This window comes from Pan troglodytes, chromosome 4, assembly GCF_028858775.2.
Source record: "Pan troglodytes isolate AG18354 chromosome 4, NHGRI_mPanTro3-v2.0_pri, whole genome shotgun sequence".
NCBI lineage: Eukaryota > Metazoa > Chordata > Mammalia > Primates > Hominidae > Pan > Pan troglodytes.
In genome coordinates this window covers 13,656,466-13,728,554 of record NC_072402.2, presented here as the reverse complement: position 1 = coordinate 13,728,554, position 72,089 = coordinate 13,656,466, and positions in this window count along the sequence as shown.

The following is a 72,089-nucleotide window of genomic DNA, read 5'->3' as shown; positions in this document are numbered from 1 at the left end:
CTTTTGTTACTTGTTTTCTAGTTGTTTTGTAAATTCTTTCTTCCTTAACTTTTCCCTGAAGGGGTTGTTTATGAATTTTTAAAATCAAATTAATTTTATTGAATTTAATTTTTAAACTATTTTAAGTAAATTGTGTTTATTTTGTATACCTAGAGTGCAACAACATAACATTTTTCATTTTTTACTTTTGTTAACACTGTCTTTGACATAATACCAAAAATGACATTCATTCTAAGGTAAATTCTATGAAGTGGTGTGGATATGTGCTTATTCATTTATACTCATACTTAACTTTATATTTCAACTGCTATTATAAAATTTCATGTTGAGTTCATTTTCAGTATTGCAACTCTGATAAAGTGAATTGCTTCTCATAAAGATCTAACCCATGACTTTTTTCTTATTAGAACAATGCTTTCTGTAGTCACATAATTTATATTTATTTGGTTATTTATAATTTGTTCATTCATTTATCACACACATTATGAAATGATTACTATATGCCAGTCAGTGAAGAGTGACAAGGCTTCCTCTCAAATGGAGATTGCTTCCTGTTGAGCATGAAAGTCTGTAACTATAAAAAAGAAAAAAATAGATATGCATTATTACTTTGTAGAGAATGAAAACAAGACAATGGACTAGAGCATGGTGGAGTGTCTACTTCAGAATGAAAGATCAGGTAAGCACCTCTGAAGAAGCTATTTGAATACTAGTGGTACCAGCTCATGAGGAGATCAGGAAGAATTGCCTCACAGGCAGAGGAAAGAGATAAAGCAAGATTTAGCTTATACCATTAGGACATATTCTTAAAAAACTGATCTGCTTCAATATGTGTGAGCCAGGAGAGAATAAGAAATGGTAACATTAGAGAAGTAGCTGGGACTATTTGAAGCAGAAATTGGCATGCTAGAATAAAAATTTAGATATTAAGTCCAGTGAAAAAATATAGTACATCTTTACTCAAATGAAAGCATTGCTTGATTGTATCTACTGTGCAATATTATTGTTCAAAAACAGAGTAACTGAATGTGATTTTTGTTATAATACTGCAATGGGTGTTTATTAGATACTTTTCTCTAGTTAGATATTTAAATTGTAATTTATGTATACGTAGCATTTTATATCCCATGAATATTTTCCCATATATTGACTTACATGATCTTCACAACATCCCTATACAGTCTATTGAGAGATAATATAACATTATTTGACAGTGAAGACCCTAGGGCCCAACTAGTTGAAGTTCTGCCACTTAATAGCTGTGTGACCTCGAACAAATTACGTAATTCCTCTGTGCTTCCTAGTTTTCATCCATATAGAACTCTTGGGTTTTTTTGCTTGTTTGTTTGTTTCTTGTTATTATTTGATTATTCATTGAGTTAATTTTCAATAATTCTTAGAAATATGCCTGGTACTTTCTAATAGTATTAGTTAATATTATATTGTGGGGCAGTGGTTTTGCCAAAATTGTGGGTTTTGCCCATCTATTACTGTAGGAAACTGCTATTTTGACCTCTCTTAGTTTTGGTTTCTTTCCTTCTCTATGAAATGGGATAAATACCTCCACATGAGATTTTGAGAGTTTAGTAATGTCCTTTAAATATGTTCATGTTAAATGACTTTCATTACTTCCTTTCTAATATTTAAATGGTAAAACTATATTCAAAGAGGTTTAATGAATTCCCACACTTTGTCTCACAAATGAATACGGGTTAAATTCACCCAGCACATTGAGTTAGACATTGATGGTTTTCTTACCTGATGGAGATTGCTGATAATGTCAGTTATTTTCAGTAGTGCATAGAATAGTACAGAATGCATGGAATGGAGTACAACTTGCACAAAATGACCAATCTAAACAAATTAGGGTACACTAGATTTTATTTCATGCTAACTTTTGTTGTTATTTAGAGATTTTTTTTTCATTTCTAAGCCTGTTTAGAGAGTGCAAGAGGAGAATATATTTTGGAAAATCTCCTGATTGCTGTTGTCTACCTTTATTAGAGGCACAAGGATATAATTATCAACAAGGCTCTAGGGTATTCAAACATAAGACTGCCTCAAACCATTAACATATCCTTAATGCATGATTACAAGTTGGTTTCTTTCACATTTAACTTTAGCTGTATTTTTGAGTGACATTTAATTTTGCTTTAAATTAAATACAGAGTTGATTTTTAATAAATGCAATCAAGTTTTTTTTTCTAAGTTAATTATGTTATTTATTTATGGCAAGAACACTTAAAGAAAATAAACCATTGGCCAGGTAATTATGGAACATTAATTTTAGGATGCTACAAAGAACAAGCCTCTGGGAGTATGTGAACACATACTCCTAGCTGTTCTATAACAGATCTTCAGAAAGTCATGAGTAAATTGTAATTTATTTCCTTATATTCTCACTATGTTGACCTTTGCCTGTTTTCTTTCTGGTCTCTTCACCAACTTCTTTCTTCTTTCTTCTTCTCTCTTAAGCAACTACTTTCCTGCCTACGAGGCAATGACAGTCACCGGAAGCAATTAGTAGGGTGAAGGGCTGGAAGAAACACTCATCTTTTGCTCTAGTTCAGGATGCATTTCTAAATAGTTTGATCTCACCTGTGGTTCTTATTTACACCAAAAGCCTTGAATCCAGGGCTAGGGCAGCTCCACCTCCTCCCTAACGCTGGTAGCAGCTTCACCATCTGCTGTTTTTTGTTTTGTTTTGTTTTGTTTTGTTTTTACTGAGTCTTGCTCTGTCACCCAGGCTGGAGTGCAGTGGCACGATCTCAGCTCACTGCAACCTCCACCTCCCAAATTCAAGCAATTCTCCTGCCTCAGCCTCCTTAGTAGCTGGGATTACAGGTGTGCACCACCACACCTGGCTAATTTTTTAAATTTTTGGTGTAGACAGGATTTCACCATGTTGGCCAGGCTGGTCTCGAACTCCTGACCTCAAGTGATCTGCCCACATTGGCCTTGCAAAGTGCTGGGATTACAGGTGTGAACCACTGCTCCCGGCCACCATTTTCTTTTAAACCTGCACCTTGTCATCTTTTTTACTCTTTGGTAACTATCTCATTGCATCGAAATATTCATTTTAGGTTCTACATTTTTTTCTGATTGGACTCTGCCAGATACGTTGACTTATTACTTAACATCCCTAGAGTTAACATTATGTAACATCTTTGTATTTTACATGGCACAAATTAAAAGCAATAGGGGTTTAAAATTTTTATATCTCAGATTTTTTTTTTCTTTTTTGAGATGCAGTTCCGCTCTTGTTGCCCAGGCTGGAGTGTAAGGAGGCAATCTTGGCTCACTGCAACCTCCACCTCCCAGGTTCAAGCCATTCTCATGCCTCAGCCTCCCGAGTAGCTGGGATTACAGGCGTGCTCCACCACACCCAGCTAATTTTGTATTCTTAGTAGAGATGAGGTTTCACCATGTTGGCCAGGCTGGTTTTGAACACTGGACCTCAGGTGATCCACCCACCTCGGCCTCCCAAAGTGTTGGGATTACAGGTGTGAGTTACTGTATCCAGCCAACTCACATTTTTAATAACCAAGCTCAAATAAGCATAAACACTTCTGGGCTTTTGTAAATAGCTGAAAATAGCTGAAATTATTTTTTTTTAGTTGTTTTGCAACAATCTAAGTCCACTTGATTTTTCGTTGTTTTTGAAATTAAGATTATTGTTTTAACTAGCTTATTTGTGGTGCTTTATCTGATATTCTTTAGCAGACAAGGCTTGTTGAACTTAGTGTCTTCAGGAGAATAAAACTATGTATAGTGAATATGAGGGCACAAGATTACCTTCTAGTAAATCTATGCCGTTTAAATCATTTTTCTGTCTGTCAGGCAACCCCATGGATCAACGAATCCCAGACCTGTTTATTTCAGGGCTTCTCAATTGATTATCATAAGGGGGACCCTCACCTATACCTTCAGGAGAGGCTCACCTTCATTCACTTATTTTGATCAATAAGGGAAAAAGGAATGCAAAAATATGTAAATTACAATACAAAATATATTGATGCTTTAAGTAATAACTACAGTTTTTTAGAAAATCATCTGATTTTGTTTTCTTAGAAAAAATGAATATGTTGCATTTATTATATATTGGTTATGCACTGGACATTGCTTTAAGCATGAACATACAGTATTGTATTCAAATATCCCCAAACCCCTAAAAGGTAATAACATTTAATAACCATGCTGCAAGTAAGAAATTGAAGCTCACAAAGGCTAAATGACTTGCTCAAGTTCACCTAGGTGACAGGTTGATTCCAGAGAAAATGTTTTAACTTCAATGTCCTCCGTTTCAACATAGTGGTAAGGTTATTACAGCCTAGGTGTGACTGGACAATTCTAGCCCACGCTAAATGCGAGGAAAGAACGTCTACTCAACTAATTTTGGGCAGCCTCTCCAGGCTTTTGTGCCTGGAGTTTGAGAGTAAACTGTCTTAGCACATATATTTGGCTCCATTTTAATTGGTTTCCTGTCTATCCCTATATAGAGATGAGTGTTAGATTCACTGGGAGTAATTTTTTTCATGCACCTCCCTTGGCTTTATGGAATTAAAATGTCTATGCATAAGGCCAAGATATCAGCAAGGGGAGGGGAGAGCATTAGGACAAATAACTAATGCATGTGGGGCTTAAAACCTAGATGACAGGTTGATAGGTGCAGCAAACAACCATGGCACGTGTATACCTATGTAACAAACCTGCGTGTTCTGCACGTGTATCCCGGAACTTAAAGTGAAATAAAAAAAAAATTTTTTAAAGAATTTAAATACAAAAAAAATTATCATTACATGCTGTCAAAATTTAGAACCACTGTGGTACATTTTGAGGTCCTCAAGAGCAAACTATCTAGCATGAAATCTGGTATAGAAAGTTTTTAATAAATGCCTGTTGAGAAGAGGAAATAATAGGTCATCAGAGATTCAAGGATTTGGTGTCATAATAGATCGAGCAAGAGGGATAATCTTAAACCTATTGTCTTTAGGAACTCATCTCAGTAGTAGCCAAGGGGATAGAGTCAAGGGTCTCATTTAGAAATACTGATAACATCTGAGATAATTATGCAACACATCCAAGGATACTGTGGGGAAACTAATAAGACAGAAGTAAATTTCATGACCTAAGGGTAAGTTAAAGTTAACATAGTTGGGTGAGAAAACAGGTAAATACTATCATAGGAAGTGGGAGAATATAAAAGATAACCAAAGCAAAGGGAAGGAGGGAGCACATGTGAAATTGTGCCTCAAAGAGTTAAGGAAACTAATGACAAAATTATTGGGCTTACAGGGTAGTATACAAAAAAACAAGCAACTTGCTTAAAAGCTGAAACCGGAACTGTACCCCAAAGAGTAAGAAACTAGAAGCTAACATGTATTCTTGAGTTTGCAGGATAGCAGATAAGAAAAGAACAACTTGTTGAAACACTGAAACTCCCTCTGCTTATGAGATAAAGAGAAATCTGGCCGAAATCAATTGGGGCCAAGATGGTTGACTGGAGTTTACACCGAATGAGCTTGCTGACATCACAGCCTAAATTTCCACACGTGTTTCATATTAACTCCCTCCAAATTTGCCCATGTGACCCATTGTTGTTCCAGACCCCTACCGACTCCAATATGGATGAAACCATATCTGAGAGGCTGAACTAGAAACTCAGTGAATTAGACATGAGATTTATTGAGGAGAATTATATATGGGGCAGTCTAGTGGTAGTGGGCTGGACAGGAGAACCACTACTGTTTGTAAAAAGCATGCAGTTTATATAGCATTTTCAGCACCCTCCGCCTAGTAACTTCCATTTAACTCAAAATATAGGACTTCAATTCCCTGTACAGTCTGCTTTCTAAGGAATGGGCTGGGTGTTCAGACATCCTTCATAGATAAGGAGTGAATCAATGAGCTGGCCACTTCTGGATTCCTTGCTCAGAACTCAGAGCAGACATTCTTCTTGGACCATAAGGTCACTCTCAGAGTAGGATCCCATTATGGCTGTTAGGTGCCTCCACCATACCCCCATTAGGTAACATGAAGAGATAACTTTGCATATGCAAAGACTTTCCAGACCTGCTTTTTCCTTCCACCAATCACCTACTAATCTCAGAATCCACTGCTGAATATTTTTTAATATGCTGACCTGAAACCAGCACAAATAGAAATATTTGAGCTTGACTCCTTTCTCCATGTGAGTAAATTTTCAATATAAAGCTTTATTTTTTTTCCTCAAAACCATGTGTCACGGTATTGGCTTCTAGTGCATCAGGCAGTGAGACCCTTTTGCCTGGTAATATATGTCAGGAGAAACTGATAACCAAGGTCAGTGACTGACCATACACCGATGTCAAACATATGAATTTTAAGTTCTGCTTCTGAACTCACTTAAGATCTGTGGATATGGCCAGGACCTCTTCCAGAATTATTCCATTAAATGTTACACCCCATGACGACAGATAATCAGCTGTTATCCTAGTAAGCTGATGTAGTAACAGACAATGTAGAAGAATTAGAAAATGCTGTACCTAAACAAAGAGTAGAGTTGGCCTCAACAACTTTTATTAAAACACGAAATGTATCAACAATTGTGTAAATACAAAACAGATGCTCTTTGGGTTTTTTTATTTGATTTTGTCCCTGAAGAATTTTTTAAGAAGGTGTCAGGTCTGGGTCATCGAGGTAGAGATAGTCATATTTTTTCAATATTCACTTTGTGAACTTTAAATAACATAAGTTCAGTGGAGTTTCAACTCTTCCTTAAAGGTTCAATATGTAATTATATGTTACACACACTAATAGCTGAAAATGTAAGCTGAGTTTTCTATTTTATAGTAACATGAGAATCAATGCTTTAATACAGAAAGCACATGAACATTTAAGAAAAATATCAGTTTCAAAATGTGCATTCTGTAGTTTAAAGTGAAATTCCTGCATCTCAGTATTATGACATAAACTCATAATTAGATTGTTAAAAATGGCAGCATAGATAGCAATGATTTCAACAAAGTTTATTTTTTTTAGAATAAGTATTTGGATATTAAAAAAAATTCTTCCATGATAATTGTGTCTTAAATCTAACTGAAGTAAGATAAAGTCCTTTCTGACTAGGTGATAATGCCCTCTTATCATTCATTCTTGGGAATGTACTGTTTATTCACGGTTTTTAAGTTTAAGAAAATGTATTTAGGACAGCATCATCTGAAGATTCAGCCTGAAAGTTCACTAATAGGATTGATGTAACCTTTAACATTAACATTGAAAGGGCTGTTCTCTGTCGCATTGTATTTATCTCCCGATCCATTTAGTAATAATATATGCTTTCTTATGTTAATGTTTTCTCTTTCTCATTAAATACAGAATATGGAAAATTCTGGATTTGCAACTCCGTTAAATGAAATTTGAAAGTGATGACAAAAATGATGTCTCCATTTTTGTCCAATAACTCCTTGAAAGATGATGACATACTTTGTATAACACAATAAGAAAGAAAGATAATTTAATTTAGTATTTCAGGACCCCGCTTGGCTATTCCATCCTTGTTAATTTTGCTTATTTTTGTCTATTTTACCATAGTTAGAAATAATTGTGAGTAATGAGTGGTAAATAATGTTTCAAAATACAAGAAAATAATGTCACTGATAGCTCATAATGTATCTGAGGTTTATTTTTTTAAAAAGTCTAATGGATTTAATGGTATTTTTTAGGTAAAATGATTTTAATTCTTTTGAAAGAAAATAAGTGATTTTTTTCATTTTTTAAAATTACTTCTATCAAAGATGGAAAGCTTTGAAATATCAATACTCATATGATTTGAACTGCTCAAAACAAAAGCAAAAACAAAACCTTCGGCAACTGAAATGGGTAACCAATTGGACCACAATTAAGTACAGAGAGTTAATAAGGCAACCGAAGTTCTTCACTTAACATTGCTTTCTTGCTTTCATGGTTCTTTGATATCACTTTTGATTAGAGTTGTGAGAGATTTTTCATGTAAATTGTGATCTTAAAAAAATCAATTTTCCCTTCAATCTGTCAAAGAAACATTGTTGACTGTGACATAGTTATTTCCCAATAGTTACATGCATATTCTCATTTCTACAACATGGTACTGAAAAGTCATTTTTTCATGTTCTGCAGAAAATTCAAGAAAGAAAATAGGATCCTTAGCTTATCATATTTTAAGTGTCCCAAAGAATATGATCATACTAAAGTAAAATAGAAAAATAAACCCACTTGCTCTCATCGGATGATCTTAAGAAATACTGCCCTGAGTGAGGAGAAAGAATAATATTAAAAGTACATAAACATGGTTTTGCAGGTTTGCATCATAAATTTATACAACTTTATAGATAGGAAACACCTAAAAGCCAAAATTTAATTTAAAAGTGGGCTAAGTAATGCCTTTAAATGCCTGACAGAAGCAGTAGGAAACATTCTCTGCAGAAATTCAATTTCAAATCAGGCCAAAAACATTGCCACAGTAAAGTCCAATGAATATAAACTCATAGTCACAAATCACAAAAAACATGATAGAAAAATGAAACACTATTCAGGACTAGCAGACAAAATACCACAGGATCCTTTGAGTGTTGCTTTGTCTGCTGGAAACCTCTGTGGCCAGTGGCACCTCTGCTTGAGTTTTGCTCATTTCACCCACTCTGTCAGGCAGGCTGCACTTGACTCATGCTACTGGCCCAGATTCCATGCCCATCGAGGGTGAGCCAGGCATGAAATGGCAAGAAGTGTGTCAGTATGTCAGCACAGAGTCTGGCCACTGTGCACAGCCAGCTGTGCCAGCTGCTGTGGCTTGGCAGGCAGCTCCAGATGCCGGCACAGGCATCAGCTCTGTGCAAGGCTGCAGCTGAACCAGGCATACTGGAAGTGGTTTCTGCTGTGGGCATCGGTGTCCAGATGAGAGGAACATGGTGGCCCCCAAAAACTCAGAGATGTCAGCAATCACAGAGCCCAAAGGGTTTAGCGAGGTGCATGTTACAACTCTTTCATTCCCATCACCTACAGCATGGTGAAAGTTGGCGGGGCATGTTTCAGCTCGTTTGTGTTACAGCTCATTTAGTCCTGCCACCTCACTTCAACCCATGGCTTTTGGGCTGGCCCAGCCCTGCTGCTGCTTCCCATCACATGGTGTGCCCACCCAGTGCTGGTGGAGGTTGGGAGGGCTATAGTGTTACAGCTGTGTCTCAGGGAATCCCGAGGTCTGGGCTCCCAGAAGGGTCACCATTCTTCACTTCCAGTCTGGTGAATGGGAACATGTCACCACCCACAGCTCCAGTAAGCAGGCCAGGAAAGTGTAGAAAGAGATTACATGGACACCTGGAGGGCGAACAAGGCAGAGAAGAGTTCTATTGAGTGACACAACAGCTCTCAGTGGCGAGTGACCCAAAGTGGGTAGCTCCTACTGAGTCTGGCTGAGTCTGGGGTTTTTATGGGCTCAGAGTGCAGGAAGTGCATGCTGATTGGTCCATGTGTGAGAGAAAGTATGTGCTGATTTGTCCATAGGTGGGCTTTTGCACCATCTGATTGGCCAAAAGGGATCAAGGAAGTGCCCACTCTGTCATGGACTCAAGGCAGAACTGGCAATGTGGCCCCTGGGCTTCAGGCCATCTCTGGCTTGAAGGTTGGGCCTCACTGGGGACCTGCCCCTTTCTGTCTAAGAACCTGTCTGACTCCTACTGACATCAAAAGCAGAGAGCAGAGTGAGGTCCATAAAAATATCAGATATTAGAATTACCAGATGAAATATAAAATATCTATATTGAAATAATGTAAGTTATTAAAACATGCTCAACAAAATTGTAATATAAAAAGCAAATTTTAAAGGAAACTAAAGGGAAAAACAATGTAATTGAAAACAACACTAATTGGACAGGTACAATATCAGATTATGAATATCTAAAGAAACAGTGAGCATAAGATAAATCTGAAGATGTTATTCTGAATACAACACAGAGCAGTAAATAAATTTTAAAAAGTTTCAGGAAAAATGAAAGTGAAAATAAGAAGACGTAGGATGTCTCTAATCAACATTACTGAAGAAATTGAGAGAATTAAGAAGAGGAAAACTAAGCTTTAAAAAACATCTAGAGGAAAGTATAGGTTATCCTCAATGGCATGAGAGAATTCTCATGAAAACCCACTTCTCAACCATAAGAATTCAGTAGACACTGAAAAACAAAGTGCTTGTAAAAGAAAAATATTATATAACTCAGATTTTTATATGAACTGAAAATATTGCAACTGAGAACAGTATATGGGCATTTTTAGATAAATAAGAATTGAGGGTTAGACACTACAGACCCTCTCTAAGGCAACTAGTAAGATGTTTCCTGAAAGTGATTCTGTATGTAATATCTGAAATGAAAACAATGAAAAGATAAGCAAATAAGGTAGCAAATACATTATTAGTAAATCTAAGCGGATACATTTAAAACATATAAGGCAAATGCTAATCAATTACACACCAAAAGAATGCTGATTAGACCATATTAATATAAAAAATGACATTTTTTTGGTCAAGAAGCACCCTAGGGAAGAAAAGTGCATATAAATGTTTCAACTCAGTAAAAACATGTTCTGAGTTGATACATCTAAGAATATATTTAGCAAAATTTTTAATAACAAGGAGAATTAGAAAATCTGTCATTATATTGGAGGGATTTTTGCCTTACCTTCTTAATAATTGGTAGAACACATAAAAGCTATAAATAGGGTCATAGGATATCTGAACAAACCAATAAATAAGCTAAATATATTGTACAAACATAAAACACAAAGTCTCTGTGAGAATTGGCTATATCCTAAGACATAAAGCTAGTTGCAGATCTTTACAAAAAAACACAATATTCTGTGATTACATTGCATCTAATGCAATAACTTAAAAAAAAGACATAACTAGAAAAATGCTTTTGAAATCTAGTAAGAAAGCCAATTAATGATCAGTAACTTCTGGGTCCAATTGGAAATTATAATGGAAATTAGACATTTAGATATCAGTGATAAAATTCTCCTTGTCAAAACCTGTGGAATACAGGTAAAATAGTGCTCAGATGTAAGTTTATAGACTTAAATAATTCAATTAGAGAAGAAAAGCTGAACACTGGTGAGTAAAAAGTCTAACTTTAGGTGTTAGAGTACAACATTAATACAATAAATCCATAGAAATTGTAATTAAATAAATAAAACACTTACATAGGGCTAGAGCCTGTTCTAAACACTTTACGTAGTCTAACAATCTTTCAACTGTTGCCATGAGGTAGGTCTTTTTATTATCTATACTTTTTTTTTACATGAAAGCAAGTTTATTCAAGAAGTAAAGAATGAAAGCATGGCTGCTTAATAGGCAGAGCAGCCTATTGTCTATACTTGTTAACCCAAGCCAACTAGCTTTAGAAATTATCCTGTTAACCACTATTCTGTACTCTCTGACAGTGGACATTTAAGCAAAACTATAATGAAATAGCAAGATTAAAATATCAAATTTAACACTGACTATTTCAAGTGGATTAGGATTATAGTCTAATCCAAAGGGGTCAAATACATAAATTTGTCTAAGATTTCCTTTGATTGTTGCAAGGTTGAAGCCTTGAAGGGCTGGCTATCCATGTAGAATTTCAGATATTCAGACCCAGGGAAAAATAAAACTGGTTGATACTCCCATCTGTAAAATGGGATAATACTAACAGAACCTACCATGTTTTGTTGCTTTGAAGATTAAACGAGACACACTATATGGATTTCTTAATCTGTATAACCTCTCTACATATAATCTATCCATATATAATGTATATAATATAATCTATGTAATCTGTCATGTTAATGTATTATGTGATGATGCCATTTAAATGGACAATATTGTGTTCTGCTTGCCACATACAAACTACTGGATGAACAGTAGCTATTGATGATTTGGCATTCCAATTCTAATTACATTTCTTGGTCTTCTTAAAATTATTCCATTTTAATTTAAATTATTTATTTGTTTAAGTTGTATTCAAAGTTAATAGATTTTTACCTAACAAATCCACTTTATAAGAGATTTGGCTGATAAGTTATTAACCTCTTAGGGCTAATATATTAACTCTCTTCACTGTGCTCATAGTAATAATCGTGCCTGAATTTAAAGTCCTTTAAAGAAATCTAATATAATGAGCTCTCCAATATCTGTGATTTAATGATGTCTATAAGACTACTGCATCTTATAGTGCTTTTGAAGTTTAAACACTTTGAACCCATTCTTTATTTTGACTGATGGAATTGCACTTCTATTTCTCATGCTATTTTGAATTTATTAAGCTTCTGTGCTTCTAAACATAATTAGCAAGGCATTAAGAATATTTTATACCTTGATTATGCATCTTTATTTTCAAAGGCTTATGCTTCTGTGATGTGTTTTGAAATCAACAAATATTATTTGTTCTGTTGCTCGTGACTAGAAAATATTTCACAAGCGCCAGTAAACAAATTGTAACATATTTTTTATTTGGAGCAATATTCTTGTAGATTTTAATAGAGAATAGTAAAAGGAACTATTCATTTCTTCATAAAGTGTTTTTATGAAAGAAGTTGAATTAAGACACTTCATCCTTTACTTGAATAATACTATTATTTGGTGGATAGCCATAAAAGATCTCACCACTCTTGTTATTTCCTCCTGGAAGGGTCATGTGATTCTTCCTTTCCCTAATTTTCTTCTCTACTGCTTAGTTCTCAGCACTAATATAAAAGTGTGGTCTCGTAGGTCCCCTCACATGACCCCACAAGCAACTCTGATCCTTGGAAAGGGCCAAAGTACCTAAGTTCACATTATCAATGGTTTAAGTTCCTACCTTAACATTTCTTGCTGGCCACTTCTCTGCAAAACTACTTGATTCCAGAATTTGTATCTTCAGAATGGATTCCCACCACCCTAACCAGTATCTTTGGCTGTAAACATTGAAGAGGGTGTTTAACAACTGTTGACTCCTCTTTGCCTAGCTAGCTTAACTATTGAATTTATTATTTAAGGCCAGTTAGAAAATGCATACTGAGGCAAAACTCCCTTCAGAATGAACAAGATCTTATTCTAGTCAAGGAATCCCAATTTGAAACTAGAAAGCAAAATATGAAATTACTGAAACAAGATGAATGTAGATAATAACAAATTACGATACATCTGTTCTTAATGTTCAAGGACAAGCCAGAGTACCTAATTCTCCATTCAGAAACAATTAACATGCTTCTTGCTGTGTCCATTTTGATGCCTGTTTCTATTATTTTTAAATACAATGAGGTTAAAAAAAGATTGTCCACTCTTAAAAATGCTATTAAAAATGCTTAATATTCAGTTTTTAAAATATATATATATGTATATTGTTACTGAAGGCATTTAGTTTGCTTGTGTTTAAGATAGACAAAACCCAAAGGGTTCTGGGCTAAACAGTCAAAATATAACTCCTAGAAGAAATGCTATTTATGACAATTTTCTTTTACTTTATTAATATCATTTTGGGAATACTTTAAGAGCAGGATATGAGTAGATAAATATTGGCAGGTAATTTGGTGTGATTACAATGAGGTCATGTACTAGGTAGATTCTGGTGTAAGTACAGAATTTGATTCAGTGCTTAATTCTATTTTAAAGAAGTTGAAGTCTCATATATGTTGATGTTATTTGATAGTACTTATAATTTTTAATTACATTACTGTGTAAGGTAAATAAAAGTTAACAAAGATAATATTTTCTATAGCATAATTGGGCCAGTTATTGACTTTAATATTCCAATAATGTTGGTTAGACAAGAGATAAGGAATCTAGGATTTTTTTTTGCTTGCTTATTTTAAGCTTTATTAATTCTGAACCTGCTGAGAGCCTTGTAATCGTTTTTGTGCCAATTGTAAGAAAGATTGCTTTCCAGATTACTTTTTTTTACAGTTTAAGATTTTTCTCCAGTTTAAGATTAAGACCACAACGGCAACATTTTGCCTTTGCTGTAATTATAATATTGTAGTCTTTGTTGAACAATGCAAATAAACAGGTATTAAGAAACTGTGGTGGGAAGGGGCTGGGTTATGAAAGCGTAAAGAGGAACTCTTAACATTTAGGTCCAAAGGACGTTTTGATTTTATAATGTTATAATATTTCTGAGTTATCTACTAATATCCTGAAAGATTCATAAGAAAGAGACTTTTAGATTTGTGATATAAAATTGTTTCTCAATTGATAATGTTTCAAAGATTTACCCAAAAATTTAGCTTTTTCTAATACTTAATGAAGTTGATATAATTACTGAACTTCTCTAATAGCTTTGCTGGAAATTGGTATCATTACTTAGCTTCCTTTAGTGATTACAGTATTTTTTCTAATCTTTAAATATAAGTGGCAACATTATATATGATCATTTTTCCACTAGCAATGATAGCATATAATGTCCCTTTTACTACCTCTCCCTAAGACAACAAATTAAAAAAATAATAATTTTAAAAACAGACAAAAAATGAACAGGAAAGAGAATTAGCTTGTCTTCAAACTATACTACAAGGCTACAGTAACCAAAACAGCATGGGTACTGGTAACAAAACAGATGTATAGACCAACACAACAGAACAGAGGCCTCAGAAATAACACCACACATCTACAACCATCTGATCTTTGATAAACCTAACAAAAACAAGTAATGGGGAAAGGATTCCCTATTTCATAAATCATGCTGGGAAAACTGGCTAGCCATATGCAGAAAACTGAAACTGGACCCCTTCTTTACACCTTATACAAAAATTAACTCGAGATGGATTAAAGGCTTAAACATAAAACCTAAAGCCATAAAAACCCTAGAAGAAAACCTAGGCAATACCATTCAGGATATAGGCAGGGGCAAAGACTTCATGTCTAAAACACCAAAAGCAATTGCAACAAAAGCCAAAATTGACAAATGGAATCTAATTGAACCAAAGAGCTTCTGCACAGCAAAAGAAACTATCATCAGAGTGAACAGGCAACCTACAGAATGGGAGAAAATTTTTGCACTATAGCCATCTGACAAAGGTCTAATACCCAGAATCTACAAGAAACTTAAACAAATTTACAATAAAAAACCAAACAACCCCATCAAAAAGTGGGCCAAGGGTATGAACAGACGCTTAAAAGAAGACATTTATGCAGCCAACAAACATATGAAAAAAAGCTCATCATCACTGGTCATTAGAGAAATGCAATGTCATTACTGGGTATATACCCAAAGGATTATAAATCATTCTACTATAAAGACACATGCACATGTATGTTTATTTACAGCACTATTTATGATAGGAAAGACTTGGGACCAACCCAAATGCCCATCAATAATAGACCGGATAAAGAAAATGTGGCATGTATACACCATGGAATTCTATGCAGCCATTAAAAAGAACAAGTTCATGTCTTTTGCAGGGATGTGGATTAAGCTGGAAACCATCATTCTCAGCAAACTAACACAGGAACAGAAAACTAAACACCACATGTTCTCACTCATAAGTGCAAGTTGAACAATGAGAACACATGGGCACAGGGAGAGGAACATCACACACCAGGGCCTGTTGGGGGTTGGGATGGAAGAGGAGGGAAAGCAATAGGACAAATACCTAATGCATGCGGGGCTTAAAACTTAGGTGATGGGTTGATAGGTGCAGCAAACCACTATGGCACATGTATACCTATGTAACAAACTGACACATTCTGCACATGTATCCCACAACTTAAAATTTAAAAATTAAAAATATTAGCCAGTCTTGCTTTATATAAATAGAAGTCATATCCTTCAATCACTGTAATTAATTGGATTCACTGAAAGTAACAATGGACTATAGTTTTGTACACATTTTTGTCATTGGAAATTCTTTTCTTATTAGCAGTTCTTCTTTTCTCATGTTTTCTTTCCTACACTCTGAGAATTTTACAATGTACTAACATTTTATTCTTCTAAAAATGATTTTTATACTTGATTTATACCCCATAAACAAAGCATTGTTATTGACTATTAGTGTATTATCTTCTGCATTTTCCAAATATTAAAACACTGGAATCCAAAACAGGACAAAATGCAGGAAGTCAGGGACTCCGAATGGAGGGACCGGCTGGAGCCAAGGCAGAGGAACATAAATTGTGAAGATTTCATGGACATTTATCAGTTCCCAAAATTAATACTTTTGTAAATTCTTACGCCTGTCTTTACTGCAATCTCTGAACATAATTTGTGAAGTTTTCATGGACATTTATCAGTTCCCAAAATTAATACTTTTATAAATTCTTATGCCTGTCTTTACTGCAATCTCTGAACATAAATTGTGAAGTTTTCATGGACATTTATCAGTTCCCAAAATTAATACTCTTATAATTTCTTATGCCTGTCTTTAATCTCTTAATCCTGTTATCTTCATAAACTGAGAATGTATGTCACCTCAGGACCGCTATTGTACAAACTGATTGTAAAACGTGTGTGTTTCAACAATATGAAATTAGTGCACCTTGAAAACGAACAGAATAACAGCGATTTTAGGGAACAAGGGAAGACAACCAAAGGTCTGACTGCATGTGGGGTTGGGCAGAATAGAGCCATATTTTTCTTCTTGCAGACAGCCTATAATTGGACATGCAAGTAGGAGAGATATCGCTGAATTCTTTTCCCAGCAAGGAATATTAATAATTAATACCCTGGGGAAGGAAAGCATTCCTGGGGGGAGGTCTATAAACGGCCGCTCTGGGAGTGTCTGTCTTATGCCGTTGAGATAAGGACTGAAATATGCCCTGGTCTCCTGCAGTACCCTCAGGCTTATTAAGGTGGGGAAAAGATCCCGCCCTGGTAAATTTGAGGTCAGACCGGTTCTCTGCTCTCAAACCCTGTTTTCTGTTGTTTAAGATGTTTATCAAGACAATACGTGTGCAGCTGAACATAGACCATCATCAGTAATTCTAATTTTGCCCTTTTCCTTGTGATCTTTGCTTTGCCCTTTGCTTTGTGATCTTTATTGCCGTTTAAAGCATGTGATCTTTGTGACCTACTGCCTGTTCACACACACCCTCCCCTTTTAAAGTCCTTAATAAAAATCTGCTGGTTTTGTGGCTCAGGAGACATCATGGACCTACTGATATGTGATGTCACCCCTGGAGGCCCAGCCGTAAAATTCCTCTCTTTGTACTCTTTCTCTTTATTTCTCAGACGGTCGACACTTAGGGAAAATAGAAAGGACCTACATTGAAATATTGGGGGCTGGTTCCCCCGATACAAAATAGTTTTCTAAAAATAAATTTTGATCAGGGTATCATGGAAATAGAGTCACTCTGGGAACTCAGAATATAAAAGAAGCAATAGTTCTTACAATTTTTTGGTATTCTTAGTATGTTGACAATGTCTTAGAACTAATGTAAACTTTTACTCTGCTATTTGCATTACAATTAATGTACTCAGTTTCCAAAAGAGAAGAAAAGAGACTTATACATTAATTGCTTAATATTGTTGTAGGAAATATTTTTAATATATTAACCCAGAAGCCCTTAAACTTTTTGCTTTCAGGGTGCCTTTATATTTAAAACTATTATAGAAGTTCTAAATAGTCTAAATTACTATTTCTGTCTCTCTATTTACTGTATTGGTAATTACAACTAATAATGTTTAAATATTGTTTATTTATATTTTATTGAATACTATTTATTGATATTGATATGGTTTGGATTTCTTTCCCCACCCAAATCTCATTTTGAATTGTAACCCTCAGTGTTAAAGGAGAGGCCTGGTGGGAGGTGATTAGATCATGGGGGCGGCCTTTCCCTTTGCTATTCTCATGATAGTAAGTGAGTTCTCATGGGATCTGATTTTTTTTTCAAGTTCGTAGTACCTCCCCCTTCTCTTTTTCCTGCTCTGGCCATGTGAAGATGTGTCTCCTTCCTCTTCACCTTTCTCCATGATTGTAAATTTCTATGTACATCATGCTTCATGTACAGCCTGCATAACTGTGAGCTCATTAAACCCCCTTTTTTTTTTTTAATAAATAAGCCAGTCTCAGGTCGTTTTCCGTAGAAGTGCAAGAACTGACTTATACAGAAAGTTGGTACTGGAAAGTGGGGCATTGCTATAAAGATACCTGAAAATGTGGAAACAGCTTTGGATCTGGATAATGAACAGAAGCTGGAACAATCTGGAGGACTCAGAAGAAGATAGATAGATTAGGAAATGTTGGAATTTCCTAGAGGCTTGTTAAATTGTTGTGATCAGTGATATAGACAATGAAGTACAGGCTGAGGTTGTTTCAGATGGAAATGAGGAACTTATCAGGAACTGGAGTAAAGGTAACTCTTTCTCTGCTTTAGCAAGGAGATTGGGGAGGCATTGTTCCCATACTCTAGGAATCTGTGGAACTTTGGACTTGACAGTGATGATTTAGGGTATCTGACAAAAAGTAATTTCTAAACAGCAATGCGTTCAAGATGGCAGTCCCTACCATCACAGATCTGGAGGCCTAGAAGGGAAAAATGGCTTTGTGGACCATGCCCATGGCCTCACTCCCCTGCACAACCTTGAGACACTGCTCTCAGCATCCCAGCTACTCCAGCTGGAGCTGTGGTTAAAAGGGCCCCAGGTATGTTTCAGCCTGCTTCTCCAGAGGGTGCCAGTCATAAGCCTTGGTAACTTTCATGTAGTGTTAAACCTGCAGGTGCACAGAGGGCAAGAGTTGAGGCTTGGGAGTTTCCACCTAGATTTCAGTGGATGTATAAAAATGTCTGCATGTCTAGTAGGAAGTCTGCTGCAGGGGCGGAGCCCTTATGGAGATCCTCTACTAGTGCAATGTGGAGTGGAAATGTGGGCTTAGAGCCTCCACACCAAGTCCCCACTGGGGCACTGCCTAGTGGAGCTGAGAATGGTAGATACACTGGCAACTTGCAGCATGCACCTGCAAAAGCTGCAGGCATTCAACAGCAGCTCTTGAGAGCAGCCATGGGAGGTGAGCCCAGCAGAGCCAGAAAAGCAGAGCTGTCCAAAGCCTTGGGAGACAACCCATTGCATCAGTGTGGCCTGGATGTGAAACATGGAGCCAAAGGAGATTATTTTGAAGTTTAAGATTTAATAACTGCCCTGCTGTTTTTCAGACTTGCATGGAGCTTGCAGTCTCTGTTTTGGCCAATCCTTTTGGAAAGGGGAGCATTTACTCAAAGCCTATATCCCCATTGTCTCTTGGAAGTAAATAAATTGTTTTTGATTTGACAGGCTCATAAGCATAAGGGACTTACCTTGCCTTAGATGAGACTTTGGAATGTAGGCTTTTGAGTTAATGATAAAATGAGTCAAGACTGGGGAACTGTTGAAAAGGAATAATTGTATTTCGCAATGTGACAAGCACATGAGATTTGAGAGGGGCCAGGGTGAAATAATATGGTTTGACTCTGTGTCCCCACTCAAATCTCATGGCAAATTGTAATCCTCAGTGTTGGAGGAGGGCACCTGTGGGAGGTGATTGGATCATGGGGGTGGATTTCCCCCTTGCTGTTTTCATAATAGTGAGTAATTTCTTTTGAGTTCTGGTTGTTTAAAAGTGTGTAGCACCTCCTCCTTTTTCTTCTTCCTGCTCTGGCCATGTGAAGATGTGCCTCCTTCCTCTTTGCCTTCTGCTATGATTGTAAGTTTCCTGAGGCCTCACCTTCCATACTTCCTGTACAGTCTGCATAACTGTGAGCCAATTAAACCTCTTTTCTTTATAAATTACTCAATCTCAGATAGTTTTTTTACAGTAGAGTAAGAATGGAATAATACAAATATTTTTATATACCAATAAAATAGGACTTATCATGTTAACATAAATAGCCTATTTCTCATAGAAACTCTATTGTCAAAAAAATAACCATGACAAGAGAAGAACTTTTTTGTAGTTTTGCATACATATTTAATATTTGGGTTAGTACAGGGCAATTGAAATTTCTTATTCGTATCTCAATCTTTTTCCAGATTCACTTTTTAAAAATGTGTATAGAGAAGATTCATCATTACACAGATGTATATTTGGAAATGGGAGGAATATTTGAATTACCTTCCGTGGTAATTGTTGATATTTGTCTTTGATACCACACCAAGATTTGGTATGTGGTAGTTACTTAAATAAAGGTTATTTGCAACTTCTAATTTGAAATTATTTCAATGAACTTTTCATACTTTATTGCCTTAAAAGAAGTTGAAATATCTTGCACTTTGGGTAAATCTTTAACATGTGTATGATTATCATGCATTTGCCACCTAGAAAATATCAGTTCAGTGATTATGCAAATTTTTCAAATGTTGATGTATTTCCTTTAAGTGTTGGAAGCTGTCAAGCTCATGGTGGCCATTAGATTTTCCCAAATTCTAACCTTAACTGGGAGGCAAAAATGTTGGTATTTAAAGCAAACACTATCAGTTATTTGTTTTGAAGTGACAGGCTCATTTTGCCGATTTTCTTAAATATCTGCCAAAACCCAAGTTGAGTAACCAGAGTTTGTGTCATTCTTTCCAATAAAATTGTTGTTCCTTGGAAAATATGGCTCATTCAGTTCAGAACTCAGACAGTCCCTTATGTGCTTTTACCCATGATCCGTCACACTTCAGTAGGCGACAAAAGTGCCTTATGCGTACTTCTAATTTTACCACACAGAATATTAAAATGTAACATTATCTGACTAGCTTTAAAAGAACATTTTTAAGCCATTCTTCTTTTTTTCCTTTTTTTCCCCCCAAGTGTGTGGTGTTGACATACACAGTAAATAGTAATATAGTAGCAATCCCAAGACAGTCAGTCAAGCTACTGATGCTAAGGGTTCCAATAGTTTTATCTGCTATTGATTTTGCATGATTAGTTCAAATTCAAAAAGAGAAGAAAGGCCAAATAACATCTGAGTATTATTATGGAGACGGTTTAGACAGTTTAGTCAATACCACCTGCAACACCTTGTGTTTGAACAGGTTGGTTTTTTTTTTTTTTTTTTTTGAGACGGAGTCTCGCTCTGTCGCCCAGGCTGGAGTGCAGTGGCGCGATGTCGGCTCACTGCAAGTTCCACCTCCCGGGTTCACGCCATTCTCCTGCCTCAGCCTCCCGAGTAGCTGGGACTACAGGCGCCCGCTACCACGCCTGGCTAATTTTTTTGTATTTTTAGTAGAGACGGGGTTTCACCGTGTTAGCCAGGATGGTCTCGATCTCCTGACCTCGTGATCCGCCCGCCTCGGCCTCCCAAAGTGCTGGGATTACAGGCGTGAGCCACCGCGCCCGGCCGAACAGGTTGGTTTTATTACTCATCTTAGTAAGGAGCATACCACCATAGAGAGCTATGGGGAGTTTCATACAGGTGTTAAAAAAGACTTATTTATTACAGGATATGGACTTATTTGGTAGTTTTTGTTTTGTTTGGTTTGGTTTGAGACAGAGTCTCACTCTGTTGCCCAGGCTGGAATGCAGTGGTGGGATCTCAGCTCACTACAACCTCTGCCTCCTGAATTCGAGTGATTCTCATGTCTCAACCTTTCAAGTAGTGGGGATTACAGGTGCACACCACCTTCCCCAGGTAATTTTATATTTTTAGTAGAGATGGGGTTTGCCATGTTGGCCATGCTGGTCTCAAACTTCTGGCCGCAAGTGATCTGCCTGCCTTGGCCTCCCAAAGTGCTGGGATTACAGGTGTGAGTCACCATGCCCAGCTATTTGGTGGTTTTGAAGAGAATTTAAGAAGTGGTGTTTGGCTCTGAATTGCTTTTAGGAAGCAGGGATGATCTTAAATTGAGGTACTTCCATACATCTCGTGTTTCTAGAGGGCAGATTACAGATGATGCAAAAGCTGTAATTCATAAATACTAAGCAGTCACTCAGCCCAAATCAGGGGATGGACATTGGCCTTGCTTTTTCTGTGTGTAGACATGATTACAAAACAAAATGTTGATTCAGTATGGTCACAGAATGGCCTTGTCTGTCGTTGATGTTCTGTGACTTATGTCCAACAGAACACCATGTCTTGCCTGCGGATGTAAGGCAAACTCCTGGATATTAGAGGCTGCTTTTCTCTTTCTCAGATATCATGGGATTCCTGAAAGTGTCAATCCTTCTGAGGTCCATGAACCATATTTACATATATGACAAATATTTTCAATGGTGCAGCAAAATATTTCTGACTCCAATATACTCTTTTTATTCATATTTTGGCTTTTTTCGGGGTGCTTAAAGTGATTAGACTGCAAGAACTCTAAAATCACATTGAAAAGTGTGAAAGAAACCTTAGAAAGGGATCAAGTTGTTTTGAGATACATGCTTTATAAAACTATGGAGATGTATAAATTTACAAAACACTACAGAGGTAGAGAAGCAAGAGGATAATTAATACTAAGGAAAATAGCAGAAATTGAGGAGAACCAGGCAGTGAAACATATTACAAAAAAGAATTAGATCTGGATACTAAATTATCTGTAATTAAAGTAAAAGACTATATCAGGAAAAATATATGTTTCTATAAGAACTATAAAGGAAGCCAAAGGTGAGAAGAGTGAAACTCTTTACGTAATTAGAACATGTGATTTAATGATCAATGTTTCACTTGATCCAACTCCTATAATTCCTGCTTTATACCGAAAGTAAAGTTAAACAAATATATATTTGTAAAGCTACCAAATTAATATCGTATACTGTTTAATAACAAGTCTTGCCATTGAATGCCATTTTAGATGTTCCCATTGAACTAAATGAAGGAATGATTTAATGAATAAATAAAAACTATTACATTATTAATCCATTGAAATATATGTGAGGATGTTAGGTAGGACACAAACAATGTAAGCACAGCAAATACATATTTTATAAAAAGTAGATTTTCAACTGATAATAATATAAAGCAAGCTTTTAGATGTCACATTTTAAAAATTATAACTTTTGTTTACTTTAAGTTCTATGAAAATGTAATAAAAATGACAGCCAAAAATTTGGGTATGTTTTGCTTTTTTTCTTTTAAGCTATCTTTCCACACCTGTGACCAGACTGCTATGCTTGTCAGAAACAATAAAATAGAAGTCTCCTAACTACTGGGAACAGATCTATCCACAAGACCATAGGGAATCCCGCCCAGGAACCAGCTGCTCTGTTTAAATCTAGTTGGCACTACAAACCATACACAAGGAGCTCTTCTGAAAGTTGTGCTTACATCATTTATTTTCAAACACATTTATTTTGTTAGATTATGAAAATGCAATACAATATTTTAATTCAAAGTTTTCCATCAAAGTTATGGAAGCTGTGAATTTCCAAGTACACACTCCAAGCATTAAGAGAGGCTACAATCTCAGTTGTATATGCAATCTCTTTCTAAATATTTTCCCTTACACTTAAAAATAAAGACTTTCATCAAAGTGTAAATTAAAAAGAAAATTCTAAGCCCCTCAAGTAACTGATGAACACCACTTTTGGTCTTTCCAAAGTAAATTTGGCATTCCAAAGTAAATTTGAAAATCTACTTCAGGCCATGATAGAAACGGGTTGAATATGTTTCATTATATCCTCCCTTTGGAATTCAGGCACAACTGACCACCATTAACATTACAACAGATCTTAAGACTGACGAAACAGACTCTTTGTAGCAATAAGATATCCAACTCCAACCTGACTCTAGTGTAGCATCACATGACAGATAACAGGCCCTAAAATAAATGGAAATATTTTACCCCAAAATATATTTCTTTGACATATTTTTGTAAAGACCCTGCAATGCTGTTTCTTGTGGGGAAAATCTACATTCTGTGGAGAATCACCTTCACTTTCAAGATCTTTTTTCTGATCCAAGAAAGAATTAACTAAGAGTGTGGCACCCTTTTAAGTCCGATAAGAAACATCTACAACCATTTCTCTCAGAAGCCTGCTACCTGGAGGCTTTATCTGCACAATAAGGACCTTGATCTTTCCAACTCCTTATCTTAACCCAGACATTTCCTTCTATTGACTCCAGGTCTTTAGATAATAACTCTTTCAACTAATTGTCAATCAGAAAATCTTTAAATCCACCTATGACCAGGAAGCCTCCCCACACTTTGAATTGTCCTGCCTTTCTAGATGGAACCAATGAAACTCTTACATGTATTGATTGATGTCTCCCTAAAACATATAAAACCAAACTGTAGTCTGACCACCTTGAGTACATGTTTTCAGGATCTGGAGCTGTGTTAAGGGCTATTGGTCACTCATATTTGGCTCAGAATAAATCTTCTCAAATATTTTACAGATTTTGACTCTTTTCATCAACAAAAGATGTGGAACTCAAGGTCCTATATCTTTCATACAGGATGTTTGATCCTGACCCAAGTATCAGTTGAGAGAAAAATAAATTCATTTTTTTGTGTGTGTATTCCAAATATCATTTGAAATTCAAATGCTCTTCATTCTAGGTAGAATTTGAATCTGTTCAAATTGACATGATTGATTGATTGAGGTTAGCATTTGAATAGAAAATGGAAAAACAGCAAAATTGGTAGATTGTTTTCCCTGATAAAGTGGGGAGGTGTGGGAAGTCCCAGGAAGGTTTCTGGCATATCACTTTAAAATTATCATTTCATTTAATTTGACTGCAAAAGGGAGGAAAACAAATTCAGAAGTGATTGTTCTTTTATGCATTTTCATTTTTACTTTAAATAATTACAAAGTTGGATTTTGCATATTTTTGCAGTCATAACCCAAGAAAAAATAGAATAGAAAGCTAAATGAAAATTACTTTTGTATTTGATTTAGAATTCACATCCTATTGAGTAATGAACCACAGAGAATTTTCTCTATATAAAAATTTTTTTAAATTATTTTATAAAATTGTTTTTTACATATTTATGTTGATAATATGTTAATTTTTTTATTGTTAAATTCTGAATTTATTTAAAATATGTAATAGAAGCATCACATTCTTTTCAAGTTACAGTAGTAATATAGAAACAAAATAGATGACTCAGAAAAATAACTAAAATTATGGCACTATTTAAGACTGTGCAATTAATAATTTTGAAATTCACTGGCTTAAAATTTTTTCAAAACCTAATAGTTGAAGTAATTAAATTGACACTCAATGAGGAAAACTTGAAGTATATTAGGATTTTCAAATGAAATTTTTAGGAAGGGCTAATTTAAGAAAAGTTATTCTTTAAAATTCAATTCCTCTTGAATGAAAGAAGTCTTTGATTAACCCATGAATACAGAAGTTTGAGAATATTTTTGTGTTTCCTTTGCTTTGTATTATGAAACACAGGTAGATCTGTGTTTTCTGGAATGCTATGCATACCATTTTCAGCCAAAGAAAGTTCTCTCATATATCATTCTGGAACACAGATGCTGGGGGAAGATTAGCAGATGATTGGAGAAGGAGGCAGATGAGAGATTTTGAAGACGTGGTAGGACATGTGAAGGATTGTATTGTTTATCCATAGTAACAGTTTTCTAATGTAAGCTTTTGATGATTGCTTGATCATAACTATATTTTTAAAAGTAAAGGCCGTCTACAAGTATATAAGTAATGTAAATGGAAAGATGCCAGTTATCTTTCTCATATACGTGGACAAATATTCTACTTATTTATTTCTTTCTAATTATCTTATGAACCGTCGTCCTTCACTAAAAGAAAAAAAATAGTGATCTTTTTATGTAGCATTCAGCATCGACAACTTTCCAAAAATTCATCAGTGTTTTCCCCAGAATTAGAATTCTCCAAGTTTTTGAAAATCACAAACCTAAAACTGTCTTTATTTTTTTTCTAGAAAGTCCTGGGAAATTCATGCAAAATACTCCCTGGAGGAAGAGCAATAAGTTGTAAGAAAATATGCAGGAAAAAATAAAAGGTATTATTTATCCTGCAGTTGATGAAATAATACAGGAAAAGACTCAATAAAAGACTAACAAAATGTGTTAAAAATGATAGAATGTTAGGTGGAAGTGATTAAAGTAGAAAAGTGGAATCATTGAAGAAATATTTAAATGGTACAATGATTAGGAATTCGTGATTCTTTGGCTGTTATGTAGGAGAGGGAGGAGTTAAGAAATACAGCATAACAGTTTGTTCAGCTGGTTGAATCAAAGTCTCAGTGAAGGATATGAATTTCACTGTAGTTGATCTGTCCCACACTATGATGTACTCTGTGTGCCTCTTGGAAGGTTGTGTTGTGTAAAGTATGGCATTACATTTCCAAGAATTTTAATTAAAGAATTAAAGAAAATAATTCTCCTTGGTTAACAGCACTTCTCCGATGTATTTGCCTGAGAAACCTTTTTTCCATTGACTAGTTATTAACAGCTTGAAAGAAACTCATACATATTATAAACACAGAAGAAATATGCTATTTTGCTTTTGTTGTCATTTCTAAGATACCATTCTCTTTTGGCTTTCTTTATAATTTTCTAATAATTTATTCCTTTGCTCTTCTGTAGGCTCATATTCCTCTGTGTACTCTTTAAACGTTCTTGTTGTAAAGGCCCAAAGTATTTCTTAAGAAGTCTTTCTACATCTAACATTTTTCTTTTAAATCTATCTCTTCTTATACTCCAGACTGAGAGTTCTAAAGGCTAAATCTAGAAGGATTAGAGATACATTAAAGCCTTCAGTGACACATATGACTCAGTAATGTCTACAGACCACTGCAAGAGAATGATGGCCTTCTCAGGCCACTCATCACTCCACTCTGTGCCTAGTAATATATTAATGAGCAATACAAAGTTGTTTTCAATTACTTCTTTATAATGTGTTTTTTCCTGCCTTCTTCACTTTACTCATGATATTCCCTTTGAAAATAATGCTATGTTGATTCCAACTTTGACTCATGAATCAGTACTTACTTTTTATTTCTCAGCCCCAGCACCACCTCTGAAAAGCCTTTTTATCTATAACATTTCCCCTGCTGAAAATGTATTGCTCTTTTCTTTCTTTATGTTCTCAAGAATAAAACTCCATTATTCATTTACTACATGGCTTTAAACTTGCCTGTTTACATATAGGTCTCCCACAGTGAGCTGTGAGCTGTTAGAGGCTACACAACATGTTTGTATGCATGGCATCTAGGATCATGGCCCCTTTATACAGAATCTGAACATTCTATTTGAATGAAAGAGTGCAGAGGAAAGCAATCTTTCACGTTCCTTTGCTATTTAATAGGTAATTCAAACTGCCTTCCTACTGTCTGCCATTTTTCATGTCTAAATATTGTTGCATCTCAAATACTTCTATGTTCCACCATCTGATAGATATGTATATTATTAATTAATGTTGCACTCGATTCCAATATATGTCAGTGCTACCCAATGCTTGTTGCCATTCCTCTCTGATTTTTCTTTCTTTTTCCTTAAGTGTTGAAAGAAGATGTATTGAGTTTCCAAATTATTATTTTTTTCTCAGCTTTATTAACATGTAATTGACAAATACAAATTTTAGATACTTTTGGTATACAATGTGATGTTTTGAAATATGTATACATAGTGAAATGCTGAAATCACGCTAGTTTACATATGGATCACCTCACATACTTATCATTTTGGGTGTGTGATGAGATCATTTATGATGTACCTTATGAGCAATTTTCAAGTACACAATTCATTATTACTGACTATAGTTAGTTATATTAGTCACTGTAGTCTACAATACATCTCTCAAACTTCTGCATCCTGCTTAACCAAAACTTTGCACCCTTTGACCAACATCTCCCAATTCCCCCAGCTCCACCTCAAACCGTGGTGACCATCATTCTACTCTCTGGCTTGTATAACATCAACATTTTAAGATGACAAATACAAGTGAAATCATGAAGTATTTGTCTTTCTGTGCCTGGCTTCTTTCACTTAGCATAATGTCCACCAGGCTCATTCATTTTGTTGAAAATGAAATAATTCATTTCTTTTTAAAGACTAAATATTTTATTTATATGGTAATATAGTTTGGATATTTGTTGCCCCTCAAATCTCGTGTTACATTTTTATCTTCAATGCTGGAAGTGGGGCCTGCTGGGAGGTATTTAGGTCTGGGGACAGATCCCTTATGGCTTGGTGCTGTCTTCATGATAGTGAGTGAGTTCTTTCAGGATCTGGTCATGAAAAAGTATGTGGCACCTTCCTCTCCAACTCTCTCTTGTTCCTTTTCTGGCCAAGTGATGTGTCTGCTTCCCTTTCACCTTCTCTCATGATGGTGAGCTTCCTGGGGTCATCCCCAGGATCTGAGCAGATGCCAGCACCATGCTTCCTATAATGCCTGCAGAACTGTAAGCCAATTAAACCTCTTTGCTTTATAAATTACTCAATCTTTGGTATTCTTCATAGCAATGCAAGAATGGTCTCATATGCACAAATAAAACTGACACTGAGGAGTGGGGTATTTCTATAAAAATACCTGAAAATGTGGAAGCGGTTTTGGAACTGGGTAACAAGTAGACACTGGAAGAGTTTGGAGGGCTCAGAATAAAACAAAAAGATGAAGGAAAATTTGAAACTACTTAGAGACCAGTTAAATGGTTGTGGCCAAAATGTTGATAGTGATATGGACCATGAAGTTCAGGTCAATGAAGATGTAAATGAGGAACTTAGTGGGAAGTGGAGCAAACGTCATCCATGTTATACCTTAGCAAAGAGCTTGGCTGCATTCTCTTTATGCCCTAGGGATCTGTGGAAGTTTGAACTTCAGAGTGACAACCTAGGATATCCGGTGGAGGAAATTTCTAAGCAGCAATGTGCTCAAAATATTGCCTGGCTGCTTCTAACAGCCTACTCTCAGATGTAGAAGCAAAAAATAAAAAAAATAAAAAATAAAGAAAAAAAGAAAAAGAAAAGACTTAAAGTTGGAATTTATATTTGAAAGGGAAGCAGAGCATAAAAGTTTGGAAAATTTGCAGCTTGACCAGGTGCAGAAAAAGATAAAGCTTTCTTAGGACAGAATTCAAGCAGGCTGTGGAGCAACCACTTACTAGAAATATGTGCATAACTAAAAGGGAGCCAAGTGCTAACAACCAAGACAGTAGAAAAATGGCCTCAAAGTCATTTCAGAGACCCTTGTGGCAGCCCCTCCTAGGCCTGGAGTCCTAGGAGGAAGAAACAGTTTTATGGGTCAGGCCCATGGGCCTGATGTGCTGCACAGCCTCGGGCCACTGCTTCCAGCATCCTGGCTGCTCTGACTCCAGCCTTGGCTCAAAGGGCCCCATTTACAACTATGGCTGCTTCTTCAGAGGGTGCAAGCAGTAAACCATGGTGGCCTTCAGGTATTGTTAAGCTTGCAAGAGCACAGAATGCAAAAGTGAAGAAGCAGCCTCTACCTAGATTTCAGAGGTTATGTGGAAAAGCCTGGGTCTACAGATGGAATCCTGCTGCAATGGTGGATCTTCCACAGAGAACTTCTATTCAGGCAGTACAGATGGAAAATGTGGGATTGGAGGCCCCAGTAGAGTCCCCACCGGGGCACTGCCTAGTGAAGCAGTAAAAAGGAGGTCACCATCATTGTTCTCCAGGTCCTAGAACGATAGATCAACTAGAAGTTTGTAATTTGTGCCTGAAAAAGCCACAGGCACACAACAAAATGTGAGAGCAGCTGCAGGGGCTGAACTCTGCAAAGCCACAGGAGTGGAGCTGCTCAAGGTCTTAGGACCCTGTGCCTTGCACCAGTGTGTCCTGAATGTGGTACGTGTAGTCACTGGAGATTATTTTGGAGATTTAAGATTTAATAACTACCCTGGTGGGTTTCAAGCTTTCATGAGGCCTCTAGCCCCTTTCCTTTGGTTGATTTCCCTCTTATGGAATGGCAATGTTACCGAATGCTTACACCACCATTGTGTCTTGGAATTAAATAACTTGTTTTTGATTTTATAAGCTCATAGGTGAAAGGGACTTACCTTGTCTCAGATGAAACTTTGGACTTTGGACTTCTGAGTTAATGCTAGAATGAGTTAAGAATTTGGGACATTGTTGAGAAGACATGATTTTATATTGTTGAGAAGGCATAATTTTATTTTGCAAATTGAGAAGACTAGGAGATATCAGAGGGGGCAGGGGCAGAATGATATAGTTTGGATATTTGTCCCTGCCCAAATCTCATGTTGAATTGTAGTCCCTAATGCTGGAGGTGGGGTCTGGTGAGAGGTGTTTGGATCATGGGGGTGGATCCCTTATGCCTTGGTGCTGTCTTCACAATAGTGAGTGATTTCTCATGAGATCTGGTCAGTTAAAAGTGTGTAGCACCTCCCTCCCCAACTCTCTTTTGCTCCTGCTCTGATCATGTTACATACCTGCTCCCCCTTCACCTTTTACTGTGATTATGAGCTTCCAGAGGCTCCTCTAGAAGCTTGAGCACATGCCAGCACCATGCTTCCTATGAAGCCTGCAAATTGTGAGCCAGTTAAACTACTTTTCTTTATAAGTTATCTAGTCTCAGATATTTCTTTATAACAATGCAATAATAGCTTAACATATAAGAAATATATATTTTATTTTTCAAATCCATGCACCTATATGAACACTTAGGCTGATTCCATATCTTGGCTATTGTGAATTGTAGTGAGTATGGGAGTGCAGATAACTTCTTAACATATGGACTTCATTTCCTGTGGTTGTATACACAGAAGTGGGATTGCTGAATAGTACAATAAGTCTATTTTTAACTTTTTGAGGAATCTCCATAATGGCCATACTAATTTACATTTCGGCCAACAGTGTACAGGATCTTCTTTACTCTACATCCTTGCTAACACTGATTATCTTTTGTCTTTTCGATAATAGACCTCAGGTCACTATTTCTAAAAGCTTATTCATTTGTATCCCTTTGGGTTTATTTACTGTTGCTATAGACTGAATTGTAGTGCTTCAAAATTCATTGGTTGAAGTCCTAATCCCCAAAATGACTGTACCTGGACATTGGGTATTTGGGAGGTAATTAAGATTAAATGACATCATAAAAATGAGGTCCAAATACGATGGAACTGTGTCCTTATAAGAAGATAAAGAAAAATCTCTCTCTTCTCCCTCACTCTGCCATATGAGAGAGGTGGCTTTCTGCAAGCCAGGAAGAGGACACACATGCCAGGCACCAAATTGGCTAACACTTTAGTCTTGCACATCCCAGACTCCAGGACTCAGAAATAAATTTGTATTATTAAGCTACCCAGTCTATGGTATTTTGTTATAGCAGCCCCAGCGGGCTAAAATCAATTGCTCTTATATATGTCACTTAATTTTTAGGCTTGAAAAACTCTACTACATATACCTTAACTTACTTGAATCAGATATATAATTCTTAGATTTATATCCTAAATAAATTAATAAATCAATCAAGGTTTTAAGGTTGAATTTATTTTGAATTTTTGTTGTTGTTGTTGTTGAGACACAGTCTCACTTTGTCACACAGGCTGGACGGCAGTGGTGAGATCTCAGCTCACTGCAATATCTGCCTCCTGGGCTCAAGTGATCCTCCTGCCTCAGCCTCCTGACTATCTGGGACTGCAGGTGTACACCACCAACTCCTGGCCGATTTTTGTATTCTTTTTGTAGTGATGGGGTTTTGCTGTGTTTCCCAGGCTTATCTCTAACTCCTGGGCTCAAGTGATCTGCCTGCCTCAGTTCCCAAAGTGCTGGGATTACAGGTGTTAACCATTTCAGTCAGCTGGAAAATGTGTTTCAAAATAAAGTTAAATTTAATAAATTAAAAGTAAGTGTAGACTAGGCTCAGTGACACACCTGTAATCCCAGTACTTGGGGAACCTGAGGTGGGAAGATGCCTTGAGCTCATGAGTTAAAGACTAGCCTGGGCCAAAAAGCAAGATCCTTTGTCTACAAGAAATTAAAAAAAAAAAAAAAAATAGCTGGGTGCAGTGGCTCATGCCTGTAATCTCAGCACTTTGGGAACCTAAGGTGGGAGGATCACTTGAGTTTTTCCAAGAGTCTGAGACCAACCTGGACAACATAGAAAAGACCTTGTGACTTAAAAAAAAAAAAAAAAAAAGCCAAGGGTGGTGGCATATACTTGTTGTGTTGTGGTCTCAGCTACTTTGAAGGCTGACAAGGGAGGATCACTTGAGCCTGGGTGAAGGCTCCAGTGAGCCATAATCATGCTACTGCACTCCAGCATGGGTGATGGAGTAAGATTTTATCTAAAAAATATAAAGAAATCATTTAAAAACTAAAATATCTAAACCACTTATTTTTAAAATATATACACACAGAAATGCAATAAAGCTAAGGGTTATTTTATTTTATTTTTTTAATTTAGGCTGGGCACTGTGGCCCATACCTGTAATCCCAGCACTTTCAGAGGCAGAGACAGTCAGATTGATTGAGCCCAAGAGTTTGAGACCAGTCTGGGTAACATGGCAAAATACCAACTTTACTAAAAAATATTTAAAACTCAGCCACGCATGGTGGCACGCACCTGTGGTCCCCGCTGCTTTGGAGGCTGAGGTGGGAGGATCACTTGAGCCCAGGAAGCAGGGTCTGCAGTGAGCCATGATTGCACCACTGCACTTAGCCTGGGCACAGAGCAAGACCTCGTCTCAAAAAAAGTTAAATATAGGTTTATTCTCTAATGGAAATCATACTAGAATTTGGTTTGTCAACCATTTTAAATTTGTGATAATACAAATGGTAGCTAATATGCATTCAATGATTTCTACATTCTGTAGGCATGTTACAATTTTTTTCCTTTATTCCTCACAACAATTCCAAGAGATGAGTACTATTTTTAATGTATTTTATAGATATACTTTACAGATGAGGAACTGAATCATGGAAAGTTAAATAAATTGGGCAAAGTTACACAGTAGTATATGGGAGATCCATTTAACTCTATATAATATTATTCTTTAAAAATAATGTGTATTTACATTAAACATTGTATTTTAGCTTAAATCATATTCATTTATGAATATAATGAAAGTTCAAGGCCCTTCCTCTCAGTATGTCTTTTTATTAGTTTCTGTAGACTCTTACTTTTTATAAAACTTGCCAAAACAACTATAATTCACCTAGTATCACTACTTGCTTTTTAAAAAAAATAATTTAATGAAAAGTTAAAATCACTGGCAAGGCATTCTTTTAGATTTTACTGCCCTTTTCCTACCTTTCCTTTTTTTTTTTTTTTAACTTAAATCTTACTGATACCTAATGTGTCAGTAAGTATGTCTTTTTTAATCAACTAGACTTTACCAAGGTTTTTTAAAGGTAGTCATTTTTTTATAGCTGTGTCTCAAATTTTCAGTTCTATTTAGTAAGTTTATTTAAGTTGGATTAAATTACACAAATTTAGGAGAAACATTTAATGCTCCCCAAATATGTGTATATGCCCCTGTATTTTCCAACTTTCCCTGCAGTTAGTTTGGTACCAAGAGTCTAACTATGGATAATGGGTTATAGGAGAAAGTGTGTAAATTCCTGTAAGAAGCAGAGATCTATGTTCTCCATGTTTTTTCTTCCCTTTCCCTAACAATCTTGAAGTCACATGTTAAAACGACACAAATGACATGATGGCCACTTGGGATATCATGATGGAAGTCAAGATTTTTGGGAGAGGACAGTTGATGAAAGTGTTGCCCAACATGCAGCAGACTTTGAATAAGCCAGAAGTAAATTTTTGTTTTGCTAAGCCACTGAGATTTGGAGGTTGATTTGTTTCAACCACATTACCTGGCCTATATTCATTGATGTAAGAGGATTCGGAGCTGTAATCGTTCATTCTCACACTGCAAAAAAGACATACTTGAGAGTGAGTAATTAATAAAGAGGTTTAATTGACTCACAGTTTCACATGGCTGGGGAGACCTCAGGAAATTTATGGTCATGGTGGAAACATGTCCTTCTTCACAGGGCGGCAGGAAGGAGAAGAATGTGAGCAAAAGAGGGGAAACCCCTTATAAAAACCATCCGATCTTGTGAGAATTCACTCACTATCATGAGAACAGCATGGTGGAAACTACCCCCATGATCCAATCACCTCCTACCAGGTCCCTCCTTTGACATGTGGGGATAACAATTCAGATGAGATTTGGGTAAGGACACAAAGCCAAACATTATCAGGAGGTAAGGCAGTTAACTCTTGGTAACCATAATAAGTCACTTGATGGGAACAGGCATAGCACATTTGCAAAAAGTTTTCAGCCTACATTCTAGGCATTAGCATATTTTGTAGAAAGAAAAACTGGATTTTATCTTTCTAAACAGAGTTCTATTGTGTGCCTAAGTGCCTATGCCATTAATTTAAATGGCTTCACCAATCATTGCAAATTTATATGATTTTATCTTTTATCACGGAATATTTCTAATACCTTTAATTGAATTTCTTAGGATAAACCATACACATATTTTGAAAACACATGTACCTTATTCCTTTGACATAATACATCTTTATGAATTACTGGATATCAAAAAATAATTATTTTAAGCAGCAGCAAGTGAATGGAAAAAATTCTACCATTTAAAATTTAATTCAGCTGTGCAAGGTTTTAATGACTTTTTGGAAAGCCCTAATGGTTTTACTATATGCCCATAGTTCATTATATGTAATAAACTATGTATTAAGCATGAATAAAAGGCAACAATAACACATTTTAATAAAAAAACTTAATTAACATATGTTGAATGTTAACTAATCTCTTAATCATGGCAGCAAGTATTATCAGCCAGAGAGTAGTAGACTATAAAGTGAGCACTTCCTATCTCCATCATGCTAGTTGATTGGAGAAGACAGTGACACATAGGTCATATTAACACGTTAATTTCTGAAGGGAAATTATTCAAGCAGAGTAAGTCTTCATTTATTTATTTAAGAGGTATTTCTCACCTTAATACAATTTAATGTATTATCAATAAAAGTGAAATTACAACTACTGCATATCAACAATCTCTGGAGGGTTCTACTTTATTAACGTGCATCATAATTCATTGCAATTTAGCACATAGTATTCTGGCACAATAGTAGAATACCTGCTGATTAATATTTGCTGTGGAAATAGTAATGTGCTCGTTATGACTTGGGTAAGAAATGAGCATTGCTGATTGACTGCACAAATGAAGTAAATAACAATTCCATCTAGTAACTCATCAAAATGATGAGAGATTCCATGGAGACTCTGCCAGTGAAAAATCAATCATTGTCGGGTGGAGAATATTTACAAAATTCTGAGGACAAAGATGTTAAAAGTATGTGATGATTTCTCTGTTTTCATATTTTATTATCCTTGAGAAATGTTTACTTATATGTTTTGAATTTGCTCCTTCCGTGTTCTTAGATTGTAGCTATATTATGCAGTAATTAGCAATTTCAAAACTAATTGCTTAATATAAATAAAAATTTTATGGATTGCCTTCCATTTTCCTAGGTACTGTGTTAAAAGTGGCAACAGAAAGATAAATACATCTTAGTATCTTCTTTTAATATTTCATAATATCGTGATGTGAATTTGTAAATACATAATCTTAACATACCAAAATTATTGCTAAATGCATGTTTTGGTATGTGTGGATACTGACACAACTATGGGGACAAGGACATTTTCAAATATACATTTTGGGGTTCACAGCTATACTAATAAAATGTACCAGCAAACACTAAACAATTCTTGGTACAATTCAAGTTGCTGAATGAAAAAAATATATAAGTATCTTTTAATCTCCTAATATAATAAATTTTACACTGTGAAATTACATCAGTTATGATCAATCTCTATTATTTTATATAGAATATACACACACACACACAGACACACATAGACTGCTCTAGATCTAGCATTAAAATAGGAACAAGAAATTAACATGGCTAAAAAGATCATAGACATTGATCATAATTGATGTAATCTCACAGTGTAAAATTTATTAGCAGATTAAAAGATATTTATAATAGTATATATATATATGAAATCAACTTCCCCTTTGTATCTTATTCATTAAAATTAGTGATTCTGAGACACCAATTTGCCATGTAAATAACCAATGCATTCTTATGCCTAGAGATTTTGTTAATAATACATCAAAAATGTCTTTCATCTCTTGCTTCTTGCCGTTCTCAGTTGCAGGTTATGTGGTGTATACATATGTGTGTGTGTGTGTGTTTAAGGGGGATGTGTATTTTAAAAGCAGAGCTTCACTTTTAAAGCAGACATAAATAAAAAACAATGTTCACCTTGTGCAGATACGTGACAACTAAGAACTCATCGTTTGGGTTGAGACCCCAGGCATGCTGCATATTTATAACCTGTTCCCTGGGCTTGAATCTAAGTCTAGAAAATACTAAACTATACTTTAGCTATAATGGCTTGGGTAGAGACTTTGGTAGTTGATTTGGATCAACTAAATCAAGGGGACTGTGCAGAAATCAACCATACTAAGGGTTGAGAGACACATAAATCAACAGCATCGAAGCCACCTTGCACTTAGGCAGATCTGATTAAGTTTGTTCTCTGGCAGTAGGTTAGATAGAAGCATTAGACTTTGAGTAGAGCAGAGTAGTAACAGCATCTGGAATAATAATAAGGTTTCCTGTAACAAATGACCCAACAGAATAACTTGGATAATGTGGCAAATCTGTCTTGTTACATTAAAGACAGAAAAATGTATATTAGGTTTTTCTAAAATTTTGTTCCAGAGGGAGGGGGGCTCCAAGCCGAGAGAGAAAAACCCTGTGTGTGGCACAAACATAGTCGGTTATATTGGGAGGCTGGAGGAGGCAGTGTCTTATTTGCACAGGGCCCAGGGGAGTGGTTTGACCAGGTGTGTCATTCATGTAGCCCACGAAAAACCTGGCCCTCCCAGCTTAGATTTTAATATGCAAATGTGGGCCACCATGATGTCCCGTGCTGGTGGTGTTATCTGGAGGCAGCCATGACACCTGGCACACATGGTGACATGTGGAAGAGGGTGGGAACTGCTGTGTTGGGTGGACCTAGTTTCTCATCATCGGTATTTGCATATCAACACTTGCCGGCCTGGTTTTCAAGCCGCCTTGCTGTTAGAAAAGAAATGTTTCCAGAGCTGTTTTTATTTTTTAAAAAATTCCCCCAAGAACCTTTACCCTCTCTAGTTGCCTAAAAAATATTTCTTAATAACTCCTGTATTACTTCTGTGTAGAGTCAACTTCATTCCTGAAATCACTTGAATTAGTTTACAATGTGCCATATTGTGTGGGTAGAACAGAATAAATACTTGTGTTGGTAGAGCAAATAAATGCAGGAAACTGAAGCACATGAAAAATAAACATTGGATAAAGTCTGGAATAAGATTAATTTGGGAGACAGGTTATTCCTTAAGGTTTTCCACAGTTCTCAGAAGTCAGTTGCAAATTTATCAATCAAAATTTTTAGGCACCAAATTAAAAACAATAAAAAAGTAAAGTAAAGCTAATAGTATTTAGATGGAATATAAACAAGTTAGTTCTGACACATAAGTTTTTAATTTTTCCCTGTGAACATTCAATGAGAGGAATTCAATATGAGGTATTAGAAGAGATGTTTGAGTTGGTGGCTCATTACTGCAATCTCAACACTTTGGGAGGCTGAGGCGGGAGAATTGCTGGAACCCAGGAGTTTGAGACAAGCCTGAGCACACGGTAAGACCCCATCTCTACAAAAAATAAAAAATTATCTGACTATGGTGGTGTGCACCTGTGGTCTCAGTTACTCAAGCAGCTGAGGCAGAGGATCACTTGAGCTTGGGAGGTTGAGGCTGCAGTGATCACACCAATGCACTCAAGCCTGGGCAACAGAGTGAAACCATGTCTAAAAAAGAAAAAAAATGTTTAAGCCATACATATAATTATCAGAAATACTGAAATATGTTTTCTTATGGCATTTCTTAGGTTTTATACCCTTGCTGAGGTAGTATAGTAACAAATTGCAATACAACAAAGGCATATCTGTCAAGGATGGAAAGTTAATCCAAGTATGATATGGAATAAAGTAAGCAACACAAATATCAACTACCTAGAAACAATGGTGATTGTTGCTAACTTTTAGGCATATGTTGCATACGTTTTGGATTGTATGCCAAAAGTCAGCCTAAATAGCCCTGGGGAAGCTTAAGGAAAGTGTTAAGTGAAATCTAGAAGGGGCCCAAGCAAAATATTAAATGTATAAAGGTATGGAGGAGGCTCTTAGTGAGGGATTGAACAAAGATGAGAATGTGCACTGGAAACTGGGGAACGAAGACCCTTATTAGAGAGTGGTGGTAATTTGGCAGTGCTGTAACCTGCATTGTGAAAAATAGGATATATATTTAATGAACTTTAAAACTGAGCGAAGAAGATTTCCAGGAAGAATTGACTACTTCTTGCTGTGCAGGAAATATAAGACAGAAAGAAATGAGCTAAATATAAAGAAGCCAGGGCTTCTTGAATTAGAAAATAAAACTCTTTCTCATCCCCACCCTCTCCAGATGGCTGGCAATTCTCAAGTTAAATAATGACTTCTAAGACAGATATGATCCAGACTTCTATCAGGAAAACATGGTAAAGGTATAAGCAAGGGGGTGATGTAAAGCCTTTTGTTAACACCTCAGAAGATCTTTGCTACTCTTCCGAAAACAAGAGCCAAGTTCAATGGAAGAGGAAAGCTGACCCAGAGTGCAGAGTCAAGAGCCACAGAGAACCAGGAAGAAGGGCTGAGCCTTAATTAACTGAAACTGGAATCATAAACTTGGCTTCATTTAAGGTTGTTGGTAAATGAAGGCAAAGAAATAAATGAAAAATGTCAATTTTTCTTAACTCTTATGGAAAGATTCGGCTGTGCATGGAATTCTGGGTTGATGACTATTTTCTTTCTTTGTCTTCAAGTATTTGCAATTGTTTATGAAATCTACATTTTGAATTTTGGGTCTCTCTACACTGTGAGTAGCATGAATCCCATAACTTCCAATGCTGTCAAATCCTTTTCTACACAGTTTCCCCGCCTCATGCCCATAAGCTTAGCTTTGTCTACTGCTTTCCTTGACTGTGCCGAGCTTTTCTTTACCTATACTGTACAAGAGAAATTCTTACTGAACAACCTGAACAAACCTTTACATACTGAACAAATTTTTGGGTTTTTGAATCTCAGTTGCAACATTTACTAAGAAGGTAGACTTGGACAACTTACTTAAATTCTCTATACCTCTTTTTATCTGCAAAAATTGTGAGTTTTACAGTTTAAATGAATAAGCATTTAGAAAAATGAATAGAATTGATGTCACTAACATTTTCATTATTTATTATATTACCAGTATTATTCTTACTATTTGAGGTGACCTGGTAAATTGCTTAAACTTATTAACCTGACCTGTGACTTTGGAGTGGATTGGTCACTTACAAGGCTCTGTAATGATATAATAGAACAATTCCTAATAGCAATGATTCTAGAGGCCAGGGCACTGGCTGATGAAATTAGTTTTCTTAAACTCTCTATGTCTTTACTGAAGGCTTCAACTGTCCTCGACAATTTCTTATTAAGAACGTTATGATGGGGGAACTTTAACAAATTTTTATTCATTTTCTCTTTTAATACAGTAAGGCATTTATTTTGTTATCTGTAATCTAAATGTCTACATGAAAAATTAATTTTAACCAAAATGTCTTAAGGTTTGAAAAATTCTTCTGTTATTATTCATTGGCATATTTTAGTCTTCTGGGGACTTATTTTCTTTAAAAAGAGAAAAGGCTGAGAAGGAAATGGATCTTTGATGTGTTTTCATGCTTTCTTTCCAAGTAGTAGCCTCTGAGGTGATGTGACAATCTCCTCTGGTGGCACTGGCTCACTTTTGTAGAACTTAACTTCTAAAGCAAAATTATAAAGTTAAGTTTAAAAAAATAAATCTGGAAATACTAGATATTCCAGAATGTAAAAAAAAAAAATGGTATGACAGTAAAATATTTTTTTGGTTGTGTTACTGGTGGCAGGTATCTGAGTTACTGGCAGCGAATCCATGTGGGTCTGCAGCAACCTCAATTCTTGCCTCCTCAGAAGAAAGAATTTGACTGAGGGGTACAAAGCAGAAAATGCGACCAAGGCAAGTTTCAAAACAGGAGTGGAAGTTCATTGAAAAGCTTTAGATCAGGAAAGAAAGGAAAGTGCACTTAGAAGAGATCCAAGTGGGTGACTTGAAGAACAAATGCCCAATTTAACCGTGATGCTAGGACTTTATAGGCTGGCATCTTGCATCCCTTTCCCGTGATTCTTTCCTGAGGGTGGGCTGCCGGCATGCGCAGTGCATTTCTTACCCTTGGAAACTGAGCACACGCCGTGTGTTTAGGAAGTTGTATGCTTGCCCATCTGAGGCTTTCTTCCTTTTTCCAGTGGAGTGCCCCTGGAAGGTGGGCATGCCACCTTCTCTTCCATTTTGTCTCTTATGACCATGCCTGGGCTCACTCACCCAATACCTGAGATTTTATTGGAATCCCTTTTGCTTCTTCCAGGTGGGGTGCCTGCATTCAATTAACACTTTAATGTTAACAGCTGTGGATAAGCAGGAGATTGTCTCTCCCAGGGGCTGGTAATGTGATAACGGTGGAACCTGACATTCCTAGTGGGTGGAGGAGAATAGTCTTCTCCTGTTCTGCTCATGCCTGTCTAACTACCCATAACAGTTGTATCCCATTACTATTGGAATTTTTAACTGCTGCCCAATCAATGGAATAAATAAGTAAGTGATAGATAGAATACCTTGATGCAATCTTTCTTTAAGCAGAAAAAGAGCAGAGAGTTTAGAATTCTTTTGAAAGTTTTCACCATGTTGAGATTGCCATAAATTGTGTGATATGGTTTGGCTCCCAAATCTCATCTTGAATTGTACTCCCATAATTCCCATATCTTGTGGGAGGGACCTGGTGGGAGATAATTGAATCATGGGGATGGTTTCCCCAATACTGTTCTCATGGTAGTGAATAAGTCTCACAAGATTTGATGGTTTTCCTTTTGCATCATCCTCATTCTGTTTTTGCCTGCTGCCATCAATATAAGACGTGACTTATTCCTCCTTGCCTTTCAGCATGATTGTGAGGCTTTTCCAGCCATGTGGAACTGTAAGTCCAGTTAAACCTCTTTATTTTGTAAATTTCCCAGTCTCAGGTATGTCTTTTTCAGCAGCATGAAAACAAACTAATACAGTAAATTGGTACCAGTAGAGTGGGGCATTGCTGAAAAGATATCTGAAAATGTGGAAGTGACTTTGCAACTGGGTAAAGGGCAGAGGTTGGAACAGTTTGCAGGGCTCAGAAGAAGACAGGAAAATGTGGGAAAGTTTGGAACTCCCTAGAGACTTGTTGAATGGCTTTGCCCAGAATGCTGATAGTGATATGGACAATGAGGTCCAGGCTGAGGTGGTCTCAGATGAAGATGAGGAACTTGTTGGAAACTGTAGTAAAGATGACTCTTGTTGTGTTTTAGCAAACAGACTGGCAGCATTTTACCCCTGCCTTAGAGATTTGTGGAACTTTGAACTTGAGAGAGATGATTTAGGGTATCTGGCAGAAGAAATTTCTAAGCAGCAAAGCATTCAAGAGGTGACTTGGGTGCTGTTAAAGGCATTCAGTTTTAAAAGGGAAACAGCATAAAAGTTTGGAAAATTCATAGCCTGACAATGTGATAAAAAAGAAAATCCCATTTTCTGAGGAGAAATCCAAGCAGGCTGTAGAAGTTTGCATAAGTATCGAGAAGCTGAATACTAATCCCCAAGACAATGAGAAAAATGTCTCCAGGGCATGTCAGACATCTTCACGGTAGCCCTTCCCATTACAGGCACAGAGGACTAGAAGAAAAAAGAGGTTTCCTGGGCTGGGCCCAGGGTCCCTGTGCTGTGTGCAGCCTAGGGACTTGGTGCCCTGCATCCCAGCCACTCCAGTCGTGGCTGAAAGGGGCCAACATACAACTTGTGCAGTGGCTTTGGATGGTGCAAGCCCCAAGCCTTGACAGCTTCCATGTGATGTTGAGTCTGTGGGTACACAGAGGTCAAAATTGAGGTTTGGGAGCTGCTGCCTACATTTCAATAATGAAAAGAAAGAAGGGACACAAAGTCTTTTATTATTTAAATAAAGAAATAACCGTAACTTTGACAATACAGTTTGCTTCTTCTCTCTGCTGAAGAAAGCTAACTGGGACTATCTATTTTCTTTTGAGATTTATTTTGGTAGTATAGCATTAATAATCTTACTAGAAAGAGGATTATTTAAATTAATGCTAAGATTTTCACTCTTTTTGTGTATTTTTTATGGGCACAAAATTATGCATTACATCAATTTTTAATGCTTTTTATTGTCTGAATAATCTGTAGTTACCTTTCATGTTTCTGTCATTAGTTTGTCCAATTTTTCTTATTTCTTCTTGATTCATATCACCAGACATCAAGCAACCTCCTGTTTTCTTAAAGTGTTGCTAATATTTTTTTTTTGCCTTTGTTGATTCTCTCTAGTCTATTTTCCCTATTTCATTAATTTTTGTATTTACATTCATTTCCTCCTTTCTTTGTCTGTTTATTTTTCTCTCTTTAATTCCATGGGCTTATGCTTAGTTATTGATTTTGTGATTCTTGCCTTTTAGACACAAGTAGTTTATTGCATTTCTTATGCGAAAGGAAAATATCTTGGGCCCGCAAAAATCACTAAGCTAAAAGGAAAATTCAAGCAGGAAACTGCTCAGGGCAAACCTCCTCCCATTCTATTTAAAATTATCCCCCTTATGGCTGAGTGCATATTCCGATTGCCTCCTTTGGAAAGGCTAATCAGAAACTCAGAAGATTACAACCATTTTTCTCTCACCTGTCTGTGACCTGGAAGCTCCTTCCCTGGAGTTTGTCCTTGCCTTTCTGGATAGAACCAACGTACTTCTTACATATATTGATTGATGTCTCATGTCTCCCTAAAATATATGAAACCAAGCTGTGCCCTAACCACCTTGGGCACATGTAATCAGGACTTCTTGAGGCTGGGTCATGGGTGCGCATCCTCAATCTTGGCAAAATCAACTTTCTAAATTAACTGACACCTCTCTCAAATTTGGGGGGTTCACACTTATTACAGGCTTATTTGCCTGTGTTTAATATGTGTTAACATTTCATAATTTCATTATTAATCAACTAAAATTTAATTTAACTCTGGTATACTTACAGGTACTGTGAAGGTTAATTTTAAGGGTCAATTTGACTGCTAAGGGATGCCTACATAGCTGGCAAAACATTATTTTGAGGTAAGTCTGGTAGGTGTTTCCAGAAGACATTAATCTTTGAATCTATAGACTGAGATAAGAGCCACCCTTCCCAGTGTGGGTGGGTATCATTCAACTGGTTGAGGGCTTGAATAGAACAAAAAGGTAGAGGAAGTGCATGTTTGCTTTCTTTTCTTGAGCAAGGACTTCCATTTTCTGGTTCTCAGGCCCTTGAATTCAAACTGAATGACACCACTGGTTCTCCTGGTTCTCTAGCTTGCAGGTTGCAAATCACAGGACTTCTCAGCCTTTGTAATGAGATACTTACATAAATATTGTCTTTGATCAGGAAAAGAGCAAGAAGAGTTTACAGCTTTGCTGGAAATATTCTCCATGGTGAAATGCACACACAAAGACACAAGTACATATCTTTAGGTTTGGTTTATCTGGAGAACCCTGAGTAACACAGGTACAATCCTTAAATACCAAAAATATGATACTCTTATTATTATCTTTATTTCTAATTGAAATGTAGATTTTCATGATTTAAAATTTGTCAAGACTTGTTTTTTTGTCATGAAAACAATGATTTTGCATGTAATAGATATTACATTTGAGCTTGAAAATTATTCTGAAGTTTTGGGTGTGATGTTTGTGAACCCAAAAAATCTGAGACAGTTCTCATTAATTTAGAAAGTTTATTTTGCCAAGGTTGAGGACGTGCCCGTGACACAGCCTCAGGAAGTCCTGATGACATGTGCCCAAGGTGGTCAGGGAATAGCTTGATTTTATACATTTTAGGGGGACATGAGACATCAGTCTATGTAAGAAGTCCATTGGTTCTATCTGGAAAGGTGGGACACCTTGAAACAAGGGAAGGGAGACTTGAAGTGGGAAGGGATCTTCTGGGTCACAAATAGGTGAGACAAAATGCTTTTATTCTTTAGAGTTTCTGCTTAGCCTTTCCAAAGGAGGAAAAAAGATATGCATCTATCTCAGTGAGCAGAGGGATAACTTTGAATAGAAAGGGAGACAGATTTACCCTAAGAAGTTTCCAGCTGGAGTTTTCCTGAGTGATTTTGGGGCCCCAAGATATTTTCCTTTCATATGTTCCGTACATGTTTCTTGTGTTAAGTTTGTCGATGCTTTTACTTTTTACTGTGTGTTTTTCTTTTAATGATAATACATGGAATTTTTAAGCTCCTCCTTTCAGTTCTATTTATTTTACATATTTTGAAACTATGTTATAAGATAAATACACATGTCACTTGTACTTATTTACATTCCGACCAACAGTGTACAATGGTTCCTTTTTCTCCACATCCTCTTCAGCATTCATTATTGCCTGTCTTTTGGATAAAAGCCATCTGAACTAGGTTAAGATGATATATATTGGAGTATGCATTTGCATGTCTCTGATGATCAATGATATTGAGCACCTTTTCATGTACCTGTTTTCCATTTGTATGCATTCTTTTGAGAAATATCTCTTTATATATTTTGCCCATTTAAAAATTGAATTGTTATATTTTTTCTTATTGATTTGTTTGAGGTCCTTGTATTCTGGTTATTAATCTCTTGTCAGATAGATAGCTTGTAAATATTATCTCCGATTCTGTGGGTTGTCTCGTGACTTTGTTGATTGTTTCCTTTTCTGTGCAGAACCTTTTTCACTTCATGTAATCCCATTTGTCCATTTTTGTTTTGATTACCTGTGCTTGTGGGGTATTACTCAAGAAATCTTTGCCGAGATCAATGTCCTGTAGAGTCTCCCCAAAGTTTTCTTTTAGTAGATTTATGGGTTAAGATATTAGATTTACATCTGTAATCCTTTTTTATTTGATTTTTGTGTGTGGCAAGCGATAGGGGTTTCGCTTCATTCTTCTGCATTTGGATATCCAGTTTTCCCAGCACCATTTACTGAAGAGACTATTCTACTCCAATTTATGTTTTTGGCACTTGTATTAAAAATGAATTTACTCTAGGCATACGGGTTTATTTCTAGGTTCTCTATTCTATTCCATTGGCCTATGTGTCTGTTTTTGTGTCAGTACCACACAGTTTTGGTTGGTATAGCTCTGTAGTATAATTTGAAATCAAGTAATGTGATTCCTCTAGTTTTGTTCTTTTTGTTCAGGATAGCTTTGGCTATTCTAGGTCTTTTGTGATTTCATACAAATTTTAGGATTGTTTTTCATATGTCTGTGAAGAATGTCATTGATATTTTGATAGGGATTCATGGAACATGTAGATTTCTTTGGGTATTAAGAACATTTTAACTATATTAATTATTCTACTCCATTAACAGAATATCTTTCTAATTTTTTGAGTGCATTTCAAATTTTTGAATCAATGTTATATAGTCTACATGATAGAGATCATTCACTTCTTTAGTTAAATTTATTCTTAGGTATTTCATTTTATTTGTTGCTACTATAAATAGCTTTAACTTCTTGATTTCTTTTTTCAGAGTATTCACTGTTGGCATGTAGACATGCTATTGATTTTTTGTATGTTGGTTTTGTATTCTGCAACTTTACAAAATTTGTTTTTCAGTTCTTATTTTTTTGATGTAGTCTTTAGGTTTTTGCAAATATAAGATCATATCATCTGCAAGCTAGAATAATTTGACTTGTTCCTTTCCAATTTGGGTGCCCCTTATTTCTTTCTTTTGTTTGATTTTTGTAGCTAGGACTTCCACTACTATGTTGAATAACAGTGATGAAAGTTGGCATCCCTGCCTTTTTTCAGGTCCTAGAGAAAAATAACAGTGATGAAAGTTGGCATCCTTGCCTTTTTTCAGGTCTGAGAGAAAAGGAATTCAATTTTTTCTTATTCAGTATAATACTAGCTGTAAGTCTGTGGTATAAGGCTTTTTATTATGTGATTTGTTCCTTCTATATGCAGTTTTTTTTTTAACACGAAAGGATGCTGATTTTTATCAAATGCTTTTTCTTCATTAATTGAAATGATTCTATGTTCTTTTCTTTATTGTGTTGATAGGATGTTTCACATTGATTGATTTGTATATGTTGAGCCATCCTTGCATCCTGGGTATAAATCACATGTGTTCATGATAAATAATCTTTTTAATGTGTTGTTGGATTCAGTTTGCTAGTATTTTACTGCAGATTTTCATATCAGTGATCATCAGGGATACAGGCCTTTGTTTGATATGTCTTTGGTTTTGGCACCAGGGTAAACTGGCTTCACAGAATGATTTGGATAATATTTCCTCTTCTACTTTTTGGAATAATTTGAATAGAATTTGTATTAGTTCTTCTTTAAATCTTTGTTACAATTTAACAGTGAAACCACTGGGTTCCAGGCTTTTCTCCACTGGGAGACTTTTCATCATAACTTTGATCTCTTGGTAGGTTGTATATTTCTAGGAATTTATTCATTTCTTCTAGGTTTTACATTTAATTGACATATATAGTTCCTTATAGTAGTCTCTAATTATCCCTTGAATTTCTGTGGTATTAATTGCACTGTCTCCCTTTTCATTTCTGATTTTATTTGCCTCTTATGTCTTTTTTTCTTGGTTAGTCTGGCTAAATATTTGTCAATTATTTTACTTTTTCAAAAAGCTAACTTTTTATTTTATTTATATTTGTATTGCTTTTCTCATTTCAAATTCATTTATTTCTGCTGTGATCTTTCTTTTTTCTACTAATTTAGGCTTTGATTTGCTTTTACTTTTCTAGTTTTTTAAGATGCAGCATTAGGTTTTTTGAAGTTTCTCTACTTTTTTGATGCAGGCAGTTATTGCTATATTACTGTTTTCACTGTATCTCATAGATTTTGTATGTCATGTTTTCATTTTCATTTGTTTCAGGAAATTTTAAAATTTTCTATTTAATTTCTTCATTGATGCTCTAGTCATTCAGCAGCTTATTGTTTAAGTTCTGTGTGTATGTTAGTTTCCAAATTTCTTCTTGTTATTGATTTCTGATTTTATTCCATTGTGTTCAGAGAATATATTTAGTATACTTTTAGGGTTTTTGAATTAAGTATCTTTTGCAGCATAATATGTGGTCTATCCTTGAGAATGGTGGATGTGTTGAGAGGAAAGAAGAATGTGTATTCTGCAGCCTCTGGATATAATCTGTGAATATTTCTTAGGTCCATTTGGTCTATAGTGCAGATTAAGTCTGATTTTTTGTTTTTGTTGTTGACTTTCTGCCTGATTGGTCCAATGCTGAAACTGGGGTGTTGAAGTCTCCAGGTGTTATTGTATTGGGGTCAATGTTCCTCTTTAATAATATTAGCTTTGTGTATTTGAGTTCTCCAGTGTTGGATGCATATGTATTTATAAGGGTTATAACCTCTTGCTGAATTGACTGCTTCATTATTATATAATAAACTTGTTTGTCTTTTATAGTTTTTGTCTTGAAATCTATTTTTTCCAAAATTAGTGTAGTTACTCCAGCTCTTTTTTGGTTTCTACTAATATGGAATATATTTTTCCATCTCTTTATATTCATTCTGTATTTGTCTGTATGGGTGACATGTGGTTCTTGCAGGCAACAGATCATTGTGTCATTTGTTCTATTTTTTTAATTCAGCTACTCTATGTCTTTTCATTGGCGAGTTTAGTTCATTAACATTTGATAAATATACATACATACATACTTACTGAATGTAAACAAACTAAACTCTCCAATGAAAGAATTAAGTATGAACTCACTTCTGCTATGTTAGTATTTGTTTTCTGGTTGTTTTGTGGGCTTCTCATACTTCTTTTCTTCCCTTCTGCCTTTCTTTCGTGAAGATTATTTTCTCATGTTGGGTATTTTAATTTCTTGCTGTCTATGTGTATCTGTTGTATGTATTTTGATTTGAGGTTACTGTGAGACTTGCAAATAACATCTTATAACCCATTATTTTAAGTTATGACAACTTAACAATGATTGACTAAACAAACTAGCAAACAAGCAAAGAGAAAACTAGTAAAATATTAAACTCACACTTTAACTTCATCTCCCAATAGGTTCATCATTCTACTCAAGATATGAGTAGTTTACACACCATGATTACAGTGTTAGAATGGTCTGTTTTGTATACTTACTATTACTAGTGAGTTTTGAACCTTCAGATGACTTCTTATTGTTCACTAACATCCTTTTGTTTCTGACTGAAGAACTTCCTTAGGTAATACTTTTGATTTTAACCTTTTTGTATCCACATATTTTAGATCTGAATTTTAAAAACATACTGTAGTATTGTTTAGTTTTACCTTTTGTAGTCTGCTATAATAATATTTTGATTTTATTTAGAGCATTTAGGCCATAATGGCTTAATATAATTACTGGTATATTTGGTTTTAAGTATCTTATTTATGTTCTTTTTATTATCTTATTTATTTTTTGTTTATGATCTTATTTATTTATTATCTTATTATAGTATTTTATTCATGGTCTTTCTTTGCCCTACCTACTTCTTTTTTCTCTCTCCTATTTTAACTTTAATTAAACTGGACATTTTTCACTATTTCATTTTCTTAGTAGAGAATATAGCATGGATATTTTATGTTATCATCATTCCAAAAATACAAGGTCCCTAGTACCCTTGTAAGTTTATTCATTTTCTTCTATATTTGGGCATTTTGCTATGAGTTTCTCTATATTTTAATGCCACATGCAATTATAATTATTGTTTCATGCATTCAATATTAATTTAGATTTAATACTTATATATAGTTTTTTTGTGCTCTCTTTGTTTCTGTTTTTGTCTTATATACAGAAAAATCAATTTCTGTGCTTTGACTTTTAAGTTCTGGAATTTTTATTTTGGTAAGATTTATATTTTTTAGTTATCTAACAACATTCTTATTTTTCTTTTTATATCTTTAACCACAGGAAATACAGTGATTTTAAAGCATATAATACAGATATCTGAAGCCCTATTAATTTATATGTATATATACATATATGCATATGCATATATAAATTGATTCATGGGGTTTTCACTCTCATGATTTAATCACCTCTCAAAGTGTCCACCTCCTAATGCCCTCACATCCGGGATTAGGATTTCAACTTACAAACTTTGTGAGGGCACAGACCTTCAGACTGTTATGATAGTATATAGAATTCTTGTATACCCTAGACCCAGTTTTCCCTATTAACATCTTACATGAATATAGTACAGTAGGTTCCCCCAGTATCTATAGTTTTGTTTTCCCCAGTTTCAGTTACGCATATGAACTGTGGTTCAAAATATTACTGTATTTTGAGAGAGAGGGAGGGAGAGAAAGAGAGAAAGGAGAGAGACCACATTCACATAACATTTATTACAGTATATTATGGTTTTATATTTTATTATTACTTATTGTTATTTCTTATGGTGCCTGATTTATAAATTAAACTTTATCATAGTTATGAGTGCATAGGAAAAAACGCATAGTATATGCATAGTATATATAGGGTTTGGTACTATTTATGGTGTCAGGTATCCGCTGTGGTCTTGGAATATATCACCCAGGCATAAGGAGGACTACTGTATATTTGTTTAAATTAATGAACCAATACTCATACATTATTATCGACAAGTCATATTTTTCGTATTTTCTTTTTTTTTTCTCTTTTTTTTTTTTTTTGACGGAGTCTCGCTCTGTTGCTCAGGCTGGAGTGCAGTGGCAAGATCTCCGCTCACTGCAAGCTCCGCCTCACGGGTTCACACCTTTCTCCTGCCTCAGCCTCCTGAGTAGCTGGGAGTACAGGCGCCTGCCACCACGCCCCCCAAATTTTTTGTATTTTTAGTAGAGACGGGGTTTCTCCATGTTAGCCAGGATGGTCTCGATCTCCTGACCTCATGATCTGCCGGCCTCTGCCTCCCAAAGTACTGGGATTACAGACGTGAGCCACCGCGCCCGGCCTTTCTTAGTTTTTTTTTTAACTTAACATCATTTTTTTCTTTCAAGATGTTATCCAGAATACTACATTATATTTAGTAGTCATATTTTCCTTAGGTTCCTGTTGGGTATGGTATTTTCTCAGACTTCTGGTTTTTGAAAACCTTGAGAATTTTGAGGAGTACTGGTCAAATATTCGTGGAAAGACCCTCAATTAGGATTTTTCCAATGTTTCACTCATGATTAGACTGAGATTATGTGTTTTCAGAAGGAATTCCTATGACATAAGGTGACATTTTTATCATATCATATTAAATGTATGTACAATCAACATGACAGATCAATGTTAACATTACCTGGTCGAGCTAGTGTTGATCAGGTTTCTAGACAGTAGTTTCACTTTTTCCCCCTTTTCATACTGTGTTCTTTGGAAGGAAGTGACGATTCAGAGCCCACACCTAAAAGTGAAGGCTTCCAGTCCAGCTCTTTGAGAGCAGAGTATCCACATAAGTTATTTTGAATTCTTCTGCATGGTACATTTGTCTTTCTCAGTTATTTGTTCATTTATTAAATATTTTATTTATATCAGAGTGAAATCATGAATTTTTATTGTATGCTTTGGGTTATTATCCAGTTGTACTTTATTTATTTTGTTGCTTAAATCATTCCAGCTTTGGCCATTGAAACCACTTTCTTTTGACTCTTAGGGCCTTTTGACACACTCTGATAATTTTGAGTGTGTGTGTATACATGATTAACAGTTCCTTGCTTTCTGGCACAAGATTCTTTAGGCTCAGCTGTTATATTTCTGCCCTAGTTTTAAAATCAGACATTTATTCAAAGAGCCCTAGTTCCTTTTATTGGAAAATGGAATAAAAACCAAATTCTGTGAGTTTCATGTACTCAGTATCACTAAATTGCCCTTGCTTTTAGGTCTTCTCAGTTGACAGAACAGGGAAGTAAATGTACATATACTCACCCATGTATTATCTATAAATATTTCTATATGCAACACTCTATATCTGTACTATAACTAAAGTCCATACTAACTCTAACTCCAATCCAGTACCACGTGGATCACTCTAGCCTCCTTCTCTTACTTACCTGTACTCCCTCACTCCAACAGTGAGAAATCTGGCTTCCATCATCGACCATCCTTTTAATTAGTTGCTCAATTTCAAGTTACACCTATACTACACTCATTTTCCGTCTTACTAGATTAGCACATTTTTTCCCAACTCACTTCAGTGAGATTGCTTCATCCATTTGTAATACAGTTTGTTTGTCATCTTGTGCATTCTATTCTGGGATTTCCCCTTACCTCCTAAATGATAATTTAAAAATTTGTATACATAAATTTGAGCTGTAAAGTTCTATGGATTTTGACAAATGTAAATGTTGTGTACCCAAATTATAGTATTATACAGAATAGTTGCAAACCTCTGAAACATGTTCTGTGCCTCACACATTCAAAGCTCCACTTCCCCAGAATGCCTGGTAATTACCAATTTATTATTGTCTCTGTAAGTTTTCCTTTGCCAAAATGCTATATGATTGGAGTCGTATAGTATGTATCATTTTCGGATTGGCTTCTTACACACACACACACACACACACACACGATTCATCTCTGTTTTCTCGTGGCTTGATAACTAATTTCTTTTTGCTACTGAGTAATACTGTATTGCATGGATGTATCACAGTTTGTTTATCCATTCTTCTATCCAAAGACATCTGATTGCTTCCAGTTTTCAATGATTATGGATTGCGTTTCTATAAACATTGGCAGGTAGGCTTTTGTGGAGGCATAAATTTGAAATTAAGTAGGTAGTAAATACTTAGTATATTTACTGGATTTTATGTTTAGATTTGCAAAAAAACTGCCAAACTGCCTTGCAACATGTTTATGCCATTGTGCATTCCCACCAACAACGAATGAGAGTTCCAGTTGCTCTATCCGCAAGTAGCACTTTAGTTTTGGAATTGTACCTGTTCTAATAGATGTGTAGTGTACTGGTATCTCTTGTTATTTTAATTTAATTTAAACATTTTTTCATTTAATTCTGTTCATATGTATATCTTCTTTGATGAGGTTTCTCTGCTTAGATCTTTCGCCCATTTTTAAAATTGGGTTGTTTGCTTTCTTACTGTTAAATGTTAAGAATTCCTTGTATACTTTGAAGTCAATTGTTCAAATCACATTTATGTTTTGTAAATATTATCTCCAATCTGTGACTTTGCTAACAGTGTCTTACTCCAGAAAGAAGCTTTTAGTTTTCATGAAGTCTAACTCACCAAATTTTGTTACATGTACTGACCTTTTGGTGTTGTTTCTAAAAACTCATTAGTAAGTTTAAGGACACATAGATTTTCTCCTATGTTTCCTTCTAGAAGTTATATAGTTCTGCATTATATGTTTGGGCCTATAGTAGATTTGAAGTTTTTAAATGAAAGATACAGGTTTTCTGCTTTGGTTCATTTTATATATACAGAAATCCATTTATTTCCAGAACCTGTTGTTCTACCGGCTATCATTTCTTCTATTAATTACCTTTGGTCATTTATCAAAGGTCAGTGGACTATCTGTGTGAGTCTGTACACGGGCACTTTATTTTGTTGCATTGATCCATGTGTCTGTTCTTTCACCGTTATCACACTATGTTAATGACTGCAGCTTATAGTCTTCAAGTTGGATAGTGTAAGTCCTCCAACTTTGTGTTTTTACTTCAACACTGTGTTGGCTGTTCTAGGTCTTTTGCCTTTTAATACACACTTTAGAATTCATTTGTCAATAGCTAGAAACTAGCTTCCTGGATTTATAGGTTGAGTTATGCACAATTGATACCATAATATCAAGTCTGATAATCCATGAAAACAAAATATTTCATTTAATTAGATCTTCTCTTTTATTCATCAAAGTTTTGTAGTTTTTTGCATATAAACACCTTCCATTTCTGTTAGATTCATACCTAAGTGTTTCACCTTCTTTAATGCCATTGTAATTTTTTTGTTATCCTTCCTTACTATTTTCAGTCATTTTTTCCCTGGGGGACTTAAGTAGACAATCATGCTATCTATAAATAAAAAGAGCTGTATTTTTTTTTGAAGTCTACGTACTTTTTTTAGCTGAAATAAACACTTTAAATTGTAATTCTTATTTTTCATTGAATTAAAATATAGATTCTTGCTTTTGCCCAGATTTTTATTGAGATTTGTTGAGGGCAATAAAATATTCAATAATATGTATAATTAAAGCTTATACCAACATAACGGTTATAAATCCTACTGAAATTAATATTGATCTGTCTTTAACATAAATTATCTTTAAGCAATTATTTATTAGGACTATGTCTTTAAAGTAATTTCTAATAAAAAAAGAAATGTTATAAAGCATTGGTGATTTTTAAATTTTGATTTAGACAGAAAGAAAAATATATATTTTCTGCCAGATGAGTTTTTTATTATTTTTTCTTGCACTTATATTACTACATCAATTATATTGCTGATTGCTATATTTTAATACTTTTTCACAATCATATTAAGTAGAATTACATAGACTAACCTGTGAGTCACAGTCGCAGTGTTTACTTTTTGTCTTATACCACTAACAATGACTGACTAAATTTTGACTATATCTGGAGTTAGAAAAATAAACCTTTCTTCTGTTTTCATAAGTATCAGATTGCTAAGTTTTATTATTCAAGTTCTGTTCTCAAAAGCTGCTGTATGAGATATTGCATACCTGCCAGAATTTGAAGAGATCAAAATGTAAAGGAACAATGGCAAGATCAGAGAAGCTATTCTACAAACAGGAACTTTTAAATAGCAGCCTTTCTTGAATCTTATCTTTATGCTTTATGGCAATTTATAAAAGATGAAGGCTTATGAGAACTTATTTAATTTGCTTGTCCTATTCTTTGTCTAAAGAGTTCCTTGATAATTTGACACATCAGATGCAAATAAAGAGATAAAGAGATTGAAATAAGAATACAGGTGCCACACATTTTCCATTTAAGTCCAATGTCTGCTTTGCAAAATGTGACATGCTGTATTTTTATCCAGATAGAGAATTGACACCTCTAGGGAGAAAGAAATACAAGAATTATGTTTCTTCGATGATTTTCTTCTAGTCCCTTAATCCTGATAAGAAAAAAAAAATCATGACTATGTTATAATGTAATATATAGTATCAATAACTAAAAACCATTATACAAATATAATATTAATATAAAACTGTAACTTTATTATACAGTATATTATTACTAATAGTATTCATGATAAAATTAGGCCGGGCATGGTGGCTCATGCCTGTAATCCCAGCACATTGGGAGGCCGAGGAGGGTGGATCACCTGAGGTCAGGAGTTCAAGACCAGCCTGATCAACATGGAGAAACCCTGTCTCTACTCAAAATACAAAATTAGCCAGGTGTGGTTGCACAAGCCTGTAATCCCAGCTACTGGGGAGGGTGAGGCAAGAGAATCACTTGAACCTGGGAGGTGGAGGTTGCAGTGAACCAAGATCATTCCATTGCACTCTAGCCTGGGCAACAAGAGCAAAACTATCTCAAAAACAAACAAACAAAAATTAATAGTAACTATTAACTACTAATACACCAAATACAATATTTTATGAATAACTCAATTGATGCTTTGTTGCATTCTTATACTCTAAACTAAGAAAATTGAAATAAGATATGAGAAGAGTGCTTTTATTTTCAACCTAACTCTTCTAAGCTGGTATACAAGAGGGGTGCACCCATTTCCCCACAATTCTTATGGACTCAACTTACGGTGTAACCAAAGAGGGTAGATTTTACACCACAGATCCTACTCCTCCACGCCTGGAGTTCTCATGGGAGCCTTCAGTGTCAGACTTTTGCCATTACTGTTCTCACTTTTCCTGCCTAGCAGTGTTCTAGAATCCTGTATGATTCTTATTCTCTTGGAGTTTTGGGACATCAGAAATTCATGATCCTTCTTTTAAGAGCTGCATGGATTTGGAGTCTTATCCTCACTAGAAGAGAGGAATGCACCCAATGGAAAAGAGGAGAGCAACCAAAGTCTAAGCTAAGAGCATAGTTTCATGTGAGTGGGTGTGGTGTATGTGTGTGTATGGGTATGGTGTGTATGAGCCCTACAATTCTAGCATTATACACTAAATAGTCATTTGTGTGTATCACAGGCAATCAAATCGTGGTTCATTAAAAAAATCTTCTCTGTGAAACCTAATTTGAAATTAGCAACTGCTAGGTTATAAAAGTAATTGTTCAAATTCTTTTGTGGTGCAGGTGGTGGGGTTGGTCACTTTGAATACCCATGGCAGTTCATTTTCTGAGAATATAGACATAATCTTTCCCTCTAGTTCAGGAAGGGGGAAGAGCTTTGGCTGTGTTTGACAAGTTATAAACATGTTATCATATTTCATAACATGGAAGTAATAAAGAGTTATATAATTACATAAGCAGGATGCCAAATATTGAATTTTTGAAAATAGGGCAAATGCAACATGAAACATAAAATCATAAATTTGTAAACATGCAATTCACACAAAATTTTAAAATAAAATATAGAAAAATCCCTGCTCACAATGATACATTTTCTTACACATTTATTTTCCTTTTTTGTAATCACTAACAGCTGAACTTTGTTCATATGCTTCTGCATCTTTTATTTACACATAACTAAAAAAGTGCTATCATTTAATCTCAGAATTTTTATGTTATAATGACCTAAAACTATCCCATGAATTCTATAAACTCTTTAACACTTTCTCTCTTCCATGACTCCCTTTCAGAAAGTATTTCCTCTGGCATTCATAGTTTTTGTGGACACACCTGATACCTGAAAAAAACAATCTGAGTGAGTTTAACTCATTAATTACTCAGAGTCCTCTCTATTCCCAATGTATTCCTTCTGTCTCCCAAGCAAGACCTTATGTAGCTGTACTGTTTCTCTCCTTCCTCTCAATACCTACTCTTTTGCCTCTTCCAACATGCAATCTGTTCAACATGTTTGATATATGTCCTTGTGTGTCTATATGTGAAAATGCACGTGTTCAAGTTTTTTTTTGGATTTTATAAACTGAATCAATGTTTTCTGTCTTGTTTAATGCTGTTTTTAAAAACATATCTCTTTACAAAAAATGTTTACTACATTTATCAATGTTACTCTATTACCTTAAAATTTATTTTTTTCTAACTGCATCACGCATTTCACAGTATGCATTAATTATAATTCTTTTACATATCCTCTTAGGAAAATCTAGGCTGTAACCAGCTCCCCGTTACCCTCAATGATATCATGGTGAATATCTTAGTGCATGATGCTTCATGAATTTATGTGAAAGCTTCTCTGGGTTTACTCAGGTAGGCTAGGAAATTAGACAAAAACATACTTAATTTTTGTCAGAAAGTCTAGATTGTTTTTGTTCTAAAGAGCCCCTTTTCCTATTACAATGTTCTTTTTTTAAGCAATCTTTGGAACTTTGAAAAATTGTTTTACAGCTTTTTGCATGTGCGTTTCTCAAATTATGTTTATGCTTAAATATGGAAGACATTGATTAAATAGTGGGTATGTAATGTGGAGAAATTAAATTTTGGAGAAAGATCACAGTTTAAAACAGGTCTATGTTTTACAGAAGTGCATTTGCAGCTTGGAGTGAGTATTACCAGCTCCCCTGAGCATGCATAAGCCATGGGCATGCATAAGCCACCTTTCAAAGAGGTTGCAAGTGCAGAAGATTCCATTGAAGTCTGGATGTTTCATAATACACAAATAACTATTTTATCCAAACTTTTTCATGTGCCGGTCTTATATTAACTCCTGCCCCAGATGTGGCATTTTTTATTTCTCAGCTTGGTAATTCTCTTCTTTATTATTTAAGACATAGCATTTTATACTTTTAAAAATGAGAAGACATCTAGCTTTAAGTGCAACACTTATTTACAATCAGAATACACACCATGAATCATTTATGCATTTTCTTACTGCTGTACCTCTTCCTGTTCCAAAACTGCTTTGACAAAATTATGAGGTGTGTTAGATGGCTTCAGTCATCTTTAATTCTACTATTCTGACTACTTCTCTATTACTCTTGTTATCACTTTTACTTCCTGTCTTTATCCCTAAGAGTGGCTGCTTCCTGATAACTTGTTGCCCATGCTGAGTATCTCCAGTGCTGAACACCAGTTTTGCCAGCAACCTCGTATCTCCTGAAGGGTCTCTCTCAGAGACTATGTCCTTGACTACAAAATCGCTTTCACTTCAATACTGTCTTTATTCCTCCCACTAAGAAAATAAGATACAGATAGCAACATATTTGGGGTTCAACTGGTGACTGAGCCAAACTTATACATTTTGAAATTGGTTTAAAAAAAAGTTCAGAAAGTAAATATGTTTCATGTGATAAGAAATAATTGCCATAAAATATTTCAAATAAAATGATATGTAAATGGGATCAACTGCAGTTTTCTTCACAATGTCAGAATAGTAAGACACTTGTTGTGTATATTAATTTTTGAGTGTCTAATGTGAGTGGGGTTGAGAATTGTGACAAAGATTTTGCAGTCTTGGTGAGGTCCCAAAGGCAGCAAAATATAGAGTCATATGTTGTGTTTGAAATAGAATTCTTGTAGTGGGAGCCTGATCTCATGTAGAATGGTCCCCCATTGAGCTGCAGGTGGGCCACCATCACTGCAGTTGGCCAAAGGATGACAAGCAGAGCTCGAAGATTATCTGCTTCAAGTTCTTCCTACACATACTCATGTTAAAACTCACTTACATGTCTTTTCTACAATGACTTGGAAAGCAAAGGATATGTTCTGTCTTACCTTGAATTGATCTGTATATTGTACGTTGATTACATAAGAGCAGCAACCATTCTTCGATTGTCCAAATTATTCAATTTAAAGTGATTGGTAGGTAGTCAGTGAGTGTTGACATATAGCGATTAGATATATAGATTAATTACATCAGATCCATTTGCATCGTCAGAGGGGTGATCTGTTTTTATTTTTAGTAACATGCTTTTGAGCAAAAAAACGGTGTATTAAGTAGAAGAATGATCAAATAGAAAAAATGCACTGTTTAAGTGAGATACAATACAATACTTACTCTTTATATATTGTCAGTCTGGGCTTCTCCCCAGTAGGAATAGTGGGCATCTGAAAATAGGGCAAAGGAAAAAGACCAACTGGTATAAATAACAGAGCAGGTGCATATCTGGACTAAATATTTAGACATCTGGGAAATTATATATGGAGACACCATTGCAGATGGTGGTGGTTAGCTTATTCAAGGCCAAAGTTAAACATCTGTCTCCACACCTAAACTCACTTTAGTTACCATTCTTGCAGTGTTCTCAACTCACTCTATTTTATCCAGTTTCTACCCACTGTTAGGAAAATTTTCGAAAATATTGGCCCAAAGTGATTTCTACTTCCTCCCAATTCTTGGAGGACTTACTATAGGTGCCCCTTCCCCTTCCCCTTCTTCCCCTTCCCTTTCCCTTTCCCCTTCCCCTTCCCTTTCCCCTTCCCTTCCCTTCCCTTCCCTTCCCTTCCCTTCCCTTCCCTTTTGAGATGAAGTCTCACCCTGCTGGAGTGCAATCGTGCAATTCAGCTCACTGCAACCTCTGCCTCCCAGGAGGTTGTTCAAGCGATTCTCCTGCATCAGCCTCCTGAGTAGCTAGGACTACAGGCACCGGCCACCATGCCCAGCTAATTTTTGTATTTTTAGTAGAGACAGGGTTCACCAAGTTGCCCAGGCTGGTCTCAAACTCCTGACCTCAGGTGATCCACCCGCCTCAGCCTCCCAAATTGCTGGGATTACAGGCGTGAGCCACTGCACCCGACCTATATATGTTTTTTGAAAATATTAGGCTTAACCCATGCTGGCTTATTATTTATATTTTCATGAATTTATATTAGACTTCCAAATAACTAATTTCTTGAAGAGTGCTTTTTGCCACTTTGTTTACCTAGAGCTTATCCAGGGACTGGTTGATAATAGGAACCACAATAAAATATTAGATCCAGAAATTATTTGGTGGGGGGGAGGGAGGACAAATCTTCTACTTTAAAAATTATAAAACTGTAAGCCAGGTAGGTAAAATGGGTTGCCTAAAGTCAGATATAATAAGTAAATTTTTATGGCATAGTTTAGAAAACACAGTGTTCCCCAGAAAGTGATTTAAAATAACTTGTGTAGTCTTAGGTATGAAATGGGATGAAATGTTGTTCAATAAATCCATCCATAGAATGAACAGGAGATATTAGGATTTATTGTCAGCACGACATTTGGAGTTAGCCATACTTATTTTTCCAACAGTCCATCTCTTCTGTCTATTATATTTCATTTTGGAAGCTGCTCATTAAGACAGTTTAGCTGTCCATGGTGGCAAACATTGCTGAACTGAGCAACACCCTTTCTGCAATACCTCAACACAATACCGTTGTTTTTACGTGTCTGTGGACAATATTTTAAGAACCTGTCACTGGAGTTTATTTTTTCCCTTTACAGCTTATACCAGCTGCTGACCTCGGTTTGATTAGTTGTGCTAAATGTGCTAGATCCCACAGCTGCTCCCTTACTCTTTGATTTCATGGTTATTTCACTGACTTGAAATCATGTTGCCATGGGGACTCATCCAGTCTCTTGGCCTCTAGAGAGACCACTTCAGCCCTCTCCAATCTGACTGTGCATTAAAGTTTCTGTCAATGTAAGTTTATTATTTAAAAACTGCTCTGTTATTGGGGACGAGTCTATCATTAAGGCTGTTTGTGAAGGCAGCAAAAATGACAACAAAATCTAGAATTTCAAATATTTCTCCAGTATAGTTACATCAAGAAAAACCATCATACTGCTAAAGGTAGTTCTATTTGGTGGATAATATAAGATATATTTTAAATTTGGGCCATGACTAAGATAGGAAATATGTAACTTTCTGGATCATCATTCCTGCATTCATTTTTTCCCCCAACTATTGAGTGAGATTATTTCTAAATTTGTCTCTGATGATCCACAGGGGATTTCTGGAAGACTTTAAGAAGATCTGGCTCAATAATCTAAGATTATAAATCAAGTTTTCAGTTTTGCTAGTATTGCTCAGATTTTATGTTCCTTCTCTCAGATTGTTTTTCCTCTCCATCTAAGACTAAATAAAGTGTCTCATTTCTTAGCATCCATTCTAGGTAGTAGAAACCTTATATCTAATTCTATCTTGACATTTGGGCAGCCACTATCCAGATGAATATTTCTGTGATACTGCATATATAGCTTTTTAGATCACTGAGCTAGACTATGACTTTGGTGGTCCCCAGTGAATCACATCTCCCGATATACATGTCCCTGGGTTGTGCCCTTCCACATTGACTCTAGGCTTGACCAATAAGACATTTGCAAGCATGATGCAAACAACACTTGATAAATGCTTACACATTGAATATTTTTGCTTTGGAATTCTCCTTTTTGGAAGCTCACTGCCATGTTTTGAAGAAGCCAAGCTAGCCCTTTTGAGTCCCAGAACCCTGTCAAGAAGACCATTTGAATCATATATAGTTAGGAATAAATATATGTATCATAAAAATATAAAGACAAGATGATTATCAAAAATATATAGTAATGGTTAAATTTTGTGATTTTGTAGTATATGAGGAGAGTTATCAGGTGGTCAAAAGGAGATGTCGATCATATTGGTAACATTATTAAACTGCATGTCTTCGAATTATTATCATCCTTTGAAACATACATCTATTTATCTCATGGATTTTTGCTTGCATGCTACATTTCACAACAAAAAATATATTCAAAGACCTACTGTCACATACTAACATAGTAAATTAGTGTTAGAAACAGACCTAACACAGGCATACCTCAGAGATATTGTGGGTTCAGTTCCAGACCACTGTAATAAAGTGAATATTGTAATAAAGTTGCAAATTTATTGTAAAGTGAATATTGCAATAATTATTGAAAAAATAATATTGCAATAAAATAAACTTGTATATGCATTGGGTTTATATAACCCTATACATATAAAAGTTATGATTACACTCCACTGTGGTTATTAAGTGTGTAATAGCATTATGTCTCAAAAACAATGTACGTACCTTAATTTAAAATGTTTTATTGATTCAAAATGCTAATGATCATCTAAACCTTCAGTGAGTCATCGTTTTTTTGCTGATAGAGTCTTGCCTTAATGTTGGTGGCTGCTTACTGATTAGGTGGTGGAGGCTGAAGGTTAGGGTAGCTGTGGCAATTTCCTAGACAACAATAAGATTTGCCACATTGATTGACTTTTGTTTTTATGAAATATTTCTCTATAGCATGCAGTGCTGTTTAATGACCTTTTACCCACAGTAGAACTTCTTTCAAAATTGGAGTCAGTTCTCTTAAACTCTGCCACCGCTTTATCAACTAAGCTTGTGTAATGTTCTAAATTCTTTGCTATAATTTCAGCAATGTTCCTGGCATCTTTACCCAGAGTAGATTTCATCTCAGTAAAGCACTTTATTTGCTCATACACAAGAAGAAACTCCTCATCATGAGACTGGAACAATTCAAGTCCACCTTCAGGCTCTACTTCTAATTCTAATTATCTTGCTGTTTCCATCATATCTGTAGGTACTTTCTCCATGAAAGTCTTAAAGCCCTTAATTTCACCTATTAGTGTTGGAATCAACTTCTTCCAGACTCTTGCTAATGTGGCTATTTTGACCTGCTTCCATAAATTGCAAATATTCTTTTTTTTTTTTTTTTTTTGAGAAGGAGTCTCAATCTGTTGCCAAGGCTGGAGTGCAGTGGCACAATCTTGGCTCACTGCAACCTCCCCCTCCCCGGTTCAAGCGATTCTCCTGCCTCAGCCTCCTGTGTAGCTGGGACTACAGGCACGTGCCACCACACCCGGCTAATTTTGTATTTTTAGTAGAGATGGGGTTTCACCATGTTGGCCAGGCTGGTCTTGAACTCCTTGCTTCAGGTGATCCGCCCACCTCGGCCTCCCAAAGTGCTGGGATTACAGGCGTGAGCCACTGCACCTGGCCACAAATGTTCTTAATGTCATCTAGGATGGTGAACACTTCACAGAAAGTTTGCAACTTATTTGTTTATATCTGCCAAAGGAATGGGTAGTTATACCCTTAAAAAGTGGTAGTCATAGCCATAAGAAATGTATTTCTTACATGATAAGACTTGAAAGTCAAAATTACTTCTTGCTCATGGGCTACAGAATTGAGGTTGTATTAGTAGGCATAAAAACAACATCAATCTCCTTGTACCTCTTCATTAGAGCTGTTGTATGTTCAGGCGTCTTGTCAATGAGCAGTAATATTTTGAAAGGAATATTTTTTTCTAAGTAGTAGGTATCAATAGTAGGCTTAAAATATTCAGTTAACCGTGCTGTAACCAGATGTGCTGTCATTTAGGCTTTGCTGATTCATTTATAGAACACGGGTAGGATGGATTAGCATAATTCTTAAGGGCCCTAGGATTTTTTAGAATGGTAAATGAGCATTGGTTTCAACTTAAAGTCACTTGCTAAAATAGCTCATAACAAGATTTAGCCTATCCTTTGAGGCTTTGGCGCCAGGGATGACTTATCTCTTAGCTATGACTGTCCCAAGTGGCATCTTCTTTCAATGTAAAGCTTTCATTCACATTGAAAATCTGTTGTTTAGCCACCTTTGTCAGTTGTCTTAGCTGGATCTTCTGGATAACATGCTGCAGCTTCTATATCACCATTTGCTACTTCACCTTACACTTTTATTTTATGGAGCTGACTTCTTTTCTTAACCTCACAATACAACCTCTGCTACCTTCAAACTTTTCTTCTGCTGCTTCGTCACCTCTATCAGTCTTCACAGAATTGAGGAGAGTGAGGGCCTTACTCTGGATTAGGCTTTGTTTTAAGGGAATGTTGTGTCTAGTTTGATCTTTAATCATGACCACTAACTTTCTCCGTATCAGAAATAAAACTGTTTCATTTTCTTATTATTCATGTATTCATTGGAGTAGCAGTTTTAAGTTTCTTCAAGAATGTTTTCTATGCATTCGCAACTTGGATGTTTGGTGGAAGAAGCCTGGCTTCCAGCCTGTCTCTCCTTGGGGTGTGCCTTTTCCACTAACCTTAACCATTTCTAGCTTTATATTTAAAGTGAGAGTCTTGTGAGTCTTTCTGTCACTTGAACACTTAGGGGCCATGTAGAGTTATTAACTGGCCTGATTTTAATATTATTACATTTTAGAGAATATGGGTCCCCAAGGAGAGGGAGAGAGATAGAGGAATGCAACAGTTACTGATTCAGTTCACCATCTTATATGAGTGCAGTTTGCGGCCCATGTAATTATAATGGTTTTGTGGCCTAGAACAATTATAATAGTAATGACAAAGATCACCGATCACAGATTAGTGTAACAAGTAATGAAAAAGTTTGAAATATTGCCATAATGTGACTCAGGGACTCAAAACGAGCACATACTATTGGAAAAATGATGCTGATAGACTTGCTGTTCACAGTGTTGCCATAAACCTTCAATTTTAGAAAGTGCGTTATTTGTAACACAATAAAGCAAATGACAATAAAATGAGATATGTTTGTATAACTAAATTTTGCTTAAGCTTATTGCAGTTTCCTTAGATTTTTCCCCCACACATAATCTCTCTTTTTTCTCAGGTAAAGTAATGATGAAGGTTTTATTCTTGTTATTACTTATATAAAATTGTATATATTTGTATAGATTGATTAGATAAATTGCTCAAGGTGAAAAGTTATTAATGAAGGAGATGGGACCAAATCCTGATATTTTTACAGAAGTCAGAAATGTTCTTTCATGATACCAGCTTTATTCTTACATTTTTCTGACCCTGACATTTGTAATACTTTCAGTAGGTCATCTTTCTGATTGTAAGAAGTATAATTCTAATTTTTTATTAAACATTACAAGTGTGGTAAGATATTTTTATGATAACAAAATTAAGTGTAAATCCAATAAGAAATATTACATTTCCCTTAGTCATCACTAAGGAACTCTCAATTTGTTTGATCCTTTACTAGAAGGACTTTTTAACGTGGAGTGTGTTTTCAAAGATGGATGAACTTTTACCGTTTCATCAGTGAATAGAAGTTATGTATCTCATTTACTGAAGAAAGATGCCTTTAAAAACATTTTGTTGTCTGCAACAAAGACTTATTAATCGAATAATGCTCTTAACCTTACTGCTTTCTAAGAGCTTTAGAAACATTTTGAAACTACAAAGTGCATTTACTAATATTAAAACCTTGGAATGTCTTGAGCTGCAGCCTATTTGTGGAAAATATGGCTTCTCAGTCTTCAGTCACTTCATTCAATTTTCCACTCATATTTTTTTCCTGAATCAGACCAACTCTGTGGCATGTAAAGGAGTGTAGTGATTATATGAGTTATTGTAGATACTGTTGACATTGTATCTGTTTCGCTGCCTGGAGTTGGCTAATGCCAGCAACAGATCATGCATTCTTGATTAAAAAATGGTGGAAAAATGCATTAACACCAAGAATGGTATTGTCACTGTCACTGATTAAGCATAGCACTTCAGTTCAAAATGTTAAGGTTATTTTTTCCCTGGGTTTTATTTTCTAAATGAATGTTTATAGCCATCTGTGTTGTTTCTAACAGAATGAGAAAAAGTGCATTTCCCTTAATTTATTTTGTCTTTTCCTTTTCTTCACCCACATTCTTCTTAAATATCACTTTCTATAATTATGTATTTTCACAGTACTCCAAAAATCATTCACACCCCTCTTTCCTGAAAGTCTGTGGTCTCTGCACCACTCAAATTTGCTTTGATCCCATCCAAACTGATATTTCCTTGGAATATGTTTTGATAGTAAAGATAAAAGGAAAGGGTAAAACTGAAAAGCATTTTAAGGGAAAATTATTTTGGATAAGTTGATGAAAGATTTTAGAAAATGAAAATAAGAGGGAATTAAAGGTGATTTCACAATGCAACCTGTATGATGGACTAGTAGAGATGCCAGTTATAATCCCTGGGAAATTGAAATGAGATTAATCTGTAGATGTAAGACAACACTTTAATTTCAAAGTAGACTAAATTTAAGGATTTGTTGGATTATATATGTGAGATTTCTAATTACAAAGATAGGCAAGAATGAAAAATAATAATTTCACCTGCAGCTTGCAGATATAAAAGCAGGTATATAATAAAAATAGCATTATTGTTTATATCATTAAATAAATCATTTTGGAGTAATCAATATCCAGCCTGGAATAAATAGTATAAATTAGTATTAATATTAAACTTTTGAGAAAATATAATCTATTTAAAGTAACCTGTGCAATGTTAACCAAAAATATAAAATATATGATATATAATTAAATATATGTATGTGTGTGTGTTTGTATACACACTTTACTGGACATTTATAGACTTCATAGACATTACTGGACATTTATGTTACAATACTAAATAGCTTTCCTGATATACCATTGGGGAACATCTGCTTATTCTGTGTAAAAACTTCTCTTTTGGGAAATTGATCTATCATTTGTTCACTTTGGTTTATAATCTTCTTCCATCATGAAAATAAACTGTAAGACATTGATCACCATCAATTTTTATTATCTATTAAGATAGGTTAGGTCAATATGAATTGATTGATGGAAAATTAAAATAACTAATGGCTACTAGGCTTAATACCTGGGTGATGTAATAATCTATACAACAAAACCTCATGACACAAATTTACCTACGTAACAAACCTGCACGTGTAGCCCTGCACTTAAAGTTAAAAAAAAAAAAACAGCCATCTGTCTCTACTTTGAGATAAATGAAAGCACCTTTGTTTGCTGCTGCATATGCTGTATAATGTTTTCTCTGTGTATTTCTAAAAATGTGTATGTAAACTGTATTATATATTTCCATTATAAAAAGAAGAATACTAGTTATTATATAAAATAATTTATATGATAATTACAGTGAAAACTGTACAATTTTTTTAATGACTATAATGATCTCATCTATCAACTCTATACATGTCTGTAATTTTTACCTAAATCATCAGACTACCTGTTTCAGTGCTATGCCTGAAGAGTATACCTTTAATTCCATTGCAAAAGTAATAATGAGTGAAAAGAGCTGTGACTGAAGAGAAAGAAAGATTTATTTACCCTCTGATTTGAAATAAAGTATTAGAATTTGGTTACTGGCACTTAAAAATTAGGTTATTGTTATTTAAATGTAATTAATTGCCATCCTCTTAATACAAGTGTTATCAGAGCTATCTGGAATCTGTCTGCAATTACTAATGAGAATTTAAGATTCATGAGGCAGAAGAATTTGGAAACATAGTATGTAGGTAATAATTTTTTAAAAGTTAAAGAAAAACAACTTTTCTTCAATGATTACAACATTTATTTTTTTCTACTGAAAGGCTTAGGGAAGAAATCAGGATTTTACATTTATTCTTCCTTCTTGCTCCCAGATATCAAATGACAGGTTGATAGAATAAATTAATAAATATAGAAGAGTGTTTCTCTTCTTCACTTATACTATATAAGTGAATTTAGATGATTCTATGAAGTATTTTAAAATACAGCCTTATGATAATCGATAACTAGAGCTGTGCAGTCTCTAATGAATTCTGTCTGTTTGCTCTTTTTTTCACTAAGCAGTGAGGACTGACAAGCTGCCGGTTCTGGCTCAATGCTTTTTGTCAGTTTGTTCTCTTTGGAGATAAATTATTAAAGGATGTAATGAACAACACAAAGTTAGCACTTTCAGAAAAAGAGGGCATTTCTCCATTTTAAAATGTTTCGTAAGATAGAAGATGACAAGACCACATTTAGTTTGGACATGATGATTCCCATCTTATCACATTTGAAATGATGACATATCACAAACTCTACAACACAAATATTAGGAATTTCTGATTTCTTTAGATGAGATCAGAAGTATCATTTATTGAGTGCATTTTTATTCATCTCCAAACCCAAAAATAATTGCTATGTGCTAACTGGTACATAGTAATAGTGACTTATTGAATTGTTTCAATCAACCTGATTAAAATCTTCTTATAAATCTTCAATAATCTGATATTAGTAGAAGCAAACATTTTATGCCCAAATCAATACAATTTAGTGAATAAATATTGGCACTCTTGGACATTTGGTGTAATTTTTAAAGATGGTTTGTAGTTTTAATTAATTTTGACTGGCTTCTGAGCCAAAATGGGTACTCTTTGAACTTGTTAGCATTCTCACAATCCTTTAAAGTAACAATGATATCAAACAACAGCACATGTTATGACTTTTTCCAGTAGCAAAATTCAACCATTTTCTATACACCAATAAGGACTTCATATCTAATAAAGTCACCTGCTTAAGTAATTTTACTTAATTTACTTTGAGAGTGAGTATACCTTCTTATTCTATAATTGCATGGAAGAATTAAAATAGAAATGCTCAAAAGGGAAGTAACCCACAATCAAATAGCTAAGTTCCACATGCGGTGCAAATGGCTTCCCTCAAGTTATTTCCAGAGGAGGAGGACATTATACTAGCAGAGGCTGTAGAGTTGAAAAGGAGACAAAAATTTATTAATACACGAAAGAGAGCTGGGCCAATTGCCAGTGCTAAAAAGATAAGAAACAGGAATCAAAATCAAACTTAGAATGTGCATTTGAGAACAGGTATAATAACAAGAGCAACAGGTGGAGTTTAAGCTGGCAGCAGTTAGTGGCAGTCCACAGAGCTGACGCTGATTTTCTAAGGCTTCCTCTACTACATGGGTCTTGTTGTTGTGGGGATGCACCAGCTTAGTGTAACTTCTCAGGATGGGAAATGCATGTCCAGAGTTAAGTTTGCTTATGTTGAGTGTTGGAAACAATATTAACTTTTCAGTGTGCTTAACAGATTCACCTTATTCCAAAACCAGGGGTGGTACTAGTCACAGTGAATGAATTGTCTTAAAGAAACGGGTCTCTTTTTACCTTGCCTGAGGTTCTGAACTGTTGTGCATACAATGAGCCCATTTTAGGGACATTTTTTGAGACCACCTGACCTTTCAGTTGGTATGCTCTGACATATAAACAAACAGGGGAAACCGTCAAATCAATAAAATAATAGTTCACAATAGTGTTTTAATTGAATACTGATATTTTGCAAAGATAATTTAAAATTTTAAATAATGTATAATTTCTTTTTTTAAAAAATGAAATAAATGAAAAGTTAAAAAAGGAAAGTTTGGGGAGAAACACTTCATGCCAGAAGTATCTGACGACTCAGTCCCCAGTTTTCATCTTGTTCCCAGTTGTTTTCATCTCAACAGTAAACATCCTCTTCTGTATTAAATATTACTTTTGCTCTGCTTGACCTGTAGACTATGCTCATTTAGGTGAAATCCTTCTGTAAAAAAATTGCTATAGTAAGGTAGAAACTCATTTTTTACACAGGAAACTATATTCGGTTATTCTTCAAACACCCATGTTTGATGTGCCATTTGAGCTGTTAGATAATTACCACTTCAGTCAGTATCAGCTCCTACCTCTTGAGGGATGCAACTGCCCTTCTGTAGGTCCTTCCCGTGTGGTACTAGTTAATCTGACAATGGGCTTTATTGAAATCTCTACTCAATTTATCATGTTCTCCTTCTATTGCTCTGACAATGGATGGCTATCTAATATCTTGTCTGTGTCTTCCTAGCCTCTTGTCTACATGGAGGCTGGATTTAGCTCTTGATCAATTGAGGGAGGTCTATGCTAATGTATTCATACATTCCCAAGTGCACGTTCCCAGGCTTTGAAAATAATTCCCAATAGAAAATTGTATTTTGCCAAAATTCTGCCCATTGATTGTCTGGACCTCAATATTATACACTTTCCTCCAGCATGGCAACAATTTTGAGCTCATTATGTTCTGCAGCATGCCTTGTGTGTCATGATTAAATATATTAAATATAACAGTTGACAAATACTTCAACAGAATGAGGGGGGATCATTTTATCATAATGCAGAATATCACCAAATGTGACCTAAATTAAATTATTTCACTGCCCGTATTCCTTTACTGAAAGACATAGATGCTACTAATTTTGTTAACCACAGAAATAAAAAAAAAAGTCTTGAAAAAAATGAACGACACAGAGAAGAATAAATAATATTCAGGTTAAAATAATGCTTTATGAAAAGATAATTTAATCAGCACAGAGAAATATATGCACAACAATTAAGCTGATAATATTCTGCCATCATTCCTGGCAAGTAATTATAAATAAAGTGAATCCACAAAAATGTTGAATAAAAACTAATGATTGACTCTGGTCAAAGCAGCAGCATATAAATATTTGGAAGAAAATGTGAAAGTATTTCCCTTGCACTAGTTTCATAAGGTTGCAAAAAATGATTGTTGGTACTTTATAATCATGTGTCAGATCTCAAATGTCAGGGTGATAATTGCTAAAGACTGCAACTATTATTATAATCAGCATGCATTTTTTAGGACCTCATGCCTATGACAGAGGCTTTTTATGTGTTGTTTATTCCGGCTCAAGCCTAGAACTAAAGCTAATACAGGCTTCACTTATTTGTGTCTTCATTAACTTTAGAATAAAAGTTGCTTGGTGACATTTATATTATTATTATTATTATTATTTTTTTGAGGCGGAGTCTGGTTCTGCCGTGCAGGCTGGAGTGCAGTGGCGCGATCTCGGCTCACTGCAAGCTCTGCCTCCGGGGTTCACAGCCATTCTCCTGCCTCAGCCTCCCGAGTAGCTGGGACTACAAGCACCCGCCACCATGTCCTTCTAATTTTTTTGTATTTTTAGTAGAGACGGGGTTTCACCGTGTTAGCCAGGATGGTCTCGATCTCCTGAACCGTGATCCGCCCGCCTTGGACTTCCAAAGTGCTGGGATTACAGGCGTGAGCCACCACGCCCGGCCAACATTTATATTATTAAGTTAAAATTAGACTACCAAGCATGACTATCTATCTATAGAATATATGAATGTAAATATTGAATTTTATAATGGTAATAGTTTTAGAACCGATAACTTAATAACTGTTATGTATTGCTTTTATTTGAGAGTCAAATTATTAAGAGTATAAACATTCATGAAATATATATGTATTTGAAAACAGGGTTTAAATTTATTCCTGTGAATCTTTGAGGTCATACCTTGATTTAACTCCCCAAATATTTGTTAGGCATTTTTATATCAGTGTTTGTGCTTTATTATAAAGGCAGTGCTATGTAAAAACTTTACAAATACACATTTACCTTCTTATTTCCTAAATTAGAATAAAAATATCACACCCAAATTGCTTTATGTTGTCTGTGAAAGTCACGTTTGCCAGATTATTTATAAATTCTTAATGGGCTGTATTGCTGTGCTTCTGTTCACAGGTCTTGGGAAAAAAGGATTTTAAAGTATTAATCTGAGAACACTGGAGTTCTACATATACTATATTTTCTTAAATGTTTAGCACTGCAAGGCAAAACTTTGTGTCTTGTCTCCTTAGTAGAGTATTTCTGACATCTTGTAGTTCGGATTGTGATGTCCATAATTTATGAAAAAAAATCTGTAAGTAGAGGGCTTCCTCACTCCAGCGCAACCAAAAGAAGGATCACTTTAGCTAAGCAAATAAGAATCTCTTTCCAAGGTTTTGATCTGTTTAGGTATAGTTTTGTAAAGTGGTTATCAGTGCAGAGAAATGTGGCAGGATGTACCAACAAGGAGGTGTAGTAGATGAGATTGCTCGTGGGTTGAAAACATGTGGGTTTAAATCATAGCTCAATTAATTTCTACTTATGAAATATTATGAAAATGAGCTCTTTCAGCCATCATTGTTCTCATCTGTGACATGATGTTAATATGAAGACATTTACTAGTAATCTGAGTATTGTAACTATAGGTATATAGGAAATGATGGTATTCTTACAGTTTTATTGACATATTGCTAGGGTCTGAATGTGTGTGTTTCCCCTAAATTCATATGATGAAATCTTAACCCCCAGGGTGATGGTATTAATAGGTGGGTGTTTGGCAAGTGATTAGGTCATGAGGCTCATGAGTGGGATTAGTGCTCTTATAGAAGAAGTTTAAGGGAGCTCATTCTTCCCTTCCACCATGTGAGGATACAGTGAGAGGGAGCTATCTGTGCACCAGAAAGCAGCCCGCCACAGACACCAACTCTGCCAGTGCCTTGGTACTGGACTTCCCAGCTTAGAATTGTTAAAAATAAAAAGTTTATAAGGTAAAATGAAATAAGGAAAATAAGATATTTATAAGTTACCTGGTTTGTGATATTTTATTATACCTGTCTAAATGAATTAAGACACATATAATGTTTTAAAAGCATATAATTAAAATGGTGAAAAAATGTATAAAAAGTGAAGCTAGCTTTTGGAAGATGAGTGATGAAAGGGATGATAAAATAAATGGAAAATACTGAAAACACTAAAAATATTATCATCTGTGAATACAAAGAAACAAAGTAGAAGACAAAAATAACAAAAAGAAAAGAATGTAGATCAGATGGAAGGTAACAAAAGAAAAATAGAAAGAATGAATAAGACCCACTACCTGATAGCACAATGAGGTGACCATGGTCCATAATAACTTATTTGTATATTTTAAAATACCGAGTGTAATTGGATTTTTCTGTAACTCAAAGATAAATGCTTGAGGGAGTGGATGCCCCTTTCTCCATGATGTGCTTATTTCACATTGTATGACTGTAGCAAAACTTCTCATGTACCTCATAAATATATACCCCTACTATATACCCACAAAAATTAAAAATTAAAAAAAAAGAAATAGAAGGAAATGGAAGAGAAGAGAGAAAGAAAGAGAACTGAGGAGAGAACAGAAGGAAAAAGTAAGAAAATGAAATGTTCAATTGCTTAGACTCCCCTCTACAAAAATCCTCCAGTCTCACCTAGAACTGACATACACTCTCTTTACTGATGGCTCCCCACTGAAAGTTGATCCAGAATATGGCATCTTAACTTCTTGGATACTTGCATTTATTAGGTTTTTATGTTCTATTCATCTTACACTGTTATTTTAATAGGCAAAGAAGGAGAGCATTGGCCGGGCGCAATGGCTCATGCCTGTAATCCCAGCACTTTGGGAGGC